The following is a 72,089-nucleotide window of genomic DNA, read 5'->3' as shown; positions in this document are numbered from 1 at the left end:
GGTCAACATCTCTGCTTGAGCCAACAAGGTAATTAACCTGTTTACTTAGTCCAGCATGTGTGACTGTGTAGACTGACCCTCAGCTAGACGAGTTATGTAACCGATTCAAGTTCAGCTCACCATACATGCCAAACCAAGCTGAGCTTGCCAAAATACGTTTAAGCTGTCTATATTCTCTTAGAGAATTTTGCAGAATTGTATTGAACTCTTTGAGTTTGTCACTGAGTTGGGAAACTATACAGACAGTTGCATTGGAGTCAAACAAAAATCTTCAATTCTATAATAGATGTTACAGACTTAATACAAGTATACTTGTAGATACACCCATTGGGAGTCTGATGGGAAGTAGCGTAAGGTCCAGGTCACTCAGAGTGAATTATCCTGTGTACACGATTCCTTGGATATTATTTTCATGAACTTGATGATAATTTGTACACTGATATCCAGTGAGGGTTCTTGATCAATATTTGGAGGACCTCTCTTGACTCTGAACATGACTCGCATTTCGTGACATTTCCGATTCATTTGAAGAGTTATGGAAAACTCAACTATCCAAATACATGTCATATGTCAAATACACCACTGAGGTGTGCAACTAGAACATTCTAGGATATGATTAGCTGACCTTGAGGGTCAAGATTGGCCTGATATCCATGCTGCTTTCTGGATCGCTCTTCTTCATGCTGCCGTCGGATGGCAGGACTACTGCCGGGCGGCGTCAGGCAATAAATACTTACCTTTTATGCCTACTGTATGAATGGCGGGTGCTACGGGTAGGACAGGACATGCTTACGCTTTTCGCCAACACCTGGCGTCAGTGGTTCTCAGTAGTCCATTCATATAATCTTCGTGGCTATATTACCCTTTGCGTAAAAAAGAAATCTCTTTCAGAGGATAATCAAATCTGGTTATTCTCTTGGTTTACCTTATATATTTATGGAGGTAATTAGAGAAACAGAAAATTTATGCTAAATATGTACTGCATTTGGTATGTGTCTATAGTCCAAACCGAAAGTAATGTGATTCCACCAAGATAGGATATGCCTTTGTTATGAACGTAGTTCGAGGAATCAGCACGTTTCTTGTTTTCACCTTACCTGTAATATAGCAAGAAGTAATATGTGCGTAAGGTATCTGTTTCACATATTGTTGGCATTTAAGCTGAAAAATGTGGGGTTCACGTCCCCTTAAACACTGAATTTCTTTTCCCACCACACCTGCACTCTTTAAAACAAAGATGATTAGTCTCTACATATTTTCCTTGCAGGTGAACATATTTCAAATGGAAAATATGCAAAACAGAGTAGTACCTCTTCAATCTATGATGCTAGTCGGGCTTTAAATAAATCATATGTGTCATCTGGATCATTAACAAAATTTGCCAGCCCGTCCTGGTGGGAGGTCGACCTGAGGGGCTACTTCACCATCAGCAGCATCACCCTCACAGCAGCCACCTACGGGAGATGGAGTAAGTTCATACAGAACACGTCACTTTTGTTTCATTGAGTGATAATGTAGAAACATATATAAAATAGGTTGCACACCATATATCCCACGAATTATTTTATATCAGTTTCAGCGCAATTCAATAACCAAAATCAATTGTGTAGGATGTCACTGGTGATATTTTTCAAGATTTACACACTCTCAGGTTATCTGAACACTTTCCATACAGTGTTGTTAAATGGGAATAGTGCATCACAACACTAGTTTTGCATCAGCAGATCAGCAAAAGGGGATCTTATGTTTGACACGTGCACTGGGATATTCCTTTGTTTGCAGATGTTCACATGAGAAATGCCTTCGTGGAGGTGATGGACAAAGATGTCAGTCTCTGCTCTGATGTCCAGTCGGAGTGGTGTGGGAATGTGTCCAGCACTGTCACTGCTGGGGAAGAGTTCACCTTTACCTGCAATGCTACATTCCCTGTCCGCTTTGTCCGTGTCACAAGGCCATCTACCACCAATGTACACCTCGTTATCGGACATGTGGATGTTCAAGGGGAGGGGGCTAAGAAGCCATATCGTGAGTAAACCATTGATTCACCGTTGGCTTCACAAAAGTCAAATCGGTTCAAAGTCATAATCCCCTATATGTTTGAGCACGGTTAGAGTGAGTGAGTTAAAATGTTTTAGCTTTGTATCTGGTTTAAGACAGGCCCAATTCTATAACAACTGGTCGTAAGAGGCGACTTAACTGATCGGGTTGTCAGTCGCGAAGACTTTGCTGATTGCATGTCATCATACCCGATGTCGTGGGACGTTCATCATAACATAAATGACTGATATGCCTTCCTGACTCTAAAAAGTAACTATATTTTATAGGTTCCTACTACAAACCGTTGAAGAACAAGAAGGTGTCTCAGCCGTTCCTAACCACGTCAGCCATGACAGCCGGAGACTGTGGCATCATTTGTCACCGATATAATTCATGCATCGACTTCAGCTACAGTGCAGTGTCGCCGACCAATGAGAACTGTCTGCTTTCTGACAAAGTGTTGTCTTCATCTGAAGATAACTTTTGGACAACTTACACTAGCTTCTGTATGTAAACATTCAACTAAAATATAGCAAGCTTCTCTCACACTTTATGACAACTATGTTTAAAATATAAATATACTCTCGTTGATCCTAAAACAAGCTTCACTTTAAGATTATCATTTTGTAAGTTGTCTAGTATTTCTCCAAAAATTGAAATAGTTTCCACCAAATATCATGTTTGCCATGGTGTAATATGGGACTGGGGTCGAATGGTTCTCATAAACGTTTGTGATTAATTGGATTAACTCGGTGACTTGTTAATTTCGTTTCATTCTACAATGACGGTTTTGCAATGCTGATTGATGAGTTGACGCGAAATGACGTCACATTGTATCATTGGGCATTTGAGGTCACCCATTGCATTCGACGACACCTGATGCAATCAGACCATACGCTAACTCGGATTGAAAGTTAGTCATCAATTTTCGCCTCACCCAATGATGATAATGACAAACTCTTTGCACCAAACATTCAGATCGGTAGGTCGAAATATGACAAAAACGTAAAGTCCACCATATGTATTTCCTCAATGTTAAGTAGTTAGGGAGGGAAAAGAGTTGGAATAGTTTAATATTACCTCCCTGTCTAGTATACAGTATAACATACATGTGCCCACTTTCACAGACAATTGATTTGATGACTGACTATGCGTTCAAATATATACGCTGAGTACCTCCTGGCATATATTGATAATAAATGTTGTCCGATCGACCAGTTTGTCGCACTTTTACTTGTTGGCGTTTACCAACCAATGAACAAAGTAAAAGTGAGTGAGTGAGTGAGTTGGGTTTAACGCCACTTTTAACACTATTCAAGTTATATCACAGCGTGTCAGCTTAATGTGATGCAAGGTCTTAGACGATGCAGGTCTTAGACGTTTACCACTTACTGACAAACCAAGAAACATAATCGGGGCGAACCAGGGTTCGAACCCACAACCATAGGTTTCTGGCGTGTCCAAGGGACGCAACTCTGCACAGCGAATCACGGCGCCTCAGACGACTGGACCATCCGTGCACCCCACACAAAGTAAGACATTTTTCACCAAGTTAGGTCGTCGGTTACATGAACATTATTTCATTTATTTCATGATGCTGGGATTTTATCAAAATGTTTTATGAAATTGTCGACGAAAATTCTTGAAAAAAAATAACTATGCTTTAGACTGTTGGAAAAAATGAAATTGTTGCGAGGTGTTTCACATAAAAGCTGAAAAACAATGTCTGATCTTGACACTAAAGACAAGGCACCATTATGTACTGGTGTGAGGCTATTCACAACATAAATGTCAGGTTGACAACTATAATGTATTGAAGGCAGGTTGTTATGAACCATACGTTCCGGCTGCCAGTCTGATAACAACCATACTGTCACATTGTCAGGCAGTAGACAACCAATATGTCCCGCTGTCAAGACTACAATGTTCAGCTGTTGGGCTAAAACACTCAATTCCGAATAAACATAAAAGTAATTATCTTCTAAATATGTCTCATTGTCAGGATGTTAGAACAACAATGTTCCTGTCAGACTATATTTAAGAAACAAACAGCCAGAAAGTATTTGCTTCCTCATCCAGCAGTTCAGATAACTGACTGCCTTACACCGGAGTAGTAATGGTGACTTGGCTTATAACACCTGAACTGACCTCACCCACCAGTCCTGATAACTTACTTCCTTACGCCGAAGTCGTAAAGATAACTTGGCTAATAACTTACAGGATCAGATACATTTCATCGTATCCCAATTGCGTAGATCGATGCCCGTGATGTCAATTGCTGGATTGTTTGGTCCAGATTCCAATTGCTGATTTCATTCAACAATAAACAAACAAACAAACAAACAAACAAACAAACAGACATTGATTCAGATTTGAAACCCTGTTGTTTGACCCTAGACATATTATTACATAGTGGCGTCACGTGTGAGACACAAATTTCCCACTCAAACACAAATGCAGAGAGAGGGAAAAAATAGGAATGGTATTCATGGATATGGATTGACATTGATAAGAAGTAACTGATGGTTAGAAGCTTGATCGGAACTGTTGCAAGAGTCTTGTCTTGGTAGGAGAACGTGTACATATCACCATGAATATATGAAGATAATGTGAATTGTAAAATAACTCTTCACGGTAAATAAACAAAACACTTGTAGGCCTAATAGCTTACATTGGAGTTGTTTGCATATTCAGGGCTGTGACAAAGTGTGTACTAAAACTGTTTCATTAGAACTTTCCCTTCTGACTTGCATGGCAGGAAACAACGGGCAACAGAAAATCGGAATTGTAAGGACTTTCTTGTCCTGCAATGTTAATGAAAAATCTCAATATGGGTCATATACCTAGGATTGACATGTCTAGTGAGCGTTTGAGTTAATGTTTAAAGTGATGGCGGGAAGTAATCGGTCTTACCTCCTAACTGGGGATCATGGGTAATTACAGCAGGATTTATGTCACCGGTTGTTTGTACTTCATGCTTTTCATTTGAAAAAGCACAAAACAAATTCTTAAATACAAGTTGGTATCATATACGATGGTCAAGAATGGACTTATGTGCCACTGGCAGGAAGATTATACTTTTACACTAATTTATCCAAGTTGTATCACCATTGATAATCCCGGATGGTGATAAAGCAATGCTATACTTAAAATACATATGAAATTATTAAAAATGTATGAAATAATGCTATATCTTTCTGACATGAGTAAGATGATCCTTTAAAGAATTTGAATGATCATAGCTGACCTGTAATCTTAATCATTTTGGATCCAATAACAGTGGCGCTAGCAACGACGTCAACACCCGTGGATTCCTCTGTAAATACAAAGGTGTATGTGTAGCTATAGATATCACATAGACACATCTGGGAAGTATGAAATAAGCTGATAAGTACCTCCTTTTCCTTCTATAGCACATTATCAGGAGTTTGTTACACATTAATACATATTCGCCTCCAACAACATCATTTTCTCTGTGATATTTGTAATAGCCTTTGAATTTTAATTACAAACCCACAGCCACAACAAAGGGCAAATCCCTTTTCTAAAATCGCATAATTGTGTCTGCGTGAAAGCTATGATGGATAAAGTTACATTGTGACCAAATGACAACTGTTTATTTTGTTTTCAGTTTCAGTTTATCAGCACACGTAGTAGGTGGGCATAAGAAGTACTTGCTTTTGCATGTCTAAATCGCAAGTTCTAAGGTTGAGAATTTATGTCAAAATAGCTAGTAACTAAGTAAGGATAAGATTTATGGATGAACAGCTTCTTTATTACAATTAAGAGCGACGTTTCGGTGTAGGTTCTAACACCGATATCAAGCAAGTTGTTCATCGATAAATCTTATCCTTACTTAATGCTCCAACTTCTAAATGCCTATCAAAGAACTTTGCTAGTTACTATTCATTTAAAGGAGTAGGAAGGACATTTTTTAGGATCCCAGAGGCATATATTTTCAAAACATCCAGTGAAAAATAAGTTAGTTTGCAGAACGCCCCTGTAGACCAGAAGTTAATACGGTCAATCCCTAACTGAAATAAATCCAAAAGATGAAACAACGGCAATGGGAACAATGTAATGACGTCACGCAAACCAATCTCAGCAAGATGCTCACTGGTGGAAATTATCACTGCTCAACACTGAGAGCTACATTTGGTAACAACACCTATTTAACCGCGAATTATACAGTCTGCATGTTGGATTTTATTTGTTGTTAAACTCTGTATTCAGCAATATTCCAACTACATGACGGTGGCCTTTAAAACATCGAGCCTGGACCAGGGAACCAAATATTTTATGTTATGACCAACGTCACACATTCTCGGGTGAAGCTACCATCAAAGTCGCCGATCCTGGCCAGGGGATTTATTCAGTCACTACTTGTGACAAGCTGTTCCTGGGGACCTATGCTGAGCTTGGCTACCTTCATTTAATTTCCTCAATTATGCGTTTTTCTTCCCATCCTGTAGTTCTTTAGGAATCTCTACGTTAGAAGATAGGACATGCTTGACTGTACATTTCTACCGAGTGGCCTTACTAATGAAGAGTGATTAGAGTAATATCATGAATATTTAATATTTTGTGTCTGAAACTGATGCAAAGTATTTCTATAAACCGAGTCTCACCACAACACAACAAGCCGTCAATTGAAGATGTTGGTCCTCTGTGTTCTCGTTTGTGGAGCCCTTTACACCAGCGTTACAAGACTGCAGAACATATATGTACAAAGTAAGTACTTTCAATGTTTCAGAATATTTGACTTTTACATTTGCATGCCATCGCCTGGTTGCCCTGTACGTCATCGTCACACTCGGAATATTCTGTACCTGCACATTAATGTGGGCAGCGATGGAGTAGTGATATTGCCTGAATTCACGGCAACACACCTCCCAATGACCCCTCTGTATATAGTTCGTACAACATGACAGATGACGTTAAAAACATTTTAAGTAAGGTTAACAGACATTGGGTTTACATTTACATATGTGTCACGACGATTGAGCGTAATGTGATTGTTGTTGTAAATTTGTGACTTGAATCAATCAAAGAAATGGTGGTATGACGCCATATTGATTTCTCCGAATGCTGGGTCGAGATGACCCTTGACATCAGGTTGAGCAGATAGTGCTGGAGGCCGTAAACATCTCATCATCAGACATAGCTTGTCTAAGCAAACTTTCAACTTTATGTCCTTTCTCCACCATTGATAGCATTTAACGAGTCTGAATCCAGTTGATGGCCATGGACTTATATTCTCTCAAATTCGATACATAAAGTTGCGTGTGAAAGTCGATGTGTGATGTGTCTTTCATTGTTACAGACATAAAGAGTTAAATATCAAAATTAAACTGTTAGTGAATTAGAATTGGCAACTTCGGTGCCATTGCCATTGTCGCAAAGTAGTTTCCTTTAACATCCAACATATATAGCCCCAATTTGCTAATGATGAATGGCATAGATGCTCAAGGTCTAAGCGTCATAGTATATATCGTGCATTTTGTACGTGTCATGCAAACTGCTAAACCGTTTTCTCAATTGACTAAAATATTCTGACACTGAAATTGGATGCTTGAAACCATTATGAGGTTTCATTATAATTTTGTTCACTGAAAGTTGATCTTTTGTGAATAACTGGAAAAGAATACTACATACATAGTCATACAAATGGTTATATTACATAGATTTAGTTACTTAATGACTATTAACGTGGTGTAGTGGATAGAGCATCTACCCGGAGAGTGAAAGGTCGTGGGTTCGTTAAAAGGCATTGAAAGATGTTCGTTTTTATTTGCTTGACGCTCGGAATGAAGGGCTGGACGGCTCGGAGTTATTCATGTTAAACTGCGGCATGGTATCTCATAATGGCATTAGTTCGGCCTAGTACAAGCACACACACACAGACAAACACACACACACACACACACACGCGCGCGCGCATGCACGCACACGTCATGCATGCACGCACGCACACACACGTTGCTATAAAAATGCAATGATTTCACTTCCCTTAGTTACTTATTTCATATTTGTCAGTCTTGTTCAACTGTTCAACAACGTATGCTTGTCATGAGAGGCGACTTACTGGATCGGTGGCTCAAGCTTGGCGATCTTGTTTATTGGCGACTCATTGACGGCGTGGAACATCGCTCATAATATCAATCACTGGAGTGTCTGGTCTAGCCTCGTTCATTTGCAGGCTGCTTGACTATTAAGCAGTGTAGCATTAAGCAAAAACCGAATGAAGAAATCAGTCAACGAGCCGTTTTCATGTTTGTACTTCAAACGGTGATGCACGCTGGATGAATGCTAAACAAAATGTAGCCATCTCTATGGTTGTCGGAAAAATGTCAACTTGTCCCTTGACATATATGAACTATTATCGACTATCCTCATTACTGAGAGACATCCAACCACAACACCAATTACAACCTCTACTGTTAACCTCAACATTGAAACTATGACGCAGATTAACCATTAAACACGATGGATAATTACTAGGTATATATCATACAGGACACACCACACAAACAACGGGGAATTATGGATTATTTGTCCTAAGTAAGCAATTGTTGAACAGCGAAGACATGCCACCACTAACTGAAGCACAACAGAATTACAGTGCAGAACGATTAAAAACATGCGACTTGCAGTCAGCTGAAACCTGGGTTCACAATGCACTCCAGACTATAATCTCTACACCCTGGTACATCATTAGACGAAACCAGGTCAGGCCAACCCCGTTGTGGCTGCCGAGGACTGCTTCCTACAGTGGCAAGGGCAAAGCATCCGACACGACAGTTGCAATTTCAGTATTGTTAAAGATATCTGACCAGGTTGTGCGGACAATCATTCGTGCGGAAGGTCTCGAGCAAGACGGTCTGTTAGTAGTCATTTTGATGGTTCAAGCAAGTACGTCCTGTGAGGACAACTGCTTGAACAGCAACGAGTCAAGCATCAATCTGATGACGAAGCTTAAATGTACCAACTTTACTGTGAAACCGTAGGTACCAATGGAACACGAAGGTTGACAGGTTTGGTGGTGGCAGCGATAATTCCCTACACTTGCATTACAAACTAGCAAAGTTTGGCTGATATTGGTGTCGGCGGAAAGTTTTTGTCTATTATCACATCAATGTACGATAAACTGTGTGCCTGTGTTAGAACACCTACTTGGTTATCCAAATACCTTAAGTGTAATATAGGTACCCGTCAAGGATGCATCCTCGGCACTCAAATTGTGGAAAATTATGGAGGACAAACCGTCTTTATTACTAAAGACTGCCCAGCAATATATGCACTAATGTTTGCTGATGACGTGTCATCTATTGCTTATACACCTTTAAATTTACAAAAGAAGATCAATGCCTCGGAACATTTTGGCAATACCAGAGGCATGAAGGTAAACTTGAAGAAAACTAAAGTTATGGTATTCAGAAATGGCGGACCCCTTAGACATTATGAAAAATGGAAATTTAATAGTGTATATATTGAAACAGTGTCGTTTTATAGATATTTGGGTATTGTGTTCACGCCTTAACTTGTTTGGACTAAGGCACTTAATACTCTTGCTGCCCAGAGTAACAAGGCCATTATGACATTATATAGATATCAAAAGAAAGTTGGTAATATAACCTGTCAAGATTTATTTAAGATATTTGATGCTATGATTGTGCCTATTGTCTGTTACGGTGCAGAAATATGGGGCATCTCATATTGTACAATTATTGAAGGTGTACAGAATAAAATGTGTAAATGATTTCTTAATACAGGTAAACAACAAACAATGCAATGGTTTTAGGAGAGTGCGAAAGAGCCCCTCTCCAACTTGTGTATGCCACAAGGGCCATCAAGTATTGGTGCAGACTACTGCGTTTGGACGAGCACAGACTGCCTCGCCAATGTTATTTAATGCTCAAATCACTGGACCATTCTGGTCGCACCACATAGGCTACTCACATTGAGAATATTTTGTTTAAATTAGGTTTTGGATATGTATGGTTAACACAAGATGTTGGCAATGTGAAAATATTTATTCTTCTATTGAAGCAAAGATTATTTGATAACCTTCAACAATGGTGTAGTTCTATCAATAGTATATCTGATACCGTTTATTATAAACATTTTACATCCCTGTTAAATGTAGAAAAATATCTTACACTCCCCATACCAGTGCATCTGAGAATATGTATGACTCGTTTCAGATGTAGCAAGTTTAAACTTGCAATTGACTTGGGCAGATACACAAATGTTCCATACACTGAACGATTATGTACATATTGTATAGAAAATGGTATATCTTTTATTGAAGATGAATTTCATCTTTTACTTGTATGTGAGCGTTATTCAGCCCTAAGAAATATGTATCTTAAACAGTATATAAAGTTTCAAACTGTAACATCTTTTCCTGAAATTATTTTATCAGAAAACTTTGATTTTGTATATAACACATGTTTATATCTATATAAAGTCCAACAGCTAAGAGAAACCTAAATCGACTACCTCCTTGGCATGCGTAGTTCATGCAATCAACAATTGTCTGTATTATGGGCCTATGGCCTTCTTACTGAATAAACTGTCTGTCTGTCTGTCAAACTAGCGCAAGTGAAAGGCAACAGGACGACCCTTAATAATGAGATGATAGCCTACATTCGCATTAAGATCCATACTAATGTCATCTTTGAACAGGAAAATTCAAGATAAAAAACAGCACATGCATCAGTAACATCCCAGGTCCACCCGTGATACTCCAAATCGCCATGTTTGTAATATCTTGTGCTTTGTCCACTGTCACGTGTCATTGTGTCATCACTCATCAAATATTCAGATGTGCAGTAAATGCGTGTCAAATCCCATACTGCATGAACAATGCATGCCGTCATAATTGATTATTTTCATCAATAAGTTGATATTCCAACTCTGTTGTAAAAGGCGACAAAATTAGGCAACCCGTTTGCGGTGGGTTGTGCGCCTGTGTCGGTGGAGGAAGAGCGCACTTGTTCCAGGATCTGTGTTCCTTTGCCCAACTCTCTACTCTGACCCTAACTTCACCTTGACGGGTGGTAGAATGGGTTGGGATCTATTCATTGGCTGTTCACGTGCATAGCAAATATTTTTTATTGTTTAGTCTTATGTTTCAGAAAATATAACATGTTTGACTTATTAAATTGCCTAGAGTCTTACGATAGATCATGGCCGGCAAATGGGCCAATCTGGTGGTGTTGTTGACCTCTGTATTCGGTACAACTCCACTTTCTTGTGATGGACTGAGCCAGCCTTTCAATACATACAAGATTTTTTGGTATAGCTGAAGGATCAAGCAGTGACAGCTGTAAAACGTTTTACAAAAAGAAGGGTGTTCATGGAAGTGACAATACCATCTATAGCTTATGTTTGTGACCTATGACAATTCCTCGTCGTAGTTAAGCTGGAAATGTTAACATCAGAGTGAAGGTGTATGTCCCAAATCCTCTATGATGTTATACTTGTCAACAGTTTATCCACGGTTCCCGGGTTGATACAAAATAGGAACGTTATATTTACTGCTGAAGCCAAGGCTATTCAAACAGCCTTGGAATATATTCAGAAACAAAATGCATGTAAAACCTGTGAAGTTATCTCACCATTATATATCTCCTTACCATTGCTTCCCAATACAGTATTAATATCTGGGAATGCTATTGTGTTTGTTCGGTAGATGAACGGCCTTAAATAGGTTCTCCCTTCTTGGGCAAAAAGTAAGGTTTGCCAAAAAGTCTATACACTGTCTTTTATTTGTTTATTTGAGTGTGTCACTGTGTCGACCTTCCAATGTTGGTGATTTACTGTTCTGTTATGGACCTTTTAACTGGGTGCTGCCTGTGATGGTTGCCTGTCTCAGGCCACCGTCTGTCTGCTGTCTCTGCTTACCACCTCTGCACTAAGGAGGTAGCAGGTCTCTGACCTTTTGACCTGGGCGCTCCGAGTTCGCCTCGTGGAGGACGTAAACGTGATTATGAGTGGGCTAAGGTCCCATACTATCTATCTCGGTCCTGGACATTGACCACACATTCGTCTGGCCTTGTTATGACCACATGTTTATACCTCCTTGCTGTTGGGTCAACATCTCTGCTTGAACCAACAAGGTAATTTACCTGTTTACTTAGTCCAGCATGTGTGACTGTGTAGACTGACCCTCAGCTAGACGAGTTATGCAACAGATTCAAGTTCAGCTCACCGAACATGCCAAAACGAACTGAGCTTGCCAGAAAACGTTCAAGCTGTCTATATTCTCTTAGAGAATTTTGCAGAATTGTATGGAACTCTTTAAGTTTGTCACTGAGCTGGGAAACTATGCAGACAGTTGTATTGGAGTCAAACAAAAATCTTCACTTATATAATAGATGTTAAAGACTCAATACAAGTATACTTGTACATACAACCCTTGGGAGTCTGATGGGAAGCAGCGTAATGTCAAGGTCACTGTGTACACGATGACGTGGATATTTACCTCTTGAACTTGATGATAATTTGTACACTGATATCCATTGAGGGTTCTCGATCAACATTTGGGAGACCTCTCTTGATACTGAACATGACTCGAATTTCGAGACATTTCCGATTCATTTGAAGAGTTATGGCAAACTCAACTATCAAAGTACATGTCATATGTCAAATACACCACTGAGGTCTGCAACTAGAATATTCTAGGATATGATTAGCTGACCTTGAGGGTCAAGATTGGCCTGATGTGCATGATGCTTTCTGGATTGCTCTTCTACAGGCCACTGTTGGATGGCAGGACTACTGCCGGGCGGCGTCAGGCAATAAATACTTTCTTTTTATGCCTACTGTATGAATAGCGGGTGCTACGGTTAGGACAGGACATGCTCTCCCTTTTCGCGAACACCTGGCGTCAATGGTTCTCAGTTGTCCATTCAGATCATTTTCGTAGCTATATTACCCTTTGCGTCAAAAGAAATCTGTTTCGGAGGATAATCAAATCTGGTTATTCTCTTGGTTTATCTTTTATATTTAAGGAGGTAACTAGACATACAGGAAATTAATGCTAAATATGTGCTGCATATACCTTTGTTTTGAAGGTAGTTCGAGGAATCAGCTAGGTTCTTGTTTTCACCTTACCTGTGTTATAGCAAGTAGCAACCTGTGCGTTAGGTATCTGTTTCACATATTGTTGGCATTTAAGCTGAAAAATGTGGGGTTCACGTCCTTAAACACTGAATTTTTTTCCCACCACACATGCACTCTTTACAACAAAGATGATTAGTCTCTACATATTTTCCTTGCAGGTGAAAATATTTCAAATGGGAAATATGCAAAACAGAGTGGTACCTTTTTTAACTATGTTGCTAGTCGGGCTTTAAATAAATCATATGTGTCATCTGGATCAGTAACAAAACGTGCCAGCCCGTCCTGGTGGGAGGTCGACCTGAGGGGCTACTTCACCATCAGCAGCATCACCCTCACAGCATCAACCTACGAGAGATGGAGTAAGTTCATACAACACGTCACTTTTGTTTCATTGAGCAATAATGTGTAAACATATATAAAAAAGGTTGCACACCATATATCCCACGAATTGTTTTATATCAGTTCCAGGGCAATTCAATAATCAAAATCAATTGTATAGGATGTCACTAGTCATAGTTTTCAAGATTTACGCACTCTCGGTTATCTGAACACTTTCCATACAGTGTTGTTAATGGGAACAGTGCATCACAACACTTGTTTTACATTGAAGAAACAACAGATTTACCTAGCTGCAGGCAGGTCATGAATAACCTGACCATACAGTAAGCAACAAGGGATCTTATGTTTGACACGTGCACTGGGATATTCCTTTGTTTACAGATCTACACATGAGAAATGCCTTCGTGGAGGTGATGGACAAAGATGTCAGCCTCTGTTCTGATGTCCAGGTGGTGTTGTGTGGGAATGTGTCTAGCTCTGTCACTGCTGGGGAAGAGTTCACCTTCACCTGCAATGCCACATTCCCTGTCCGCTTTGTCCGTGTCACAAGGCCATCTACCACCAATGTTTACCTCGTTATCGGACATGTGGATGTTCAAGGGGAGGGGGCTAAGAAGCCATATCGTGAGTAAACCATTGATTCACCGTTGGCTTCACAAAAGTCAGATCGGTTCAAAGTCATAATCCCCTATATATAATATAATCCTGTGTATAAGCACAGTTAGATTGAGTGAGTTGAAATGTTTTAGCTCTGTATCTGGTTTAAGACAGGCCCAATTCTATCACTACTAGTCGTAAGAGGCGACTAAATGGATCGGGTCGTCAGTCGCGAAGACTTTGCTGATTGCATGTCACCGTACCCGTTGTCGTGGGACGTTCGTCATAACAGAAGTCACTGATTTGCCTTCCTGACTATCAATTAACTATCTTTTCTAGGTTCCTACTACAAACCGTTGAAGAACAAGAAGGTGTCTCAGCCGTTCCTTACCACGTCAGCCATGACAGCCGGAGACTGTGGCATCATTTGTCACCGATATAATTCATGCATCGACTTCAGCTACAGTGCAGTGTCGCTGACCGATGAGAACTGTCTGCTAACTGACAAAGTGTTGTCTTCATCTGAAGACAATTCTTGGACAACCTACACTATTTCCTGTATGTGAACTCTCAACTAATAGATAGCAAGCTTCTCTCACACTTTATCACAACTATAACAAGCTTCAATTTAAGATTATTATATTGTAAGTTGTCTAATATTTCTCCAACTTTGAAAGAGTTTCCATCAAATATCATGTTTGGCGTCATGGGTCTCTGGGATCATTTTGTTCTCATAAACGTTTGTGATTAATTGGATTAACTCGGTGACTTGTTGATTTCGTTTTATTGTACAATGACGGTTTTGTTTTTCTCGTCATGATTTGATTGTTTTCACACTGACATCATATTGCTTGACAGCGAGCATGCACGTACTCTTGTTTCTTTAATTCACTATTCGATATGTATTATATTACCCTTTAAGGTAGCAAAATCAAAAGTAATAACTTTCCCATCTTTTAGCAACTTGCAATGCTGATTGATGAGTTGACGCGAAATGACGTCACATTGTATCATTGGGCATTTGAGGTCACCCATTGCATTCGACGTCACCTTATGCAATCAGACCATACGCTAACTCGGATTTGAAGTTAGTCATAAATATCTCGCCTCACCCAATGATGATAATGACAAACTCTTTGGACCAAACATTCAGGTTGGTAGGTCGAAATATGACAAAAATGTAAAGCCCACCATATTTATTTCCTAGAAAGTAAGCAGGTAGGGAAAAGAGTTGGAATAGTTTAATATTACCTCCCTGTCTGGTATACAGTATGACAAACATGTGCCCGCGTTCACAAACAATTGATTTCATGACTGGCTTTGTGCTAAAATATATACACTGAGTACCTCCTGGCATATATCAACAATAAATGTTGTGCGATCGACCAGTCTGTCGCACTTTTACTAGTTGGCGTTTACCAACCAATGAACAAAGTAAAAGTGAGTGAGTTGGGTTTAAGGCCACTTTTTACACTATTCAAGTTTTGTCATAGCGTGTTAGCTTAATGTGGGAGGAAAGCCCCAATCGATGCAGGTCTTCGTTTACCACTTACTGACAAACCAAGATACATAATCGGGGTGAATATCAAATGTTCGATCACTTATAGTGTAGAATAATAATTATATTCTATATATTGAAACACTTTGACCACTAAAATGAATGTATTTTTTATTTTGTCCATATGAGTAGTTATACAATTTGAGCAGTTATCACATCAAAGGTACTGTTTCTTTACCGTAATCGCTTTGTAATGGCAACAAGCATTTATTATTATTTACACTTTTCTCTTGATCTGACACCAAGGATACTAAACACTGTGATTTTCAATATTGATTTTTCCAACAAACTAGATATACTAAGAGAGAATTATTTGCAATGACGCGGAATTTTAAACAAGTGAATCATATCATGGCTTGTTAAATATATTTATACTGTCTGTATCAAAGGGATATTCCTAATTTCTATCCGTCATATAATTTTTTTTAAAAACTACAGAAATGTTTTTTGGTAGGAAGAATGTTGAACATTGTGTTTTTGCAAGAAAATGGACAATTTTGAATGTTGACTTTGAACAAGAACGTGAATGTTAACAATATATTCCATTGTATCTCACATGGAATCCTAATGACACACTCTATGAGTCTCTGTATATGTTTTGTATATGATTTGTATCTACACCTGCTGATGTGAATAAATTGTTTTTCTATAACACCATGAAAGCATTTTATTTTCTGTTTCTTATGACAAAATGCCATGGGTTAACCTGGACCAAATTATTTCTGGACCTGTTGACAACAATACTGCCTAACTGACAGGCTGTTCAAGCTGTAATGGCCAGCTGCAACAGTGTTAACCATTATGTACTGGTGTGAGGCTATTCACAACATAAATGTCAGGTTGACAACTATAATGTGCTGAAGGCAGGTTGTTATGAACCATACATTCCGGCTGCCAGTCTGATAACAACAATACTGTCCCGTTGTCAGGCAGTAGACAACCAATATGTCCCGCTGTCAAGACTACAATGTTCAGCTGTTGGGCTAAAGCGCACGATTCCTAATAAACCTACAGGTAATTATGTTCTAAATATGTCTCACTGTCAGTATGTAAGAACAACAATGTTCCTGTCAGGCTTTATTTTAGAAACATTCAGCCAGAAAATATTTGCTTCCTCTTCCAGCAGTTCTGATAAATGCCTGCCTTACACAGGAGTAGTAATGGTGACTTGGCTTATAACACCTGAACTGACCTCACCCACCAGTTCTGATAACTTACTTCCTTACGCCGATTGGAGTTTGTTACACATTGATACATATTCGCCTCCAACAACATCATCTTCTCTGTGATATTTCGACTTTTAATAGACATTGAATTTCAATTACAAACCCACAGCCACAGCAAAGGGCAAATCCGTTTTCTCAAATCGCTTACTTGAGACTTCATGGCAGCAGCTAAAATGGTTAAAAGAGACATTGTGACCAAATGGCAACTGTATATCTTATTTTCAGTTTCAGATTATCAGCATACACAGTAGGTGGGCTTAAGAAGTACTTGCATTTGCATGTCTAAATCGCAAGTTCTAAAGTTGGGAATTTATGTCAAAATAGCTAGTAACTAAGTAAGGATAAGATTTATGGATAAACAACTATCATATTCAGTGCAGGTTCTGACACCGTTATCAGGCAAGTGTAGTGTTAGAACCTCCACCAAAACGTCGCTCTTAATTGTAATAAAGAAGTTGTTCATCCATAAATCGTATCCTAACTTAATACTCCAACTTCTAAATGCCTTCAAAGAAGTTTGCTAGTAACCATTCATTGAAAGGAGTAGAAAGGGCATCTTTAAGGATCCCAAAGGCATATATTTTCAAAACATCCAGTGAACAATAAGTTGGTTTGGAGAATGCCCCTGTAGCCCAGAAGTTAATACGGCCAATCCCTAACTAATATAAATCCAAAAGATGAAATAATGGCAATAGGAACAATCTATGTAAGAAGAGGGTGCAGTTTGACTGCGAGATGACGTCACACAAGCCAATCTCAGCAAGATGCTCACTGGTGGAAATTTTCACTGTTCAACACTGAGAGCTAAAACTCGTAACAACACATATTCGACTACGAAATATACAGTCTGCTTGTTGGATTTTATTTGTTGTTAAACTCTGTATTCAGCAATATTCCAACTACATGACGGTGGCCTTTAAAACATCGAATCTGGACCAGACAACCCAGTATTTTATGTTATGACCAACGTTACACATCCTGGGGTGCAGCTACCATCCAAGTCATCGTTCCTGGCCCGGCGATTTATTCAGTCACAACTTGTGACAAGCTGTTCCTGGGGACCTATGCTGAGCTTGGCTTCCTTCATTTCATATCCTCAATTATGCTTTGACTTGCGTCTTCCAATCTCGTACTTCTGGAAAGATCCATGTTATAGATCAGGACAGGACATGCTTGACTATACATTTTTAATGACTGACGTAACTGAGGAGTAATTAGAAAAGAATGTTATATTATTCATATACATTTACTTGCGTGTGAAATTAACGTTGAAAGCTATCCTAGACTGAGCCTCTGTTACCACAACACAACAAGCCGTCAAGTGAAGATGTTGGTCCTCCGTGTTCTCGTTTGTGTAGCCCTCTACACCAGTGTTACAAGACTACACGGCCTATTTGTACACAGTGAGTACTTTAAGGGTTTTAGAACAAATACACAGTCAACTTTGTCATGGCCTTTTTGCCCCGTATGCCGTCGGTACACTCGGTATATTCTGTACCTGCACATTTCTGCGGGCAGCGATGGAGTAGTGATATTGCCTGAATTCACTGCAGACGCCTCCTAATGACCCCTCTGTATATAGTTCGTACAACATGATAGATGACGTGAAAAATACACTTTAAGTAAGGTTAACAGACATTGGGTTTATATTTACATGTGTGTCACGACGAGTGAGCGTAATGTGATTGTTGTTGTAACTTTGTGACTTGAATCAATCACAGAAATGGTGGTATGACGCCATATGTTTTTCTCCGAATGCTGGGTCGAGATGACCCTTGACATCAGGTTGAGCAGATTGTGCTGGCGGCCGTAAACATCTCATCATCAGACGTAGCTTGTCTAAGCAAACTGCAACTTTATGTCCTTTCTCCACCATTGATAGCATTTGAGTGTGTTCAACGAGTCTGAATCCAGTTGATGGCCATGGACTTATATTCTCTCAAATTCGATACATAAAGTTGCACGTGAATGTCGATGTGTTTCATTGTTACAGACATTTAAGAATTGACCTTCACTTTGTGTGAGTTCATTGGAGTATGAACCTTCATAGAGTAAGGGCCAAACTGTATGAACGTCGGAGCTTTATGATAATTTGTTGATCACAATTTCTTAACTCAAAGGATGTTAGCCAAGATCTTAACACAATTGTATTTAGTACGTGTGACTTCATGTTTACACTGACAGCCATACAAGAACCAGCTATATCGCGGTGTAAAATAGTTCCTCAAAAAGAGAGGTGACATGGGCGTTTGGATGCACAACTTGCTCTTCAGAAACATCTTAAGCAGCACATGTGTTCAAATCATATCCTCATTAGATGAGAAAGGTCTGTAAAGAACTACCTCAGTAAGTCAGTCACAATGACAGCGCGTCGTAATACATTTACATCAAGTACAAGACGTCCAAATAACCGACACGATAAACGTGACGGGAGAGATTTCCGAAGTTGTTAATGAATCTGTGGCGGTTACATGTGTGAGTCATCATTGATCAGCTGGCCGATCATTGAAAGGTGAATAAAGATGCGTCAAACATGCGACACTAAGGTAAATTCATAGATTGCTAGAGACGGTCAATGTCAGCCTAGGCACGGATCGAGTCGATACTACGATAGTTTAGATGTGCATTTCATCGTTTGTTCATAAGGATGGGCCGCATCGAGGATATTCGTGAACAATCATGCAGTCATGCTCTCCGACATTTCTCAATGTATACTGAAACGCTGAGACCAAGAATAAAGGTTCTAAATGATCAGAAAGAACGCTTATGTATGTTTTCGTGCTAGGAAATTCCAAAGGGTTTCCCCAGGAATGTGGAAGAAATCCGTCACTGTTTACGTCATTTCAAGAACACGGTCTCGTGAAAAACGTATGAACGTCAAATTGTGTCGTTCATGCACTTATGAACGTCAATTTCGCGGTCATGTGACCGACCTCTCGTCCAATGGAAAAGTCGTATATCGTGTAAACTTCAAATTAATTAAATATGAAAAGTTAAATATCAAAATGAAACTGTTAGTGAATTAAAATTGGCATATCAGTGCCATTGCCGATGTTGCAAAGCAGTTTACTTTTCACATCCAGCATATAAAGCCCCAATTTACTAATGATGAATGGCATAGATGCTGAAGGTCAAGTGTCATAGTATATATCGTGCATTTTTTTACGTGTCATGCAAACTGCTAAACCGTTTTCTCAATTGACTAAAATATGCTGACACTAAATATGGATGCGTGAAACCATTATGAGGTTTTATTATAATTTTGTCCACTGAAAGTTGATCTCTTGTGAAGTAACTGGAAAAGAATACTACATACATAGTCATACAAATGGTGGTATTACATAGATATAGTTACTTATTGACCATTAACGTGGTGTAGTGGATAGAGCATCTGCCCGGAGAGTGAAAGGTCGTGGGTTCGTTAAAAGGCATTGAAAGAGATTCGGTTTTACTCTGCCTTTCGCTCGGAATTAAGGGCTGGACTGCTCGGAGTTATTCATGTTAAACTGCGGCATGATAAAAATGGCATTAGTCCGGCCTAGTACAAGCACACACACACACACACACACACACACACACACACACACACACACACACACACACACACACACACACACACACACACACACAGACACACAGACAAACACACACGCATGCATGCACACATGCATGCACGCACGCACGCACACTCACATGTTGCTATAAAAATGCAATGATTTCATTTCCCTTAGTTACTTATTTCATCCATTTTGTATCCCTTGTGATGAGAGAATCACAGTCAAGCATGTCCTGCTTGACTGTATTGATTTTGCCATCACAAGGGATAAATATTGCAAATCATCATCTCTCAAGGATCTTTTTTATAATATTAATTCTCATTTAGTTATTGGGTTTTTAAAAGAGATAGAATTGTTCCATAAATTTTGATAATATGTATTGTATAAAATGAAGGACTTTTTAAAATTGGTAGAATGAAATTATATTAGTTTGTTACTGGCCGTATCCTCAAAGGGGGTAGACGTAGTGTAAAATTATTGTTCCCCTGAGAGGCTATCGTAAGTCCATGTCATTCAAAGAATTTTTCTGCCTACTACTCTTTTAAACGTAGATTTTTTGTATTTTTACTTGTGGCTAACTTTGCATACAATCGCCAGTTGCTGAAGGGATGATGTAAATCCTGCTGGGATACATGCAGGTATGAAATGTACTGTAAGTCCCCATGGTCCCCAGTATGGCGGTCTACCTTCAGTTGCTGGCGATCTATAGCCCGTTTTTATAATGTAATGTTATGTACAGTGTTATTGATTTTATGATTACATACTAATTTTACATTTACTTCTGTGATAAGTCTAGTTATTTGACTGTCCCTCGTTGGCAGGTGTTTTATATAAGTTTCATTATATGTATTATATATATAACTATTGATAGTCACGATATGGCTGAAATATTGCCGATGTGACTTACAATTTTAACTCACTCACTCACTCACTCACTCACTTATTTCATATTTGTCAGTCTTTTTTTAAAATGCTATTCAACATCGTATGCTTGTCATGAGAGGCGATTTACTGGATCGGTGGCTCAAGCTTGGCGATCTTTTTTATTTGCGACTTATTGAGGGCGTGGATCATTGCTCATAATATCAATCACTGGAGTGTCTGGTCTAGCCTCGTTCATTTGCAGGCTGCTTGACTATTTATTTAGGAGTGTAGCATTAACCAAAAACCGAATGAAGAAATCAGTCAATGAGCCCTTTTCATGTTTGTACTTCAAACGGTGATGCACGCTGGATGAATGCTAAACAAAATGTAGCTATCTATACATATATAATTTTGTACAAGTATAAACATGCAGACAGAAAAAGATTTTGTCGGAAAAATGTCAACTTGTCCCTTGACATGTATAAACTATTATCGACTATCCTCATTACTGAGAGACATCCGACCACAACACCAATTGCAACCTCTACTGTTCACCTCAACATTGAAACTATGACGCAGATGGCATTAACATGAAAAATGATGGATAATTACTAGGTAGCAAGTTCGTCCTGTGAGGACAACTGCTTGAACAGCAACGAGTCAAGCATCAATCTGATGACGAAGCTAGAATGTACCAACTTTACTGTGAAACCGTAGGTACCAACGGAATACGAAGGTTGACAGGTTTGGTGGTGGCAGCGATACACTGGTGCAAGTGAAAGGCAACAGGCCGACTCTTACGGTTGTGATGATATCCTACATTCGCATTAAGATCCATACTAATGTCATCTTTTAACAGAAAAATTCAAGATAAAAACAACACATGCAACAGCAACATCCCTTTAAAACGAAAAAAATACAGGTCCACCCGTGATCCTCCAAATCGCCATGTTTGTAATATCCGGTGCCGTCACTGCCACGTGTCATTGTGTCATCACTCATCAAATATTCAGATGTGCAGTAAATGCGTGTCAATTCCCATACTAACGTTCTGTGTTTCTTGTGCTGAGTTGAGGAGTATATAATTATCTCGTTCCTTTGTTTACGAAATAGGCAGTTTCCCAGTCAATTAAACGTTGAAGCGTGGTCACATAATCTACTTTGACTGCATGAACAATGCATGCCAACCTGTCAATACATCGGGTGGACAAATATAGCATTTCAAGTAATATTTGCTAGAGTATAACATTCCTGTAACCCTGGTATTTGCCTAATGGAAATCCGATGCTCTTCAAACTGTCCTTATTAACGATCGATGATGGGTGGAAACAACATGTAAAATTAAATCCATTTGAGATTTCAAAAGCTGTTAATGGGCATTGTGGAGAAGTGAAAAATGTAGCTTATCTCTGTTGTGGCTCCATTCTTGTGGAGTGTGTGAAGAAACAGCAATTTATCTCTTTATCTCTTGTCTATCAGTCAGTTTGCTAATGTTGAGGTTGCTGTTTCAGCACATAAGACACTCAACTCCATTTGGGGCATTGTTCGTGACAGACATCGGCCGGTGCTTTCCGACATATCCGAACAAGACCTTTTGGTATAGCTGAAGGAACAAGCAGTGACATCTGTAAAACGTTTTACAAAAAGAAGGGTGTTCATGGAAATGACAAAACGATCTATCTCTTAAGTTTGTGACCTATGAAAATTCCTCGTCGTAGTAAAGCTGGAAATGTTAACATCAGAGTGGAGGTGTATGTCCCCAATCCACTGTGATGTTATAGTTGTCAACAGTTTATTCATTGTTCCCGTGGTGATACAAAACAGGAACTTTATATTTACTGCTGAAGCCAAGGTTATTCAAACAGCCTTGGAATATATTCAGAAACAAAATGCATGTAAAACCATTTCCTGTGAAGTTATCTCGCAATTAAATATCTCCTTACCATTGCTTCCCAATACAGTATTAATATCTGAGGATGATAGTGTGTTTGTTCAGTAGATGACCGGTCTTAAATAGGTTCTCCCTTCTTGGGCCACCATACGTTACAAGTTAGGTTTACCAAAAAGTCTATACGCTGTCTTTTATTTGTTTATTTGAGTGTGTCACTGTGTAGACCTTCCAATGTTGGTCATTTACTGTAGTCGGCCTTTTAACTGTGTGCTGCCTGTGATGGTTGCCTGTCTCCAGCCACCGTCTGTCTGCTGTCTCTGCTTACCACCCCTACACGTAAGAGGTAGCAGGTCTCTGACCTTTTGACCTGGGCGCTCCGAGTTCGCCTCGTGGAGGACGTAAACGTGATTATGAGTGGGCTAAAGTCCCGTACTATCTATCTCGGTCCTGGACATTGACCACACATTCGTCTGGCCATGTTGTGACCACATGGTTATACCTCCTTGCTGTTTGGTCAACATCTCTGCTTGAGCCAACAAGGTAATTTACCTGTTTACTTAGTCCAGCATGTGTGACTGTGTAGACTGACCCTCAGCTAGACGAGTTATGCAACAGATTCAAGTTCAGCTCACCGAACATGCCAAACCAAGCTGAGCTTGCCAAGAATACGTTTAAGCTGTCTATGTTCTCTTAGTTAATTTTGCAGAAATGTATTGAACTCTTTGAGTTTGTCACTGAGTTGGGAAACTATACAGACAGTTGCATTGGAGTCAAACAAAAATCTTCACTTCTATAATAGATGTTACAGACTTAATACAAGTATACTTGTAGATACACCCATTGGGAGTCTGATGGGAAGCAGCGTAAGGTCCAGGTCACTCAGAGTGTATTATCCTGTGTACACGATTCCTTGGATATTATTTTCTTGAACTTGATGATAATTTGTACACTGATATCCAGTGAGGGTTCTTGATCAATATTTGGAGGACCTCTCTTGACTCTGAACATGACTCGCATTTCGTGACATTTCCGATTCATTTGAAGAGTTATGGAAAACTCAACTATCCAAATACATGTCATATGTCAAATACACCACTGAGGTGTGCAACTAGAACATTCTAGGATATGATTAGCTGACCTTGAGGGTCAAGATTGGCCTGATATCCATGCTGCTTTCTGGATCGCTCTTCTTCATGCTGCCGTCGGATGGCAGGACTACTGCCGGGCGGCGTCAGGCAATAAATACTTACCTTTTATGTCTACTGTATGAATGGCGGGTGCTAAGGGTAGGACAGGACATGCTTACCCTTTTCGCCAACACCTGGCGTCAGTGGTTCTCAGTAGTCCATTCATATAATCTTCGTGGCTATATTACCCTTTGCGTCAAAAAGAAATATCTTTCAGAGGATAATCAAATCTGGTTATTCTCTTGGTTTACCTTTTATATTTATGGAAGTAATTAGAGAAACAGAAAATTTATGCTAAATATGTACTGCATTTGGTATGTGTCTATAGTCCAAACCGAAAGTAATGTGATTCCACCAAGATAGGATATGCCTTTGTTATGAACGTAGTTCGAGGAATCAGCAAGTTTCTTGTTTTCACCTTACCTGTAATATAGCAAGAAGTAATATGTGCGTAAGGTATCTGTTTCACATATTGTTGGCATTTAAGCTGAAAAAAGTGGGGTTCACGTCCCCTTAAACACTGAATTTCTTTTCCCACCACACCTGCACTCTTTAAAACAAAGATGATTAGTCTCTACATATTTTCCTTGCAGGTGAAAATATTTCAAATGGAAAATATGCAAAACAGAGTAGTACCTCTTCGATCTATGATGCTAGTCGGGCTTTAAATAAAGCCTATGTGTCATCTGGATCATTAACAAAATTTGCCAGCCCGTCCTGGTGGGAGGTCGACCTGAGGGGCTACTTCACCATCAGCAGCATCACCCTCACAGCAGCCACCTACGGGAAATGGAGTAAGTTCATACAGAACACATCACTTTTGTTTCATTGAGTGATAATGTAGAAACATATATAAAATAGGTTGCACACCATATATCCCACGAATTATTTTATATCAGTTTCAGCGCAATTCAATAACCAAAATCAATTGTGTAGGATGTCACTAGTGATATTTTTCAAGATTTACACACTCTCAGGTTATCTGAACACTTTCCATACAGTGTTGTTAAATGGGAATGGTGCATCACAACACTAGTTTTGCATCAGCAGATCAGCAACAGGGGATCTTATGTTTGACACGTGCACTGGGATATTCCTTTGTTTGCAGATGTTTACATGAGAAATGCCTTCGTGGAGGTGATGGACAAAGATGTCAGTCTCTGCTCTGATGTCCAGTCGGAGTGGTGTGGGAATGTGTCTAGCACTGTCACTGCTGGGGAAGAGTTCACCTTTACCTGCAATGCCACATTCCCTGTCCGCTTTGTCCGTGTCACAAAGCCATCTACCACCAATGTACACCTCGATATCGGACAAGTGGATGTTGAAGGGGAGGGGGCTAAGAAGCCATATCGTGAGTAAACCATTGATTCACCGTTGGCTTCACAAAAGTCAAATCGGTTCAAAGTCATAATCCCCTATATGTTTGAGCACGGTTAGAGTGAGTGAGTTAAAATGTTTTATATTTGTATCTGGTTTAAGACAGGCCCAATTCTATAACAACTGGTCGTAAGAGGCGATTTAACTGATCGGGTTGTCAGTCGCGAAGACTTTTCTGATTCCATGTCATCATACCCGATGTCGTGGGACGTTCATTATAACATAAATGACTGATTTGCCTTCCTGACTCTAAAAAGTAACTATATTTTATAGGTTCCTACTACAAACCGCTGAAGAACAAGAAGGTGTCTCAGCCGTTCCTAACCACGTCAGCCATGACAGCCGGAGACTGTGGCATCATTTGTCACCGATATAATTCATGCATCGACTTCAGCTACAGTGCAGTGTCGCCAACCAATGAGAACTGACTGCTTTCTGACAAAGTGTTGTCTTCATCTGAAGATAACTTTTGGACAACTTACACTAGCTTCTGTATGTAAACATTCAACTAAAATATAGCAAGCTTCTCTCACACTTTATGACAACTATGTTTAAAATATAAATATACTCTCGTTGACCCTAAAACAAGCTTCACTTTAAGATTATCATTTTGTAAGTTGTCTAGTATTTCTCCAAAAATTGATATGGTTTCAACCAAATATCATGTTTGCCATGGTGTCATATGGGACTGGGGTCGAATGGTTCTCATAAACGTTTGTGATTAATTGGATTAACTCGGTGACTTGTTAATTTCGTTTCATTCTACAATGACGGTTTTGCAATGCTGATTGATGAGTTGACGCGAAATGACGTCACATTGTACCATTGGGCATTTGAGGTCACCCATTGCATTCGACGACACCTGATGCAATCAGACCATACGCTAACTCGGATTGAAAGTTAGTCATCAATTTTCGCCTCACCCAATGATGATAATGACAAACTCTTTGCACCAAACATTCAGATCGGTAGGTCGAAATATGACAAAAACGTAAAGTCCACCATATGTATTTCCTCAATGTTAAGTAGGCAGGGAAAAGAGTTGGAATTGTTTAATATTACCTCCCTGTCTGGTATACAGTATGACATACATGTACCCACTTTCACAAACAATTGATTTGATGACTGACTATGCGCTCAAATATATACACTGAGTACCTCCTGGCATGTATTAATAATAAATGTTGTCCGATCGACCTGTTTGTCGCACTTTTACTAGTTGGCGTTTACCAACCAATGAACAAAGTAAAAGTGAGTGTGTGAGTGAGTTGGGTTTAACGCCACTTTTAACACTATTCAAGTTATATCACAGCGTGTCAGCTTAATGTGGGAGGAAAGCCCCAAGCGATGCAGGTCTTAGACGTTTACCACTTACTGACAAACCAAGAAACATAATCGGGGCGAACCGGGGTTCGAACCCACAATCAAAGGTTTCTGGCGTGTCCAAGGGACACAACTCTGCACAGCGAATCACGGCGCCTTAGACGACTGGACCATCCGTGCACCCCACACAAAGTAAGACATTTTTCACCAAGTTAGGTCGTCGGTTACATGAACATTGTTTCATTTATTTCATGGTGCTGGGATTTTATCAAAATGTTTTATGAAATTGTCGACGAAAATTCTTGAAAAACAATAACTATGCCTTAGACTGTTGGAAAAAATGTAATTGATGCGAGGTGTTCACATAAAAGCTGAAAAACAATGTCTGATCTTGACACGAAAGACAAGGCACCCTTCCTTCCGATCACTTATAGTGTAGAATAATAATTATATTCTATATATTGAAACACTTTGAACACTCAAATGAATGTATTTTTTTATTTTGTCCATATGAGTAGTTATACAACTTGAGCAGTTATCACATTAAAGGTACTGTTTTTTACCGTTATCGCTTTGTATTCAAAAGCAACGAATAGGGAGAGGCTATTGGAAGTAATAGGAATATTGATATTTGTTGGGTTCGATGTCTAAAGTTGTGAAATGGCTGAAATCTACTAAAGGTGCAAGAAACGTTTATGTTAAGTTTGCTGAAATACATATTACCTAATGTATGGCAACACGCATTTACTACTGACACATTAAAGCAACTTTTCTCCTGATCTGACAATGCACCAAGGATACTAAACACTGTGATTTTCAATATCGATTTTTCCATCAAACTAGATATACCAAGAGAGAATTACTTGCAATGAAGCGGAATTTTAAACAAGTGAATCATATCATGGCTTGTTAAATATTCTTACACTATCTGTAACAAAGGGATATTCCTAATTTCTATCCTTCATACAAAAATTCTAAAAACTACAGAAATGTTTTTTGGTAGGAAGAATGACGAACATTGTGTTTTTGCAAGAAAATGGACAACTTTGAATGTTGAATTTGAACAAGAACGTGAATGTTAACAATATATTCCATTGTATCTCACATGGAATCATAATGACACACTCTATGAGTCTCTGTATATATGTTTTGTATGTGATTTGTATCTACACCTGCTGATGTGAATAAATTGTTTTTCTATAACAACATGAAAGCATTTTATTTGCTGTTTCTTATGACAAAATGCCATGGGTTAACCTGGACCAAGTTATTCTGGTCCTGTTGACAACGATACTGCCTAACTGACAGGCTGTTCGAGCTGTAATGGCCAGCTGCAACAGTGTTAACCATTATGTACTGGTGTGAGGCTATTCACAACATAAATGTCAAGTTGACAACTATAATGCGCTGAAGGCAGGTTGTTATGAACCATACATTCCGGCTGCCAGTCTGATAACAACAATACTGTCCCGTTGTCAGGCAGTAGACAACCAATATGTCCCGCTGTCAAGACTACAATGTTCAGCTGTTTGGCTAAAGCGCACGATTTCGAATAAACCTACAGGTAATTATGTTCTAAATATGCCTCACTGTCAGGATGTAAGAACAACAATGTTCCTGTCAGGCTTTATTTTAGAAACATTCAGCCAGAAAAAATTTGCTACCTCTTCCAGCAGTTCTGATAAATGCCTGCCTTACACAGGAGTAGTAATGGTGACTTGGCAAATAACATCAGAACTGACCTCACCCACCAGTGCTGATAACTTACTTCCTTACGCCTAAGTCGTAAAGATAACTTGGCTAATAACTTACAGGGTACATGTCATCGTATCCCAATTGTGTAGATCGATGCTCGTGATGTCAATTGCTGGATTGTCTGGTCCAGACTCTATTGTATACCGACGCCGTCATGTAGCTGAAATATTGCTGATTGCTTTCAACAATAAACAAACAAAGAAACAAACGAACATTGATTATTACTCCAAACCCTATTGTTTGACCCTAGGCCTATTCCTTCATAGTGGCAGCGCGTGTGAGACACACATTTCGTACTCAAACACAAATGCAGAGAGAGGAAAGAAACAGGAATGGAACAGTGGAGTGAAGGAAATATTATTCATTGTGGTATTTATGGATATGGATTGACACTGACACTGATACACAATAACAAGCTTGATCGGAACTGTTGCAAGAATCTTGTCTTGGTTGAAAAAATGATATATGAAGATAATGTGAATTGTAAATAACTCTTCGTGGTAAGTAAACAAAACACTTGTAGGCCCAATACATCGGATTTGTTTGCATATTCAGGACTGTGACAAAGAGCGTGCGAAACGGGCAACACACTATTGGAATTTTAAAGACTTTCTTGTCCTGCAATGTTATTGAAAAATCTCAATATGGATCATGTACCTCGGATTCACTGGTCTAGTGAGCGTTTGAGTTTATTTTTAAAGTGACGGCGGGAAGTATTAGGTCATACCTCCTAAATGGGGATCATGGGTAATTACAGCAGGATTTATGTCACCGGTTGTCTGTACTTTATGCTTGCCAAGCACAAAACAAATTCATAAACACAAGTTGGTGTCATATACGATGGTCAATGATGGACTTATGTGCCACTGGCAGGAAGATTATACTTTGAAACTACTCGTACACTACTGCACGTTGCATCATCATAGATCATCCTGGTTGGGCTGAAAGTCATGCTATACTTAAAACACGTATGAAATAATTCAAAATGTATCTAATAATGCTATATCTCTACATAGGTAAGATGATCCTTCAAAGAATTTGAATGAGCATTGCTCAATGTTCTACATATGCTTGACTGCTTCTCTGAACACAAGACACACAATGGAGGATCCTCTCCTTTCAATAAATAAAGATGTGTGTACGTAGTATGATAAATACGTCGTAAAATGACCTCTACAAATGTTGACTGAAACCCTAGTAGGAACAACACAGAGTTGATTTAATGTGATGAAGTTTATTACCACCCACCTTTTTCGCTTAAGACCTTTGATGAAGCATCTAATTACAGGATTGATGTGACTTGGGAAAAGAAGTGGCGTCACCTACTTGTTGAGTACTGCTGTTGTTGAAGCATTATCATCCATCGGGTTACAAATGATTCCAACATGACTGGTTAGGAAACAAAAGATGATGTCATGTTGGCCAGATACAAGTACATTTGCTTCTGCTATGAAAATGGAGTTGTTATCTTGTAATCTTCATCATTTTAGATCTACTAACACTGACCCTATCAACGACGTCAACACCCGTGGATTCCTCTGTAAATACAAATGTGTATATGCAGGTATCACATAGATACATCTGTTATGCCTTAAGGGAAGTATGAAATAAGCTGATGAGTATCTCCTTTTTCTTCAAAAGCACATTATCTGGAGTTTGTTACACATTGATACATATTCGCCTCCAACAACATCATCTTCTCTGTGATATTTCGACTTTTAATAGACATTGAATTTCAATTACAAACCCACAGCCACAGCAAAGGGCAAATCCCTTTCCCCAAATCGCTTACTTGAGACTTCATGGCAGCAGCTAAAATGGTTAAAAGAGACATTGTGACCAAATGGCAACTGTATATCTTGTTTTCAGTTTCAGATTATCAGCATACACAGTAGGTGGGCTTAAGAAGTACTTGCATTTGCATGTCTAAATCGCAAGTTCTAAATTAGGGAATTTATGTCAAAATAGCTAGTAACTAAGTAAGGATAAGATTTATGGATAAACAACTATCATATTCAGTGCAGGTTCTGACACCGTTATCAGGCAAGTGTAGTGTTAGAACCTCCACCAAAACGTCGCTCTTAATTGTAATAAAGAAGTTGTTCATCCATAAATCGTATCCTAACTTAATACTCCAACTTCTAAATGCCTTCAAAGAAGTTTGCTAGTAACCATTCATTGAAAGGAGTAGAAAGGGCATCTTTAAGGATCCCGAAAGCATATATTTTCAAAACATCCAGTGAACAATAAGTTGGTTTGCAGAATGCCCCTGTAGCCAAGAAGTTAATACGGCCAATCCCTAACTAAAATAAATCCAAAAGATGAAATAATGGCAATAGGAACAATCCGATTTATTCAGTCACAACTTGTGACAAGCTGTTCCTGGGGACCTATGCTGGGCTTGGCTTCCTTCATTTCATATCCTCAATTATGCTTTGACTTGCGTCTTCCAATGCCGTACTTCTGGAAAGATCCATGTTATAGATCAGGACAGGACATGCTTGACTATACATTGTTAATGAGTGACGTAACTGAGGAGTAATTAGAAAAGAATGTTATATTATTCATATACATTTACTTGCGTGTGAAATTAACGTTGAAAGCTATCCTAGACTGAGCCTCTGTTACCACAACACAACAAGCTGTCAAGTGAAGATGTTGGTCCTCCGTGTTCTCGTTTGTGGAGCCCTCTACACCAGTGTTACAAGACTACACGGCCTATTTGTACACAGTGAGTTCTTTACGGGTTTTAGAACAAATACACAGTCAACTTTATCATGGCCTGGTTGCCCTGTACGCCGTACACTCGGTATATTCTGTACCTGCACATTACTGCGGGCAGCGATGGAGTAGTGATATTGCCTGAATTCACTGCAAGACGCCTCCCAATGACCCCTCTGTATATAGTTCGTACAACATGATAGATGACGTGAAAAATACACTTTAAGTAAGGTTAACAGACATTGGGTTTATATTTACATATGTGTCACGACGAGTGAGCGTAATGTGATTGTTGTTGTAACTTTGTGACTTGAATCAATCAAAGAAATGGTGGTATGACGCCATATGGATTTCTCCGAATGCTGGGTCGAGATGACCCTTGACATCAGGTTGAGCAGATTGTGCTTGCGGCCGCAAACATCTCATCATCAGACATAGTTTGTCTAAGGAAACTTTCAACTTTATGTCCTTTCTCCACCATTGAAAGCATTTGAGTGTGTTCAACGAGTCTGAATCCAATTGATGGCCATGGACTTATATTCTCTCAAATTCGATACATAAAGTTGCACGTGAATGTCGATGTATTTCATTGTTACAGACATTTAAGAATTGACCTTCACTTTGTGTGAGTTCATTAGAGTATGAACCTTCATAGAGTAAGGGCCAAACTGTATGAACGTCGGAGCTTTATGATAATTTGTTTATCACAATTTCTTAACTCAAAGGATATAAGCCAAGATCTAAACACAATTGTATTTAGTACGTGTGACTTCATGTTTACACTGACAGCCATACAAGAACCAGCTATATCGCGGTGTAAAATAGTTCCTCAAAAAGAGAGGTGACATGGGCGTTTGGATGCACAACTTGCTCTTCAGAAACATCTTACGCAGCACATGTGTTCAAATCATATCCTCATTAGATGAGAAAGGTCTGTAAAGAACTACCTCAGTAAGTCAGTCACAATGACAGCGCGTCGTAATACATTTACATCAAGTACAAGACGTCCAAATAACCGACATGATAAACGTGACGGGAGAGATTTCCGAAGTTGATAATGAATCTGTGGCGGTTACATGTGTTAGTCATCATTGATCAGCTGGCCGATCATTGAAAGGTGAATAAAGATGCGTCAAACAGACACTAAGGTAAATTCATAGATTGCTAGAGACGGTCAATGTCAGCCTAGGCACGGATCGAGTCGATACTACGATAGTTTAGATTTGCATTTCATCGTTTGTTCATAAGGATGGGCCGCATCGAGGATATTCGTGAACAATCATGCAGTCATGCTCTCCGACATTTCTCAATGTATACTGAAACGCTGAGACCAAGAATAAAGGTTCTAAATGATCAGAAAGAATGCTTATGTATGTTTTCGTGCTAGGAAATTCCAAAGGGTTTCCCCGGGAATGTGGAAGAAATCCGTCAGTGTTTACGTCATTTCAAGAACACGGTCTCGTGAAAAACGTATGAACGTCAAATTGTGTCGTTCATACACTTATGAACGTCAATTTCGCGGTCATGTGACCGACCTCTCGTCCAATGGAAAAGTCGTATATCGTGTAAACTTCAAATAAATTAAATATGAAAAGTTAAATATCAAAATGAAACTGTTAGTGAATTAAAATTGGCATATCAGTGCCATTGCCGATGTTGCAAAGCAGTTTTCTTTTCACATCCAGCATATAAAGCCCCAATTTGCTAATGTTGAATGGCATAGATGCTCAAGGTCAAGTGTCATAGTATATATCGTGCATTTTTTTACGTGTCATGCAAACTGCTAAACCGTTTTCTCAATTGACTAAAATATGCTGACACTAAATATGGATGCGTGAAACCATTATGAGGTTTTAGTATAATTTTGTCCACTGAAAGTTGATCTCTTGTGAAGTAACTGGAAAAGAATACTACATACATAGTCATACAAATGGTAGTATTACATAGATATAGTTACTTATTGACCATTAACGTGGTGTAGTGGATAGAGCATCTGCCCGGAGAGTGAAAGGTCGTGGGTTCGTTAAAAGGCATTGAAAGAGATTAGGTTTTACTCTGCCTTTCGCTCGGAATTAAGGGCTGGACTGCTCGGAGTTATTCATGTTAAACTGCGGCATGATAAAAATGGCATTAGTCCGGCCTAGTACAAGCACACACACACACACACACACACACACACACACACACACACACACACACACACACACACACACACACACACACACACACACACACACACACACACACACACACACACACACACACAGACAAACACACACGCACACACATGCATGCACGCACGCACGCACACTCACATGTTGCTATAAAGATGCAATGATTTCATTTCCCTTAGTTACTTATTTCATCCATTTTGTATCCCTTGTGATGAGAGAATCACGGTCAAGCATGTCCTGCTTGACTGTATTGATTTTGCCATCACAAGGGATAAATATTTCAAATCATCATCTCTCAAGGATCTTTTTTATAATATTAATTCTCATTTAGTTATTGGGTTTTTAAAAGAGATAGAATTGTTCCATAAATTTTGATAATATGTATTGTATAAAATGAATGACTTTTTAAAATTGGTAGAATGAAATTATATTAGTTTGTTACTGGCCGTATCCTCAAAGGGGGTAGACGTAGTGTAAAATTATTGTTCCCCTGAGAGGCTATCGTAAGTCCATGTCATTCAAAGACTTTTTCTGCCTACTACTCTTTTAAACGTAGATTTTTTGTATTTTTACTTGTGGCTAACTTTGCGTACAATCGCCAGTTGCTGAAGGGATGATGTAAATCCTGCTGGGATACATGCAGGTATGAAATGTACTGTAAGTCCCCATGGTCTCCAGTATGGCGGTCTACCTTCAGTTGCTGGCGATCTATAGCCCGTTTTTATAATGTAATGTTATGTACAGTGTTATTGATTTTATGATTACATACTAATTTTACATTTACTTCTGTGATAAGTCTAGTTATTTGACTGTCCCTCGTTGGCAGGTGTTTTATATAAGTTTCATTATATGTATTATATATATAACTATTGATAGTCACGATATGGCTGAAATATTGCCGATGTGACTTACAATTTTAACTCACTCACTCACTCACTCACTCACTCACTCACTTATTTCATATTTGTCAGTCTTTTTTTAAAATGCTATTCAACAACGTATGCTTGTCATGAGAGGCGATTTACTGGATCGACGGCTCAAGCTTGGCGATCTTGTTTATTTGCGACTTATTGAGGGCGTGGATCATTGCTCATAATATCAATCACTGGCGTGTCTGGTCTAGCCTCGTTCATTTGCAGGCTGCTTGACTATTTATTTAGGAGTGTAGCATTAACCAAAAACCGAATGAAGAAATCAGTCAACGAGCCCTTTTCATGTTTGTACTTCAAACGGTGATGCACGCTGGATGAATGCTAAACAAAATGTAGCTATCTATACATATATAATTTTGTACAAGTATAAACATGCAGACAGAAAAAGATTTTGTCGGAAAAATGTCAACTTGTCCCTTGACATATATAAACTATTATCGACTATCCTCATTACTGAGAGACATCCGACCACAACACCAATTGCAACCTCTACTGTTCACCTCAACATTGAAACTATGACGCAGATGGCATTAACATGAAAAATGATGGATAATTACTAGGTAGCAAGTTCGTCCTGTGAGGACAACTGCTTGAACAGCAACGAGTCAAGCATCAATCTGATGACGAAGCTAGAATGTACCAACTTTACTGTGAAACCGTAGGTACCAACGGAATACGAAGGTTGACAGGTTTGGTGGTGATACACTGGTGCAAGTGAAAGGTAACAGGCCGACTCTTACGGTTGTGATGATATCCTACATTCGCATTAAGATCCATACTAATGTCATCGTTTAACAGAAAAATTCAAGATAAAAACAACACATGCAACAGCAACATCCCTTTAAAACGAAAAAAATACAGGTCCACCCGTGATCCTCCAAATCGCCATGTTTGTAATATCCGGTGCCGTCACTGCCACGTGTCATTGTGTCATCACTCATCAAATATTCAGATGTGCAGTAAATGCGTGTCAATTCCCATACTAACGTTCTGTGTTTCTTGTGCTGAGTTGAGGAGTATATAATTATCTCGTTTCTTTGTTTACGAAATAGGCAGTTTCCCAGTCAATTAAACGTTGAAGCGTGGTCACATAATCTACTTTGACTGCATGAACAATGCATGCCAACCTGTCAATACATCGGGTGGACAAATATAGCTCTTCAAGTAATATTTGCTAGAGTATAACATTCCTGTAACCCTGGTATTTGCCTAATGGAAATCCGATGCTCTTCAAACTGTCCTTATCAACGATCGATGATGGGTGGAAATTCAACAATCTTGTTCAATGCATAACGACAAAAAGTGTCACCATGAAAATAATTGTTCTGAAAACATTTCCAACTACGATTCATAGGTTCAATTCCTGGTGATCGAGGCTGCTGACAAACAACATGTAAAATTAAATCCATTTGAGATTTCAAAAGCTGTTAATGGGCATTGTGGAGAAGTGAAAAATGTAGCTTATCTCTGTTGTGGCTCCATTCTTGTGGAGTGTGTGAAGAAACAGCAATTTATCTCTTTATCTCTTGTCTATCAGTAAGTTTGCTAATGTTGAGGTTGCTGTTTCAGCACATAAGACACTCAACTCCAGTTGGGGCATTGTTCGTGACAGACATCGGCCGGTGCTTTCCGCCATATCCGAACAAGACTTTTTGGTATAGCTGAAGGATCAAGCAGTGACATCTGTAAAACCTTTTACAAAAAGAAGGGTGTTCATGGAAATGACAAAACGATCTATCTCTTAAGTTTGTGACCTATGACAATTCCCCGTCGTAGTAAAGCTGGAAATGTTAACATCAGAGTGGAGGTGTATGTCCCCAATCCACTGTGATGTTATACTTGTCAACAGTTTATTCATTGTTCCCGTGGTGATATAAAACAGGAACTTTATATTTACTGCTGAAGCCAAGGCTATTCAAACAGCCTTGGAATATATTCAGAAACAAAATGCATGTAAAACCATTTCCTGTGAAGTTATCTCGCAATTAAATATCTCCTTACCATTGCTTCCCAATACAGCATTAATATCTGAGGATGATAGTGTGTTTGTTCAGTAGATGACCAGTCTTAAATAGGTTCTCCCTTCTTGGGCCACCATACGTTACAAGTTAGGTTTACCAAAAAGTCTATACACTGTCTTTTATTTGTTTATTTGAGTGTGTCACTGTGTAGACCTTCCAATGTTGGTGATTTACTGTTCTGTTATCGACCTTTTAACTGTGTGCTGCCTGTGATGGTTGCCTGTCTCAAGCCATCGTCTGTCTGCTGTCTCTGCTTACCACCTCTGCACTTAGGAGGTAGCAGTTCTCTGACCTTTTGACCGGGGCGCTCCGAGTTCGCCTCGTGGAGGACGTAAACGTGATTATGAGTGGGCTAAAGTCCCGTACTATCTATCTCGGTCCTGGACATTGACCACACATTCGCCTGGCCATGTTGTGACCACATGGTTATACCTCCTTGCTGTTGGGTCAACATCTCTGCTTGAGCCAACAAGGTAATTAACCTGTTTACTTAGTCCAGCATGTGTGACTGTGTAGACTGACCCTCAGCTAGACGAGTTATGTAACCGATTCAAGTTCAGCTCACCGAACATGCCAATCCAAGCTGAGCTTGCCAAGAATACGTTTAAGCTGTCTATATTCTCTTAGAGAATTTTGCAGAAATGTATTGAACTCTTTGAGTTTGTCACTGAGTTGGGAAACTATACAGACAGTTGCATTGGAGTCAAACACAAATCTTCACTTCTATAATAGATGTTACAGACTTAATACAAGTATACTTGTAGATACACCCATTGGGAGTCTGATGGGAAGCAGCGTAAGGTCCAGGTCACTCAGAGTGAATTATCCTGTGTACACGATTCCTTGGATATTATTTTCATGAACTTGATGATAATTTGTACACTGATATCCAGTGAGGGTTCTTGATCAATATTTGGAGGACCTCTCTTGACTCTAAACATGACTCGCATTTCGTGACATTTCCGATTCATTTGAAGAGTTATGGAAAACTCAACTATCCAAATACATGTCATATGTCAAATACACCACTGAGGTGTGCAACTAGAACATTCTAGGATATGATTAGCTGACCTTGAGGGTCAAGATTGGCCTGATATCCATGCTGCTTTCTGGATCGCTCTTCTTCATGCTGCCGTCGGATGGCAGGACTACTGCCGGGCGGCGTCAGGCAATAAATACTTACCTTTTATGCCTACTGTATGAATGGCGGGTGCTACGGGTAGGACAGGACATGCTTACCCTTTTCGCCAACACCTGGCGTCAGTGGTTCTCAGTAGTCCATTCATATAATCTTCGTGGCTATATTACCCTTTGCGCCAAAAAGAAATCTCTTTCAGAGGATAATCAAATCTGGTTATTCTCTTGGTTTACCTTATATATTTATGGAGGTAATTAGAGAGACAGAAAATTTATGCTAAATATGTACTGCATTTGGTATGTGTCTATAGTCCAAACCGAAAGTAATGTGATTCCACCAAGATAGGATATGCCTTTGTTATGAACGTAGTTCGAGGAATCAGCAAGTTTCTTGTTTTCACCTTACCTGTAATATAGCAAGAAGTAATATGTGCGTAAGGTATCTGTTTCACATATTGTTGGCATTTAAGCTGAAAAAAGTGGGGTTCACGTCCCCTTAAACACTGAATTTCTTTTCCCACCACACCTGCACTCTTTAAAACAAAGATGATTAGTCTCTACATATTTTCCTTGCAGGTGAACATATTTCAAATGGAAAATATGCAAAACAGAGTAGTACCTCTTCGATCTATGATGATAGTCGGGCTTTAAATAAATCATATGTGTCATCTGGATCATTAACAAAATTTGCCAGCCCGTCCTGGTGGGAGGTCGACCTGAGGGGCTACTTCACCATCAGCAGCATCACCCTCACAGCAGCCACCTACGGGAGATGGAGTAAGTTCATACAGAACACGTCACTTTTGTTTCATTGAGTGATAATGTAGAAACATATATAAAATAGGTTGCACACCATATATCCCACGAATTATTTTATATCAGTTTCAGCGCAATTCAATAATCAAAATCAATTGTGTAGGATGTCACTAGTGATATTTTTCAAGATTTACACACTCTCAGGTTATCTGAACACTTTCCATACAGTGTTGTTAAATGGGAATAGTGCATCACAACACTAGTTTTGCATCAGCAGATCAGCAACAGGGGATCTTATGTTTGACACGTGCACTGGGATATTCCTTTGTTTGCAGATGTTTACATGAGAAATGCCTTCGTGGAGGTGATGGACAAAGATGTCAGTCTCTGCTCTGATGTCCAGTCGGAGTGGTGTGGGAATGTGTCCAGCACTGTCACTGCTGGGGAAGAGTTCACCTTTACCTGCAATGCTACATTCCCTGTCCGCTTTGTCCGTGTCACAAGGCCATCTACCACCAATGTACACCTCGTTATCGGACATGTGGATGTTCAAGGGGAGGGGGCTAAGAAGCCATATCGTGAGTAAACCATTGATTCACCGTTGGCTTCACAAAAGTCAAATCGGTACAAAGTCATAATCCCCTATATGTTTGAGCACGGTTAGAGTGAGTGAGTTAAAATGTTTTAGCTTTGTATCTGGTTTAAGACAGGCCCAATTCTATAACAACTGGTCGTAAGAGGCGACTTAACTGATCGGGTTGTCAGTCGCGAAGACTTTTCTGATTGCATGTCATCATACCCGATGTCGTGGGACGTTCATCATAACATAAATGACTGATTTGCCTTCCTGACTCTAAAAAGTAACTATATTTTATAGGTTCCTACTACAAACCGTTGAAGAACAAGAAGATGTCTCAGCCGTTCCTAACCACGTCAGCCATGACAGCCGGAGACTGTGGCATCATTTGTCACCGATATAATTCATGCATCGACTTCAGCTACAGTGCAGTGTCGCCGACCAATGAGAACTGCCTGCTTTCTGACAAAGTGTTGTCTTCATCTGAAGATAACTTTTGGACAACTTACACTAGCTTCTGCATGTAAACATTCAACTAAAATATAGCAAGCTTCTCTCACACTTTATGACAACTATGTTTAAAATATAAATATACTCTCGTTGACCCTAAAACAAGCTTCACTTTAAGATTATCATTTTGTAAGTTGTCTAGTATTTCTCCAAAAATTGATATGGTTTCAACCAAATATCATGTTTGCCATGGTGTCATATGGGACTGTGGTCGAATGGTTCTCATAAACGTTTGTGATTAATTGGATTAACTCGGTGACTTGTTAATTTCGTTTCATTCTACAATGACGGTTTTGCAATGCTGATTGATGAGTTGACGCGAAATGACGTCACATTGTACCATTGGGCATTTGAGGTCACCCATTGCATTCAACGTCACCTTATGCAATCAGACCATACGCTAACCCGGATTGAAAGTTAGTCATCAATTTTCGCCTCACCCAATGATGATAATGACTCTTTGCACCAAACATTCAGATCGGTAGGTCGAAATATGACAAAAACGTAAAGTCCACCATATGTATTTCCTCAATGTTAAGTAGGCAGGGAAAAGAGTTGGAATTGTTTAATATTACCTCCCTGTCTGGTATACAGTATGACATACATGTACCCACTTTCACAAACAATTGATTTGATGACTGACTATGCGCTCAAATATATATGCTGAGTACCTCCTGGCATATATTAATAATAAATGTTGTCCGATCGACCAGTTTGTCGCACTTTTACTAGTTGGCGTTTACCAACCAATGAACAAAGTAAAAGTGAGTGAGTGAGTGAGTTGGGTTTAACGCCACTTTTAACACTATTCAAGTTATATCACAGCGTGTCAGCTTAATGTGGGAGGAAAGCCCCAAGCGATGCAGGTCTTAGACGTTTACCACTTACTGACAAACCAAGAAACATAATCGGGGCGAACCGGGGTTCGAACCCACAATCATAGGTTTCTGGCGTGTCCAAGGGACACAACTCTGCACAGCGAATCACGGCGCCTTAGACGACTGGACCATGCGTGCACCCCACACAAAGTAAGACATTTTTCACCAAGTTAGGTCGTCGGTAACATGAACATTATTTCATTTATTTCATGATGCTGGGATTTTATCAAAATGTTTTATGAAATTGTCGACGAAAATTCTTGAAAAACAATAACTATGCCTTAGACTGTTGGAAAAAATGTAATTGATGCGAGGTGTTTCACATAAAAGCTGAAAAACAATGTCTGATCTTGACACGAAAGACAAGGCACCCTTCCTCCCCATCCCCCCCCCCCCCCCCCCCCCCCTCCTCCCAATAAATAAAATGTTCGATCACTTATAGTGTAGAATAATAATTATATTCTATATATTGAAACACTTTGAGCACTAAAATGAATGTATTTTTTTATTTTGTCCATATGAGTAGTTGAGCAGTTATCACATTAAAAGAACTGTTTTTTACCGTTATCGCTTTGTATTCAAAAGCAACGGATAGGCGAGAGGCTATTGGAAGTAATAGGAATATTGATATTTGTTGGGTTCGATGTCTAAAGTTGTGAAATGGCTGAAATCTACTAAAGGTGCAAGAAACGTTCATGTTAAGTTTGCTGAAATACATATTACCTAATGTATGGCAACACGCATTTACTACTGACACATTAAAGCAACTTTTCTCCTGATCTGACAATGCACCAAGGATACTAAACACTGTGATTTTCAATATCGATTTTTCCATCAAACTAGATATACCAAGAGAGAATCACTTGCAATGAAGCGGAATTTTAAACAAGTGAATCATATCATGGCTTGTTAAATATATTTTCACTATCTGTATCAAAGGGATATTCCTAATTTCTATCCTTCATACAAAAATTCTAAAAACTACAGAAATGTTTTTTGGTAGGAAGAATGACCAACATTGTGTTTTTGCAAGAAGTGGACAACTTTGAATGTTGAATTTGAACAAGAACGTGAATGTTAATGATATATTCCATTGTATCTCACATGGAATCCTAATGACACACTCTATGAGTCTCTGTATATGTTTTGTATATGATTTGTATCTACACCTGCTGATGTGAATAAACTGTTTTTCTATAACACTATGAAAGCATTTTATTTGCTGTTTCTTATGACAAAATGCCATGGGTTAACCTGGACCAAATTATTCTGGTCCTGTTGACAACGATACTGCCTAACTGTCAGGCTGTTCGAGCTGTAATGGCCAGCTGCAACAGTGTTAACCATTATGTACTGGTGTGAGGCTATTCACAACATAAATGTCAGGTTGACAACTATAATGCGCTGAAGGCAGGTTGTTATGAACCATACATTCCGGCTGCCAGTCTGATAACAACAATACTGTCCCGTTGTCAGGCAGTAGACAACCAATATGTCCCGCTGTCAAGACTTCAATGTTCAGCTGTTGGGCTAAAGCGCATAGTGGCAGCGCGTGTGAGACACACATTTCGTACTCAAACACAAATGCAGAGAGAGGAAAAAAATAGGAATGGAACAGTGGAGTGAAGGAAACATTATTCATTGTGATATTCATGGATATGGAATTGACACTGACACTGATACACAATAACAAGCTTGATCGGAACTGTTGCAAGAATCTCGTCTTGGTTGAAAAATTGATATATGAAGATAATGTGAATTGCAAATAACTCTTCGCGGTAAGTAAACAAAACACTTGTAGGCCTAATACATCGGAGTTGTTTGCATATTCAGGACTGTGACAAAGAGCTTGCGAAACGGGCAACACAATATTGGAATTTTAAGGACTTTCTTGTCCTGCAATGTTATTGAAAAATCTCGATATGGATCATGTGCCTCGGATTCACTGGTCTAGTGAGCGTTTGAGTTATTTTTTAAAGTGACGGCGGGAAGTATTAGGTCATAATTCCTAACTGGGGATCATGGGTAATTAAAGCAAGATTTATGTCACCGGTTGTCTGTACTTTATGCTTGCCAAGCACAAAACAAATTCTTAAACACAAGTTGGTATCACATACGATGGTCAAGGATGGACGTATGTGCCACTGGCAAGGAGATTATACTTTGAAACTACTCGTATACTACTACACGTTGAATCATCATAGATCATCCGGGTTGGGGAGAGAGTCATGCTATACACGTATGAAATTATTCAAAATGTATCTAATAATGCTATATCTCTCGACATTAGTAAGATGATCCTTCAAAGAATTTGAATGAGCATTGCTCAATGTTCTACATATGCTTGACTGCTTCTCTGAACACAAGACACACAATGGAGGATCCTCTCCTTTCAATAAATAAAGATGTGTGTACGTAGTATGATAAATACGTCGTAAAATGACCTCTACAAATGTTGACTGAAACCCTAGTAGGAACAACACAGAGTTGATTTAATGTGATGAAGTTTATTACTACCCACCTTTTTCGCTTAAGACCTTTGATGAAGCATCTTATTACAGGATTGATGTCACTTGGGACAAGAAGTGGCGTCACCTACTTGTTGAGTACTGCTTTTGTTGAAGCATTATCATCCATCGGGTTACAAATGATTCCAACATGACTGGTTAGGAAACAAAAGATGATGTCATGTTGGCTAGTTACAAGTACATTTGCTTCTGCTATGAAAATGGAGTTGTTATTCCGTAATCTTAATCATTTTGGATCTACTAACACTGGCCCTATCAACGACGTCAACACCCGTGGATTCCTCTGTAAATACAAATATGTATATGTAGGTATCACATAGATACATCTGTTATGCCTTAAGGGAAGTATAAAATAAGCTGATGAGTATCTCCTTTTTCTTCAAAAGCACATTATCTGAAGTTTGTTACACATTGATACACATTCGCCTCCAACAACATCATTTTTTGGTGTGATATTTCGACTTTTGATAGACATTGAATTTCAATTACAAACCCACAGCCACAACAAAGGGCAAAATCGCTTACTTAAGACTTCATGGCAGCAGCTTAAATGGTTAAAAGAGACATTGTGACCAAATGACAACTGTTTATTTTGTTTTCAGTTTCAGATTATCAGCATACACAGTAGGTGGGCTTAAGAAGTACTTGCATTTGCATGTCTAAATCGCAAGATCTAAAGTTGGGAATTTATGTCAAAATAGCTAGTAACTAAGTAAAGATAAGATTTATGGATAAACAACTATCATATTCAGTGCAGGTTCTGACACCGTTATCAGGCAAGTGTAGTCTTAGAACCTCCACCAAAACGTCGCTCTTAATTGTAATTAAGAAGTTGTTCATCCATAAATCTTATCCTAACTTAATACTCCAACTTCTAAATGCCTATCAAAGAAGTTAGCTGGTAAATATTCATTGAAAGGAGTAGCAAGGACATTTTTAAGGATCCCAAAGGCATATATTTTCAAAACATCCAGTGAAAAAAAGTTTGTTTGCAGAACGCCCCTGTAGCCCAGAAGTTAATACGGCCAATCCCTAACTAAAATAAATCCATAAGATGAAATAATGGCAATAGGAACAATCTGTGTAAGAAGAGGGTGCAGTGTGACCACGCGAGATGACGTCACACAAGCCAATCTCAGCAAGATGCTCACTGGTGGAAATTATCACTGCTCAACACTGAGAGCTACATTTCGTAACAACACATATTCAACCGCGAAATATACAGTCTGCATGTTGGGTTGTATTTGTTGTTAAACTCTGTATTCAGCAATATTCCAACTACATGACGGTGGCCTTTAAAACATCGAACCTGGACCAGACAACCCAGTATTTTATGTTATGACCAACGTCACACATCATCGGGTGCAGCTATCATCCAAGTCACCGATCCAGGCCCGGTGATTTATTCAGTCACTACTTGTGACAAACTGTTCCTGGGAACCTATGCTGAGCTTGGCTTCCTTTATTTCATATCCTCAATTATGCTTTGACTGTTGTCTTCCAATCCTGTACTTCTTGAGCAAAATCAATGTTATAGATCAGGACAGGACATGCTTGACTATACATTGATAGTGACTGGCGTAACTGAAGAGTAATAAGAAAAGAATGTTATATTATTCACATACATATTTACTAGCGTGTGAAATTAACGTTAAGAGTTATCCTAGACTGAGCCTCTGTTACCACAACACAACAAGCCATCAAGTGAAGATGTTGGTCCTCCGTGTTCTCGTTTGTGTAGCCCTCTACACCAGTGTTACAAGACTACACGCTCTATTTGTACACAGTGAGTACTTTAAGGGTTTTAGAACAAATACACAGTCAACTTTGTCATGGCCTTTTTGCCCCGTATGCCGTCGGTACACTCGGTATATTCTGTACCTGCACATTTCTGCAGGCAGGGATGGAGTAGTGATATTGCCTGAATTCACGGCAACACACCTCCCAATGACCCCTCTGTATATAGTTCGTACAACATGACAGATGACTTTAAAAAACATTTTAAGTAAGGTTAACAGACATTGGGTTTACAAGTATATATATGTTACGACGAGTGAGCATAATGTGATTGTTGTTGTAAATTTGTGACTTGAATCAATCAAAGAAATGGTGGTATGACGCCATATGGATTTCTCCGAATGCTGGGTCGAAGATGACCCTTGACATCAGGTTGAGCAGATTGTGCTGGCGGCCGTAAACATCTCATCATCAGACATAGCTTGTCTAAGCAAACTGCAACTTTATGTCCTTTCTCCAACATTGATAGCATTTGAGTGTGTTCAACGAGTCTGAATCCAGTTGATGGCCATGGACTTATATTCTCTCAAATTCGATATATAAAGTTGCGTGTGAAAGTCGATGTGTTTTTGTGTCTTTCATTGTTACAGACATAAAAAATTAAAAATTAAAATTAAACTATTAGTGAATTAGAATGGCAACTTCGGTGCCATTGCCGATGTCACAAAATAGTTTTCTTTTCACATCCAGCATATATAGCCCAAATTTGCTAAAGATGAATGGCATAGATGCTCAAGGTCTAAGTGTCATAGTATATATCGGGCATTTTTTACGTGTCATGCAAACTGCTAAACCGTTTTCTCAATTGACTAAAATATTCTGACACTGAATATGGATGCGTGAAACCATTATGAGGTTTCATTATAATTTTGTCTACTGAAAGTTGATCTTTTGTGAAATAATTGGAAAAGAATACTACATACATAGTCATACAAATGGTAGTATTACATAGATTTAGTAACTTATTGACCATTGACGTGGTGTAGTGGATAGAGCATCTGCCCGGAGAGTGAAAGGTCGTGGGTTCGTTAAAAGGCATTGAACGATACTCGTTTTTACTCTGCCTGTCGCTCGGAATGAAGTGCTGGACGGTCCGGCATGATAACTCAGTGGGCTAGCACCATAAAAATGGCATTAGTCCGGGTAGTACAAGCACACACACACAGACAAACAAACACACACACACGCGCGCATGCACGTACGCATACGCGTATGCACGCACGCACGCACGCACACACGCATGCGCGCATGCACGCACACACACTCACACGTTGCTATAAAAATCCAATGATTACACTTCCCTTAGTTACTTATTTCATATTTGTCAGTCTTTTTTAAAAATGCTATTCAACAACGTATGCTTGTCATGAGAGGCGACTTACTGGATCGGTGGCTCAAGCTTCGTGATCTTGTTTATTTGCGACTCATTGCTCATAATATCAATCACTGTCGAGTCTGGTCTAGCCTCATTCATTTGCAGGCTGCTTGACTATTTAGGAGTGTAGCATTGACCGAAAACCGAATAAAGAAATCAGTCAACGAGCCCTTTTCATGTTTGTACTTCAAACGGTGATGCACGCTGGATGAATGCTAAACAAAATGAAGCCATCTCTATGACTGTCGGAAAAATGTCAACTTGTCCCTTGACATATATAAACTATTATCGACTATCCTCATTACTGAGAGACACCAATTACAACCTCTACTGTTAACCTCAACATTGAAACTATGACGCAGATGGCATTAACCTGAAACACGATGGATAATTACTAGGTATATATCATACAGGACACATCACACAAACAACGGGGAATTACGGATTATTTGTCCTCAGTATGCAATTGTTCAACAGCGAAGTCATGCCACCACTAACTGAAGCACAACAGAATTACAATGCAGAACGATCGAAAACATGCGACTTGCAGTCAGCTGAAACCTGGGTTCACCATGCGCTCCAGACTATAATCTCTACACCCTGGTACATCATTAGACGAAACCAAGTCAGGCCAACCCCGTTGTGGCTGCCGAGGACTGCTTTCTACAGTGGCAAAGGCAAAGCATCCGACACGACAGTTGCAATTTCGGTATTGTGAAAGATATCTGACCAGGTTGTGCGGACAATCATTCGTGGGGAAGGTCTCGAGCAAGACGGTCTGTTTGTAGTCATTTTGATGGTTCAAGCAAGTACGTCCTGTGAGGACAACCGCTTGAACAGCAACGAGTCAAGCATCAATCTGATGACGAAGCTAGGATGTACCAACTTTACTGTGAAACAACCGTAGGTACCAACGGAACACGAAGGTCGACAGGTTTGGTGGTGGCAGCGATAAACTGGTGCAAGTGAAAGGCAACAGGACGACCCTTAATATTGTGATGATATCCTACATTCGCATTAAGATCCATACTAATGTCATCTTTTAACAGAAAAATGCAAGATAAATAACAACACATGCAACAGCAACATCCCTTTAAAACGAAAATATACAGGTCCACCCGTGATACTCCAAATTGCCATGTTTGTAATATCTGGTGCTTTGTCCACTGTCACGTGTCATTGTGTCATCACTCATCAAATATTCAGATGTGCAGTAAATGCGTGTCAAATCCCATACTGCATGAACAATGCATGCCGTCATAATTTATTATTTGCATCAATAAGTTGATATTCCAACTCTGTTGTGCCCCTGTGTCGGTGGAGGAAGAGACTGTGGTAGTTGAGCGCACTTGTTCCAGGATCCGTGTTCCTTTGCCAAACTCTCTACTTTGCCCCTTACTTCACCTAGACGGATGGTAGAATGGGTCGGGATCTATCCATTGGCTGTTCACGTGCAAGGCAAATATTTTTATTGTTTAGTCTTACACTACTGCCTAGAAGTTCATTCCCCTTACACGCATGGGCAACGCGTTACGCAACCAGTGTGCATCGGGTTGGTCACTCGTGTGGAACCCGTCCGCCACGCGTGTGATACCCGTGTGCAACGCGTTGCACACGGGTGTGCACCCCGTTCGCCACTCGTGTGCAACGCGTGACACACTCATTAGAGGGGGAACAAACTTTTGACCAAAGGAGGACCCGTGTTAAGCTGAACCTGGAGGTGGTAACAAGGAGAGAAAATTTTGTTATCCTGACGAAAAATGATAATACACATGTATTTGCTAATGTCTCCTTTCTTTATGTGATTTTGTGGGAATAACCTGAATACTGTTGTGATTAAATAGATCTGTCTTGTTTTATACGACCATTGCTTCTAAATCCGATGGTGTTAAGAGAATACATGGTCCTGGAACATGTTATTGCCATTGAAATGCTTTTATTGTGATTTGACATTAACCGTCTGTAGTACGACTTTCAGTGATAATATGTATGAGGTTTTGCGGCGAATTGTTTTTATTGGACCCTAATTACTTTATGATGACTTGGACTCTTTATCTCAGCTCCATAGCCGTGAGGCTGGAAAAGAGCAGCATGTAATTAATGAGGGTGGGTTATATCATTGAGGATACACTTGAGGGAGAGAATACTAATTACCGTACTACAGGAAGAGACCTGTAGACGTAAGCGCGGGGTTGTGTTTTAGCTGGCCGTTCCATAATGGCCGCCAGGAGAAGTAAACAGTGAGCTTTGACTGCGTCATCTAAAATAAATAATAAGATACAGCAATATTATTTTCACGGGTCTGTTGAATAAACTCCCAGCGCTACTGTCAATGTATCTTCTACTTGATCCTTGATACATCATTTTGGCATTCACAATTTATAGTATTTCAACGTACAAAGGAGCACTGATCTAAATCAATTCCGCGGGAGTAGTTGTTGCCTGTGCATTACTGTATTTTCCCAGTGAGTACCCGGATGATATAGCAGAAATCTAGACTTGTTCGCGACCTGTGCTCGCCATTCGTAAGCGCATTTTTATTGATAGTAGGACGTATGGTCACATTGATCAACGAAAATGAAATACAGTTTTGGAAATGGTGATGAAGTTTTGATAAGTCACTTGCTTGGTAATTGTGCGATCTTCGTGTACAATATTTTGACTTGCAACACAAAGTAAATATTTCATCTGAACATTGCTTATTTTACCGTGTGTATATGTTTACACTCAAAATGTAAACAGATTTCACTAAGGAAATTTATTAAATGCCTAAATATTCAGTTATTTTACAAATTAACTGAAAAATATGTCCATCTTTATTAATATGATAACGAATTCCAAATATTTGTATATGTTAAATATCATCACCAAGTACAGTTCTGTATTGTTTGGCTTCTTTTCTTAGCATAATTAATAGTTGTGATGTGTTTAAGCTCTTCTGATCATCTTTATCATTTTTAGTCAGTCGGTTTAATAAATGGACAGATTATTCAGTCAATTTGTAAAATGATTGAAATATTTAGATATTTAATAAATTGCCTGAGTGAATCATATTTTACACATTGACTGTAACATATACACGCTTACAAAAGAAAATACATGCGAAAACAACGTCTATCGCGCATCGAAAAACTTCCCAACCAAACGGAAAGGAACAAGAATGATTCTGTTCAAAGCTGCAGCGAATGAATGAAAACAAAATGCAAATATCATTATTACAACCTACCAAAGTTATAATGTATCCGGGAATATCAACATAAAGGAACAATATCCATTGCATATGCAGCTGTACAAAAATACTTATTCGATGTCAAATGTCTCTGTGAGAATCAAATACTTTAATAATAATTATTTGGAAACAATATTTGGAATATATATGAAATATATTAAAATATTTAAATATATGTACGACAGGTTTGGTGGTGGCAGGGATAAACTGGTGCAAGTGAAAGGCAGCAGGACGACCCTTAATATTGTGATGATATCCTACATTCGCATTAAGATCCATACTAATGTCATCTTTTAACAGAAAAATGCAAGATAAATAACAACACATGCAACAGCAACATCCCTTTAAAACGAAAATATACAGGTCCACCCGTGATACTCCAAATTGCCATGTTTGTAATATCTGGTGCTTTGTCCACTGTCACGTGTCATTGTGTCATCACTCATCAAATATTCAGATGTGCAGTAAATGCGTGTCAAATCCCATACTGCATGAACAATGCATGCCGTCATAATTTATTATTTGCATCAATAAGTTGATATTCCAACTCTGTTGTGCCCCTGTGTCGGTGGAGGAAGAGACTGTGGTAGTTGAGCGCACTTGTTCCAGGATCTGTGTTCCTTTGCCAAACTCTCTACTTTGCCCCTTACTTCACCTAGACGGATGGTAGAATGGGTCGGGATCTATCCATTGGCTGTTCACGTGCAAGGCAAATATTTTTATTGTTTAGTCTTACACTACTGCCTAGAAGTTCATTCCCCTTACACGCATGGGCAACGCGTTACGCAACCAGTGTGCATCGGGTTGGTCACTCGTGTGGAACCCGTCCGCCACGCGTGTGATACCCGTGTGCAACGCGTTGCACACGGGTGTGCACCCCGTTCGCCACTCGTGTGCAACGCGTGACACACTCATTAGAGGGGGAACAAACTTTTGACCAAAGGAGGACCCGTGTTAAGCTGAACCTGGAGGTGGTAACAAGGAGAGAAAATTTTGTTATCCTGACGAAAAATGATAATACACATGTATTTGCTAATGTCTCCTTTCTTTATGTGATTTTGTGGGAATAACCTGAATACTGTTGTGATTAAATAGATCTGTCTTGTTTTATACGACCATTGCTTCTAAATCCGATGGTGTTAAGAGAATACATGGTCCTGGAACATGTTATTGCCATTGAAATGCTTTTATTGTGATTTGACATTAACCGTCTGTAGTACGACTTTCAGTGATAATATGTATGAGGTTTTGCGGCGAATTGTTTTTATTGGACCCTAATTACTTTATGATGACTTGGACTCTTTATCTCAGCTCCATAGCCGTGAGGCTGGAAAAGAGCAGCATGTAATTAATGAGGGTGGGTTATATCATTGAGGATACATTTGAGGGAGAGAATACTAATTACCGTACTACAGGAAGAGACCTGTAGACGTAAGCGCGGGGTTGTGTTTTAGCTGGCCGTTCCATAATGGCCGCCAGGAGAAGTAAACAGTGAGCTTTGACTGCGTCATCTAAAATAAATAATAAGATACAGCAGTATTATTTTCACGGGTCTGTTGAATAAACTCCCAGCGCTACTGTCAATGTATCTTCTACTTGATCCTTGATACATCATTTTGGCATTCACAATTTATAGTATTTCAACGTACAAAGGAGCACTGATCTAAATCAATTCCGCGGGAGTAGTTGTTGCCTGTGCATTACTGTATTTTCCCAGTGAGTACCCGGATGATATAGCAGAAATCTAGACTTGTTCGCGACCTGTGCTCGCCATTCGTAAGCGCATTTTTATTGATAGTAGGACGTATGGTCACATTGATCAACGAAAATGAAATACAGTTTTGGAAATGGTGATGAAGTTTTGATAAGTCACTTGCTTGGTAATTGTGCGATCTTCGTGTACAATATTTTGACTTGCAACACAAAGTAAATATTTCATCTGAACATTGCTTATTTTACCGTGTGTATATGTTTACACTCAAAATGTAAACAGATTTCACTAAGGAAATTTATTAAATGCCTAAATATTCAGTTATTTTACAAATTAACTGAAAAATATGTCCATCTTTATTAATATGATAACGAATTCCCAATATTTGTATATGTTAAATATCATCACCAAGTACAGTTCTGTATTGTTTGGCTTCTTTTCTTAGCATAATTAATATATTGTGATGTGTTTAAGCTCTTCTGATCATCTTTATCATTTTTAGTCAGTCGGTTTAATAAATGGACAGATTATTCAGTCAATTTGTAAAATGATTGAAATATTTAGATATTTAATAAATTGCCTGAGTGAATCATATTTTACACATTGACTGTAACATATACACGCTTACAAAAGAAAATACATGCGAAAACAACGTCTATCGCGCATCGAAAAACTTCCCAACCAAACGGAAAGGAACAAGAATGATTCTGTTCAAAGCTGCAGCGAATGAATGAAAACAAAATGCAAATATCATTATTACAACCTACAAAAGTTATAATGTATCCGGGAATATCAACATAAAGGAACAATATCCATTGCATATGCAGCTGTACAAAAATAGTTATTCGATGTCAAATGTCTCTGTGAGAATCAAATACTTTAATAATAATTATTTGGAAACAATATTTGGAATATATATGAAATATATTAAAATATTTAAATATATCGTTTTTAAACGTTATTTTAAATGTATCGGATATTATAACCCGTGTTCGTTTCTTAACTGATCACTTAGTTTGTTTCAGTTGTTTCACATAGGTGCCAAGTCAGCTGAGAAAGCCTATGTGACAACTATATTAATAATGTCCATGGTTCGTAAAAACATCCATAGAGTTCGATAACAATGAAACAACCAGTCAGTGTATTATCGGTTACCCTTTGAACAAAGTATGTTGTTTTTACATCTGTACTTCACGCCATGATATGAGTGTGTTCCCTAGGTTTAGTAAACCTACCTTCACATATAAACACTTACATTTGACATATCCACTGTGCAAGATAACAGTAATTAATCAATCAACGTATTTCCTGTTGATCCTTTGATGTCTGGGAATGATCCGTTGATTTACAAAAAAAGTAAAGCAACTGATCATACATCTCTTGCTGGGCTGCCACGTGCATATTACATTACACACATTCCACCTCACTTCAAACCTGGATTTAGATTGAATAATTACCCCAGGTACAAGAAAGACCAAATTGGAACCTTCATCGGGTAATCTGAGTGGTGCTACAACTAAGTATACATGTTATAAATTCATTAACTGAGCAGCAAGTGAATTACGACACTTGGATTACGACGAAATCCAAAGGTCGTATTACCTGAAGAATCAACCTTCATTTGAGAAATATCTACTGCTCTCAAAATCAATATTTCTCCCAATACTAAAAGTCAGAACTTCTAACCAAGGATTACCAGTTGAAACTGGTCGATGGCTGAACATTCCCAGGGAAGATAGCCAGTGTCCACTCTGTGATTCTATCGCTGTGGGAGATGAACTGCATTATTTATGCCGATGTGAAGCTTTTCACCAACGGCGATATGAACTCTTAAATAAGCAATATCTTAAGTTTCCAAACATTTAAGAAGATTATGACCACTACCAGTGTAAGAGATCTAAAAGGCCTATTTAAATTCCTTAACAATGTGTACAATACAATTGGTAAATTGTATTAGTATCCACGTATCCTATTTTTATTATTTTTGTTAAATTGTACATAATAAAAATTGTAGATAATTGTATGTCATGTTTTTCTAAGAATAAATGAATTTGAGTTTGAGTCCGACACCCGAGAAGAAGCCAGAGATTTGTGCCCCTTTTTGAATAGTTTACAATCATGTGTTTTAGGGTTAGCTGTGTTGGCTTAAACGTATTTTTATTTCAAAAGAAATCTGGATCGGTAAACAAGCAAAACTTGCATTTGTAAATGCTTCTCCAGGTAACAACTTAACAACAGCTGGATATATATAAGAGAGTGCTGAACATAAACATACAAAATGCACAAATGAAATACACAAAGCCAATACACTGAAGCAAGTGGTGTCTGTGAAATAAGGTAATGCAGTTTTCCCTTACTACATGCATAAACTTAAGCTACTCAAACCTTTTTCTTTTGACAATGATGTCGTGAACTGATTTAAGAAGAGTCATGTTTGTAGAACTGCTTAACTACTGCAATGTAATATCATTTTAGACCATACCCATGTGTGTAGAAATACACAGTGTTTCTGATATTATCGTATTTTTGGACAGGTATAGAAAAAGTGAATTGCATCTTCAAGGTGGTATCCACAAGTGCAGTCTGGTATGTCTGATACATGTCGTCTAAACTTATCAACGTTTAAGTCACTGCAGCCGAGCCTAAGGCGACAGAGGACAATTTTACATGATCTATGAAAATATTTGAAGTCAAAATTATTAATAATTGCATCAGAACGATTAATTAAGGATTTGATTTCTTTTAATGAGTGAGCATTAGTTACTTCATCGGATAGAGGGTTCCGCAGGTTGATCATATCCAGAAGAAATGATAAAGCATAGGTCTGTGTTCTGCATTTGATTGTTTGTATGTTGAATCTATTTCTAAGATTATATTTGCTGTTATCAGAGAATTGAATATACACTTTTCAAATATTTTGGCTAAGCAACTTGTGAGTGCTACAGGTCTATAATTTGAGCATTCATGTTCATCGCTGACACTGACACCGCATCAGCCCGGCAGTGGACTTGACACAGTTATTTGCGCACCGATTAGATAACTCCTACAGTCAGGGTGGGGTGGTTGTTCAAAGCGAAACGGACGACCCCGTCTGTTATCTAATAAATGCTGTGCGGCGTCTTTGATCTTGCCTCCAACCATACACCTAATAGTAGTAAACGATGATCAGGATGGCCTGGAAATAAACACAATTCTGTCTTGTTGACAAGGAACCAAATCACCTGTCAAGCATTTTTGTTATGTATGTGTGCCCAGTGTATCCACAATTAACTAGAATGCTTCATATCCACAAATATATATAGAAAATAGATATTTGCCCACAGCAAATATTCATTTGCTTATTTGCATCAGTGTGGTTTATCAAAACATGTACAATGCTTTCTTACGCTATGTGAGCCAGACTGAAATTGAACATTAGGATAACGTCAGCAGGGATAAAAGAGGTCATACCAAAGAACTGTATTTACTAGTCGAAAAATCAGACATTCAGATCAACCACTACAAGGCCCACCCGGATCTCCAGGCTGACCAGATCAACACCCCAAAGGAACAGCTCTACGCCAAACAAGGAGTCCCTTTCGTCATGGTGCACAAGAAGGGGGGACACGACACCGAGTACGACATCACAAACTACACAGACTTGTACCACTTATTCCAGAGTAGTGGCCAATACCGCCGCCCTCTTTGCCAAGAGGCTCTTTCTACCAGAATCCCGACCCCCAGGAAGAGAAGCTGACCAAGAGACTACTACAAGGATACCGCCGCTAGACTTCTAGCCACACACGCTCGCCAGCCGACGCCGTGCCTTCCCACGCTTGACCCCCCACCCCCACGCTTGACCCCCCACCCCCACCCCCACCCCCACCCCCAGGCCCAAACTTTTCCATATTATTGAATATTCTTTTATCACCCACTCCCACCCAGCCAAACCCCACCCCCCTTAACTTTATTAGAATAGGCTGTAAACTTATATTTTTTTGGGGGGGTTGCACTTCTTTATTTAATCATTACGCTTTTTTACCCCAATAGTATAAGTGCTTCCCCGTGTGCGAGATACGCTAAAGTCGGAAAGCGCACGTTAAATCTCCGAGGTACCTACCTACCAGAACTTTATTTGCTGTTCTGGTCATACATAAATATATGTAAGTTACGTACATGGGGAGGCTAGATTATTTAAAGCTTACAGCAATATAGTGCAAATATTATGTTCAATAAAAGAAAACGTTGATAGATCTATAACACACTTTTTGTACTATTAAACAAACTGTGGACTTTTAAGACATTTTCGCTTATTGTAATAACATCTAGCTAACAAATCATGTCTATCTCTGAAATCCACAAGCATAGTTGCTGTCAAACCTAAAAAACATATTCAGGGAGGTCAGTTTTGACTTGCCAAGCACCATAAGGTGAGTTTATTTTTAAACTGTCAAAAGCGATTGTCCCTTCAATACTAGTATATGTCTGGAAGCTGTCTCTCGGACTGTTATGAGTTATGATGTATTTTATGATATTACTGGGGAATGTTCAAATTAGTTACTGTCATTTAATCCAACGTTCTAACTGTCAACTGTCTCAACAAGACCATAGGTTTGGTTATATATCTCCTCCCTGTCTCTATGTCTTAAGTTGTTAATCGGTAACTGCGGTCCAAATGTATCAACTTATTCATCTATTGTTGCAAACTTGACTGATTTAAAAATATCTAATTGATCATGAACTCCTGTCAGTCAAGCACCTGTATCAGAAATGTAAAACCAGCCATGTTTCATGTAGTCCCCAAATCTGGTAATTATTTCTTCGCAATATCACTGAAAAATGCCGATGTAACGTGACATATAAATTTACTCACAGACAATATATTTTTCGTGAGAGTGAAGCACAATTTTATTAAAGTTTTATTAACAATTTCATAAACTATAATAATATTAATATTAAAATTCATCATCACTTGCCAAGTTTATGAAAATGTCACCAGTTGGGAGATGTCACAGATAAACAAGGATTCGAACTAAGTTTGATCGTTTTTGACACTGAGGTTTATCCCCACTTTGCCAGCAAACTGCAGCAGATTAACAGTGAGTGAGCATCGTAACTATGTTTATACAAGAAAAGATGTCATGCCAAAAACGCTCACAGTAGTTAGTGAGTAAACTCACGACCTGTCATGACTGGGTTGAGTGACTTCCTCCAATCAACGTGAAAGGATTACCCACAGAGAAAGAAAGGATTAAAGTCACCCACAAATCTTATCCTAACCCCTCTCATCCAAAACTTAATAAACCAAAATATCAGCCCCAAAAACCAAGCTCTAGCTCGTAAACACCCATTACTTACTCCAATATCCCAAAGAATAACAAACTACCTAAATGAACACCAAATTAAAAATCTTAAAGAAAACTGCAAACAATCAACTATCTTCACCCCTAAACTTGAAAAAGACACAACACTAGCTAGCCAAATAAATAAACAAACCGACCCAAACATAGCTAACACCACCACACTAGCATACATACACGAAAATTGGCCAAATTGGTGTCACATTTACAAGGACGGATCTTCAGATCCGACCTCCAAACACACAGGTTTCGGAGTCCATACCACACAACCAACTAAAACCACACAATCCTTTCGACTCCCCAAAAAACAATCAATATTCACGGCAGAACTAATGAGCATGGCCTCAGCCCTCCATAATCAAGAATCCCAAAACCACAAAAAAAATCCTAATACTTACCGACTCTCTAAGTGGACTGCAAGCCCTCCAAAACAAAAATACCAAAAACCGACCTAAATCAATAAATCAAATACTTAAAAGCTCCAACGACCTAACTAAGGCAGGCAAACAAATAACCTTCTTGTGGATACCCGCCCACGTAGGAATATACGGTAATGAAAACGCCGATAAGGCAGCTAAACTATCCCTCAAAATCCCAGAAATAAGCTTAAACTTAACCATCTCAAAATCAGAAATTAAAAGCGTTAACAAGCAAAAAATCACCAAAAAATGGCATAATCTATATCTAAACTCAAATAGCCAAGTCAAAAAAGTATTTAGCAAACCACTAACCAGACCAAAAATTCTCCATCCATCAAAAAAAATCGACAGAGTAATCACTAAACTCCAAACAGGACACAACTACCTAAATAACCACCTAAAAAAATTAAAAAAACACACTACAGGTAACTGCCCACACTGCAAACAACTAGAAACCCCAGAACACGCACTCATCCACTGCACACTCTACCTTACACATCGAACCGCATTACAAACCACCCTCAATCTAAACAAGGCTCTCACTCTAGAAGTTATACTAAACCCACCAAATAAACTAGAAAACTTCAAGGCCTTAGGCGTATTCTTAATCAACACGTAACTAATAAAACGCATCTAAAAACACTATAATCTACCAAATCAAAATCACATAAACAAACAAACATCCACCATACCCAGCTCCCTTAGTTCTCCTCCCCAACCCCATCGGCATCTATTCCAAATCTCAAAATTCCCAAATTCTATATAAGCATCCCCTAAAGCCCCCTCTTGGGTTGCACACACCACTTTCGCCACTTTCGGAAACACATTAAATGGCCTGGCCGGGCCCGTGTGCGAAATACGCATCAGTCGGAAAGCGCACGTTAAATCTCCAAAGTAAGTAAGTAAGTAAGTTATCCTAACGTAGTACTCCAACTTCTAAATGCCTCTCAAAGAAGGATTAAAATCCTAAAGATATCCTATCTCCGTTGTATAGGTACTCACAACCTCTAATCATAAACAGTTACGTTTGGTATCCCCAGCAATACTCACTATGGTCATTTGGCAAATGTAAAAATCACAAACCCTAACGAGATTCTGTCTACATGGTCACACCCGGTGATTGTGAAGATCTCAAATTCTATCAACAGTCAGACAGCATGGTTGTTAAAATTCATTTCCAACATCCTCTTATAAAAAGTATAAAAGTGTCCCACACAAAACTTTCTTTTATTTATTCTTTCAAAATACAAAACCGAAAGTGGGGTGTGGGGAAATGGGACATATTCCTACGTGAAATAATGAGACATTAGTAGTGGTGACGGCTATATCATAATTGTACTGTCTAAAGCATAAATTTGGCGAACGAAAAACGTTATATTTGCAATCAAGTGGAATGACTCAGGTGGGCAAAATGAACATGTTCGCAATCCACAAACAATCATTTTATTAATGGCGAACATTTACCAACCCGCGACAATCGTGTCAACACGGGGGTTCCCCTAGCAATAAACTCGCATCTAAATTCACTACTGTTCTACTGTCGGCTAGCCACAATGGCTAGACTGGACCCTAGTGGAATGGTTCATGCCATAAAAGTCTAGCAACCGAACACTAATTAAGACGGGCCGACCTTGTATTTATGGTCTGGTGAACACAGCTCAATGGCCGCTCATTAACTCAAATTTCACATCTCACTGTTTTGTTTTATCTCACTATTCATTTGATAAATTTGTCAACTTCAACTAGAACACGGTCCCGTGTTACACGCGTGTGCAACGAGTGACCCACGCGTGTGCAACGGGTTGCACACGTGCTGCACACCCGTTGCACACCCGTTGCACACCCGTGTCCAACGGGTGCTCAACCCGTGTGCAACCCGTTGAGGACCCGTGTCACATGCTTGTAACACGCGTTCTCAACGCGTGTTAGGGGAATGAACTTCTAGGCAGTAGTGTATGTTTCCGCAAATATAAAATGTTTGACTCATTAAATTGCCTAGAGTCTTATGATAGCTCATGGCCGGCTCATGGGCCAATCTGGTGGTGTTGTTGACCTCTGTATTCGGCACAACTCCACTTTCTTGACATGGACTGAGCCAGCCTATCAATACATCGGGTAGACAAATAAAGCGCTTCAAGTAATATTTGCTAGAGTATAACATTCCTGTAACCCTGGTATTTGCCTTATGGAAATCCAATGCTCTTCAACACTGTCCTTTTTAACAATCGATGATAGGTGGAAATTCAACAATCTGGTTCAATTCATAACGACAAAAAGAGTCATCATGAAAATAATTATTCCGAAAACATTTCCAAGTACGATTCATAGGTTCGATTCCTGGTGATCGAGGCTCCTGACAAACAACATGTAAAATTAAATCCATTTGAGATTTCAAAAACTATTAATGGGCATTGTGGAGAAGTGAAAAATGTAGCTTATCTCTGTTGTGGCTCCATTCTTGTGGAGTGTGTGAAGAAACAGCAATTTATCTCTTTATCTCTTGTCTATCAGTCAGTTTGCTAATGTTGAGGTTGCTGTTTCAGCACATAAGACACTCAACTCCATTTGGGGCATTGTTCGTGACAGACATCGGCCGGTGCTTTCCGACATATCCGAACAAGATTTTTTTGTATAGCTGAAGGATCAAGCAGTGACATCTGTAAAAAGTTTTACAAAAAGAAGGGTGTCCATGGAAGTGACAATACCATCTATCTCTTAAGTTTGTGACCTATGAAACTTCCTCGTCGTAGTAAAGCTGGAAATGTTAACATCGGAGTGGAGGTGTATGTCCCCAATCCACTGTGATGTTATAGTTGTCACCATTTTTACCACGGTTCGACGGGTTGATACAAAACAGGAACGTTATATTTACTTCTGAAGCCAAGGCTATTCAAAGAGCCCTGGAATATATTCAGAAACAAAATGCATGTAAAACCATTTCCTGTGTGCTGCCCGTGATGGTTGCCTGTCTCGGGCCACCGTCTGTCTGTTGTCTTTGCTAACCACCTCTATATTTATGAGGTAGCAGGTCTCTGACCTTTTGACCTGGGCGCTCCGAGTTCGCCGCGTGGAGGACGTAAACGTGATTATGAGTGGGCTTAAGTCCCATACTATCTATCTCGGTCCTTGACATTGACCACAGTTTCGCCTGGCCATGTTGTGACCACATGGTTATACCTCCTTGCTGTTGGGTCAACATCTCTGCTTGAGCCAACAATGTAATAAACCTGTTTACTTAGTCCAGCATGTGTGACTGTGTAGACTGACCCTCAGCTAGACGAGTTATGTAACCGATTCAAGTTCAGCTCACCATACATGCCAAACCAAGCTGAGCTTGCCAAGAATACGTTTAAGCTGTCTATATTCTCTTAGAGAATTTTGCAGAAATGTATTGAACTCTTTGAGTTTGTCACTGAGTTGGGAAACTATACAGACAGTTGCATTGGAGTCAAACAAAAATCTTCACTTCTATAATAGTTGTTACAGACTTAATACAAGTATACTTGTAGATACACCCATTGGGAGTCTGATGGGAAGCAGCGTAAGGTCCAGGTCACTCAGAGTGAATTATCCTGTGTACACGATTCCTTGGATATTATTTTCTTGAAATTGATGATAATTTGTACACTGACATCCAGTGAGGGTTCTCGATCAATATTTGGAGGACCTCTCTTGACTCTGAACATGACTCGCATTTCGTGACATTTCCGATTCATTTGAAGAGTTATGGAAAACTCAACTATCCAAATACATGTCATATGTCAAATACACCACTGAGGTGTGCAACTAGAACATTCTAGGATATGATTAGCTGACCTTGAGGGTCAAGATTGGCCTGATATCCATGCTGCTTTCTGGATCGCTCTTCTTCATGCGATCTTCAAATCTGGTTATTCTCTTGGTTTACCTTTTATATTTATGGAGGTAATTAGAGAAACAGAAAATTTATGCTAAATATGTACTGCATTTGGTATGTGTCTATAGTCCAAACCCAAAGTAATGTGATTCCACCAAGATAGGATATGCCTTTGTTATGAACGTAGTTCGAGGAATCAGCAAGTTTCTTGTTTTCACCTTACCTGTAATATAGCAAGAAGTAATATGTGCGTAAGGTATCTGTTTCACATATTGTTGGCATTTAAGCTGAAAAAAGTGGGGTTCACGTCCCCTTAAACACTGAATTTCTTTTCCCACCACACCTGCACTCTTTAAAACAAAGATCATTAGTCTTTACATATTTTCCTTGCAGGTGAAAATATTTCAAATGGAAAATATGCAAAACAGAGTAGTACCTCTTCGATCTACGATGCTAGTCGGGCTTTAAATAAATCATATGTGTCATCTGGATCACTAACAAAATTTGCCAGCCCGTCCTGGTGGGAGGTCGACCTGAGGGGCTACTTCACCATCAGCAGCATCACCCTCACAGCAGCCACCTACGGGAGATGGAGTAAGTTCATACAGAACACGTCACTTTTGTTTCATTGGGTGATAATGTAGAAACATATATAAAATAGGTTGCACACCATATATCCCACGAATTATTTTATATCAGTTTCAGCGCAATTCAATAACCAAAATAAATTGTGTAGGATGTCACTAGTGATATTTTTCAAGATTTACACACTCTCAGGTTATCTGAACTCTTTCCATACAGTGTTGTTAAATGGGAATAGTGCATCACAACACTAGTTTTGCATCAGCAGATCAGCAACAGGGGATCTTATGTTTGACACGTGCACTGGGATATTCCTTTGTTTGCAGATGTTTACATGAGAAATGCCTTCGTGGAGGTGATGGACAAAGATGTCAGTCTCTGCTCTGATGTCCAGTCGGAGTGGTGTGGGAATGTGTCCAGCACTGTCACTGCTGGGGAAGAGTTCACCTTTACCTGCAATGCTACATTCCCTGTCCGCTTTGTCCGTATCACAAGGCCATTTACCACCAATGTACACCTCGTTATCGGACATGTGGATGTTCAAGGGGAGGGGGCTAAGAAGCCATATCGTGAGTAAACCATTGATTCACCGTTGGCTTCACAAAAGTCAAATCGGTTCAAAGTCATAATCCCCTATATGTTTGAGCACGGTTAGAGTGAGTGAGTTAAAATGTTTTAGCTTTGTATCTGGTTTAAGTCAGGCCCAATTCTATAACAACTGGTCGTGAGAGGCGACTTAACTGATCGGGTTGTCAGTCGCGAAGACTTTTCTGATTGCATGTCATCATACCCGATGTAGTGGGACGTTCATCATAACATAAATGACTGATTTGCCTTCCTGACTCTAAAAAGTAACTATATTTTATAGGTTCCTACTACAAACCGTTGAAGAACAAGAAGGTGTCTCAGCCGTTCCTAACCACGTCAGCCATAACAGCCGGAGACTGTGGCATCATTTGTCACCGATATAATTCATGCATCGACTTCAGCTACAGTGCAGTGTCGCCGACCAATGAGAACTGTCTGCTTTCTGACAAAGTGTTGTCTTCATCTGAAGATAACTTTTGGACAACTTACACTAGCTTCTGTATGTAAACATTCAACCAAAATATAGCAAGCTTCTCCCACACTTTATGACAACTATGTTTAAAATATAAATATACTCTCGTTGACCCTAAAACAAGCTTCACTTTAAGATTATCATTTTGTAAGTTGTCTAGTATTTCTCCAAAAATTGATATGGTTTCAACCAAATATCATGTTTGCCATGGTGTCATATGGGACTGGGGTCGAATGGTTCTCATAAACGTTTGTGATTAATTGGATTAACTCGGTGACTTGTTAATTTCGTTTCATTCTACAATGACGGTTTTGCAATGCTGATTGATGAGTTGACGCGAAATGACGTCACATTTACCATTGGGCATTTGAGGTCACCCATTGCATTCAACGTCACCTTATGCAATCAGACCATACGCTAACTCGGATTGAAAGTCATCAATTTTCGCCACACCCAATGATGATAATGACAAACTCTTTGCACCAAACATTCAGATCGGTAGGTCGAAATATGACAAAAATGTAAAGTCCACCATATGTATTTCCTCAATGTTAAGTAGGCAGGGAAAAGAGTTGGAATTGTTTAATATTACCTCCCTGTCTGGTATACAGTATGACATACATGTACCCACTTTCACAAACAATTGATTTGATGACTGACTATGCGCTCAAATATATACGCTGAGTACCTCCTGGCATATATTAATAATAAATGTTGTCCGATCGACCAGTTTGTCGCACTTTTACTAGTTGGCGTTTACCAACCAATGAACAAAGTAAAAGTGAGTGAGTGAGTGAGTTGGGTTTAACGCCGCTTTATACACTATTCAAGTTATATCACAGCGTGTCAGCTTAATGTGGGAGGAAAGCCCCAAGCGATGCAAGTCTTAGACGTTTACCTCTTACTGACAAACCAAGAAACATAATCGGGGCGAACCGGGGTTCGAACCCACAATCATAGGTTTCTGGCGTGTCCAAGGGACACAACTCTGCACAGCGAATCACGGCGCCTCAGACGACTGGACCATCCGTGCACCCCACACAAAGTAAGACATTTTTCACCAAGTTAGGTCGTCGGTTACATGAACATTATTTCATTTATTTCATGATGCTGGGATTTTATCAAAAAATTTTATGAAATTGTCGACGAAAATTCTTGAAAAACAATAACTATGCCTTAGACTGTTGGAAAAAATGTAATTGATGCAAGGTGTTTCACATAAAAGCTGAAAAACAATGTCTGATCTTGACACGAAAGACAAGGCACCCTTCCTCACTTATAGTGTAGAATAATAATTATATTCTATATATTGAAACACTTTGAGCACTAAAATGAATGTATTTTTTTATTTTGTCCATATGAGTAGTTATACAACTTGAGCAGTTATCACATTAAAGGTACTGTTTTTTACCGTTATCGCTTTGTATTCAAAAGCAACGGATAGGCGAGAGGCTATTGGAAGTAATAGGAATATTGATATTTGTTGGGTTCGATGTCTAAAGTTGTGAAATGGCTGAAATCTACTAAAGGTGCAAGAATCGTTTATGTTAAGTTTGCTGAAATACATATTACCTAATGTATGGCAACACGCATTTACTACTGACACATTAAAGCAACTTTTCTCTTGATCTGACAATGCACCAAGGATACTAAACACTGTGATTTTCAATATCGATTTTTCCATCAAACTAGATATACCAAGAGAGAATTACTTGCAATGAAGCGGAATTTTAAACAAGTGAATCATATCATGGCTTGTTAAATATATTTTCACTATCTGTATCAAAGGGATACTCCTAATTTCTATCCTTCATACAAAAATTCTAAAAACTACAGAAATGTTTTTTGGTAGGAAGAATGACGAACATTGTGTTTTTGCAAGAAAATGGACAACTTTGAATGTTGAATTTGAACAAGAACGTGAATGTTAATGATATATTCCATTGTATCTCACATGGAATCATAATGACACACTCTATGAGTCTCTGTATATGTTTTGTATGTGATTTGTATCTACACCTGCTGATGTGAATAAACCGTTTTTCTATAACACTATGAAAGCATTTTATTTGCTGTTTCTTATGACAAAATGCCATGGGTTAACCTGGACCAAATTATTCTGGTCCTGTTGACAACGATACTGCCTAACTGTCAGGATGTTCGAGCTGTAATGGCCAGCTGCAACAGTGTTAACCATTATGTACTGGTGTGAGGCTATTCACAACATAAATGTCAGGTTGACAACTATAATGCGCTGAAGGCAGGTTGTTATGAACCATACATTTCGGCTGCCAGTCTGATAACAACAATACTGTCCCGTTGTCAGGCAGTAGACAACCAATATGTCCCGCTGTCAAGACTACAATGTTCAGCTGTTTGGCGAAAGCGCACGATTCCGAATAAACCTACAGGTAATTATGTTCTAAATATGTCTCACTGTCAGGATGTAAGAACAATAATGTTCCTGTCAGGCTTTATTTTAGAAACATTCAGCCAGAAAATATTTGCTACCTCTTCCAGCAGTTCTGATAAATGCCTGCCTTACACAGGAGTAGTAATGGTGACTTGGCAAATAACATCAGAACTGACCTCACCCACCAGTGCTGATAACTTACTTCCTTACGCCTAAGTCGTAAAGATAACTTGGCTAATAACTTACAGGGTACATGTCATCGTATCCCAATTGTGTAGATCGATGCTCGTGATGTCAATTGCTGGATTTTCTGGTCCAGACTCTATTGTATACCAATACCAATTGCTTTCAACAATAAACAAACAAAGAAACAAACGAACATTCATTATTACTCCAAACCCTATTGTTTGACCCTAGGCCTATTACTACATAGTGGCAGCGCGTGTGAGACACACATTTCGTACTCAAACACAAATGCAGAGAGAGGAAAGAAATAGGAATGGAACAGTGGAGTGAAGGAAATATTATTCATTACGGTATTCATGGATATGGATTGACACTGACACTGATACACAATAACAAACTTGATCGTAACTGTTGCAAGAATCTCGTCTTGGTTGAAAAAATGATATATGAAGATAATGTGAATTGTAAATAACTCTTCGCGGTAAGTAAACAAAACACTTGTAGGCCTAATACATCGGAGTTGTTTGCATATTCAGGACTGTGACAAAGAGCGTGCGAAACGGGCAACACAATATTGGAATTTTAAGGACTTTCTTGTCCTGCAATGTTATTGAAAAATCTCAATATAGATCATGTACCTCGGATTCACTGGTCTAGTGAGCGTTTGAGTTATTTTTTAAAGTGACGGCGGGAAGTAATAGGTCATACCTCCTAATTGGGGATCATGGGTAATTACAGCAGGATTTATGTCACCGGTTGTCTGTACTTTATGCTTGCCAAGCACAAAACAAATTCTTAAACACAAGTTGGTATCACATACGATGGTCAAGGATGGATTATGTGCCACTGGCAAGGAGATTATACTTTGAAACTACTCGTATACTACTACACGTTACATCATCATAGATCATCCGGGTTGGGGAGAAAGTCATGCTATACACGTATGAAATTATTCAAAATGTATCTAATAATGCTATGTCTTACCGACACTAGTAAGATGATCCTTCAAAGAATTTGAAAGGGCATACCTCAATGTTCTACATATGCTTGACTGCTTCTCTGAACACAAGACACACAGTGGAGGATCCTCTCCTTTCAATAAATAAAGATGTGTGTACGTAGTGTGATAAATACGTCGTAAAATGACCTCTACAAATGTTGACTGAAACCCTAGTGGGAACAACACAGATTTGATTTAATGTGATGAAGTTTATTACTACCCACCTTTTTTGCTTAAGACCTTTGATGAAGCATCTAATTACAGGATTGATGTCACTTGGGACAAGAAGTGGCGTCACCTACTTGTTGAGTACTGCTTTTGTTGAAGCATTATCCTCCATCGGGTTACAAACGATTCCAACATGACTGGTTAGGAAACAAAAGATGATGTCATGTTGGCCAGTTACAAGTACATTTGCTTCTGCTATGAACATGGAGTTGTTATCCCGTAATCTTCATCATTTTGGATCCACTAACACTGGCCCTATCAACGACGTCAACACCCGTGGATTCCTCTGTAAATACAAATGTGTATGTGTAGGTATGACAAAGATACATCTGTTATGCCTTAAGGGAAGTATGAAATAAGCTGATGAGTATCTCCTTTTTCTTGAAAAGCACATTATCTGAAGTTTGTTACACATTGATACACATTCGTCTCCAACAACATCATTTTGTTCTGTGATATTTCGACTTTTAATAGACATTGAATTTTAATTACAAACCCACAGCTACAACAAAGGGCAAATCCCTTTTCTAAAATCGCTTACTTGAGACTTCATGGCAGCAGCTAAAATGGTTAAAAAAGACATTGTGACCAAATGACAACTGTTTATTTTGTTTTCAGTTTCAGATTATCGGCATACACAGTAGGTGGGCTTAAGAAGTACTTGCATTTGCATGTCTAAATCGCAAGTTCTAAAGTTTGGAATTTATGTCAAAATAGCTAGTAACCAAGTAAGGATAAGATTTATGGATAAACAACTATCATATTCAGTGCAGGTTCTGACACCGTTATCAGGCAAGTGTAGTGTTAGAACCTCCACCAAAACGTCGCTCTTAATTGTAATAAAGAAGTTGTTCATCCATAAATCATATCCTTACTTAATACTCCAACTTCTAAATGCCTATCAAAGAAGTTAGCTGGTAACTATTCATTGAAAGGAGTGGCAAGGACATTTTTAGGATCCCAAAGGCATATATTTTCAAAACATCCAAGTTTGTTTGCAGAACGCCCCTGTAGCCCAGAAGTTAATACGGCCAATCCCTAACTAAAATAAATCCAAAAGATGAAATAATGGCAATAGGAACAATCTGTGTAAGAAGAGGGTGCAGTGTGACCACGCGAGATGACGTCACACGAGCCAATCTCAGCAAGATGCTCACTGGTGGAAATTATCACTGCTCAACACCGAGAGCTACATTTCGTAACAACACATATTCAACCGCGAAATATACAGTCTGCATGTTGGGTTTTATTTGTTGTTCAACTCTGTATTCAGCAATATTCCAACTACATGATGGTGGCCTTTCAAATATCCAACCTGGACCAGACAACGCAGTATTTTATGTTATGGCCAATGTCACACATCATCGGGTGCAGCTATTATCCAAGTCACCGCTCCAGGCCAGGCAATTTATTCAGTCACTACTTGTGAAAAGCTGTCATTGGGACCTATGCTGAGCTTGGCTTACTTCATTTCATATCCTCAATTATGCTTTGACTGTTGTCTTCCAATCCTGTACTTCTTGAGCAAAATCAATGTTATAGATCAGGACAGGACATGCTTGACTATACATTGATAGTGACTGGCATAACTGAATGTTATATTATTCATATACATATTTACTTGCGTGTGAATTAACGTTAAGAGTTATCCTAGACTGAGCCTCTGTTACCACAACACTTTGTCATGGCCTGGTTGCCCCGTACGCTGTCGGTACACTTGGTATATTCTGTACCTGCACATTACTGCAGACAGTGATGGAGTAGTGATATTGCCTGAATTCACTGCAACACGCCTCCCACTGACCCTTCTGCATATAGTTCGTACAACATGACAGCAGACTTAAGAACCCTTTTAAGTAAGGTTAACAGACATTGGGTTTACATTTACATATGTGTCACGACTTCGTTAGAGTTAGTGTAATGTGATTATCTTAAACTGTAAACTTTTGACTTGAGTCAATCAAAGAAATGGTGGTATGACGCCGTATGGTTTTCTCCGAATGCTGGGTCGAGATGGCCCTTGGCATCAGATTGAGAAGATTGTGTTGGCGGACGTAAACATATCATCGACAGGCACAACTAGTCCAAGAAAACTGCCACTGTATGACCTTTCTCCACCATTGATAGCATTTGAGTGTGTTCAACGAGTCTGAATCCACTTGATGGCCATGGACTCATATTCTCTAAAATTCCATATATAAAGTATCGTGTGAAAGTCGATGTGTTTTTGTGTCTTTCATTGTTACAGACATAAAAAATCAAATATCAAAATGAAACTGATTGTGAATGATAATTGGCAACTTTGGTGCCATTGCCGATGTCGCCAAGTAGTTTTTTTTCTCATATCAATCATCATATCTTGTCAATCTTGGCATGTGGTAGCAATTCAAAAACGAATGAATGTTATCCGATCTTGGTGGATTTTTATTGGGCAAGAAATTTGGGAAGGCATGTGCATTTCAATTTGCACGAACTCACGTGCATCGGGTTACCACGGCCGTTTGGGCGATCGGTTTTATTGTCATTTGTTTTTGTTTTTTATCATCAAATTTCATTTTTCCGGATAAGGTAATGTTAAATTTTAGAAACTTTGACAAAATTTACCCAGATACTTAAATGACAACTTTTGCAATGTTACATGGGGTGACGTTTCTTTTTCGGTTCAGTCTATATCTCCTTACCATTGGACCCGTGAAGATTCCGGGATAGAATAGGTCTTCAGCAACCCATGCTTGCCATAAAAGGTGACTATGTTTGTCCTTAAAGGCGACTAACGGGATCGGGTGGTCAGGCTCGCTGACTTGGTTGATGCATGGCATCGATCCCAATTGCGTGGATCGATGCTAATGATGTTAATCATTGGATTGTCTGGTCCAGACTCGATTATTTACAGACCGCCGTCCTATAGCTGGAATATTGCTGAGTGCAGCGTTAAACAACAAACCAACCAAACCAACCTTACCATTGCTTCCCAAAACAGTATTAATATTTGGGGATGCTGGTGTGTTTGTTCAGTAGATGACCGATCTTCAGCAGGTCCTCCCTTCTAGGGCCACCATACATTACAAGTTAGGCTTGCCTATAAGGCTATACGCTGCCTTTATACTTACTTTAATTTATTTGTTTGAGTGTGTCACTGTGTAGACCGTCCAATTTACCATTTGCTGTTGTCAACCTTTTCACTGTGTGCTGCCGGTGATGGTTGCCTGTCTCGGGCCACTGTCTGTCCACTGTCTCCTCTTACCACCTCTGTGCTTTAGAGGTAGCAGGTCCCTGCCCTTTTGACATGGGGGCTCCAAGTTCGCCTTGTGGAAGACGTAAACGTGATTATTAGTGGGTTAAAGTCCCGTACTATCTATCTCGGTCCCGGACAATGACCAGATAATCCTCTGGCGATGTTGTGAACGCATGTTTATACCGCCTTGCTGTTGGGTCAACATCTGTTTGGACAAACAAGGTAATTTACCTGTTTGCTTATTTCAGCATGTGTGACTGTGTAGACTGGACAGCTACGTTACAGATGCAAGTTTCGCTCACCATACATGCCAAACCAAGCTGAGCTTGCCTAAAAAACTTCCAAGCTGTCTATGTTCTCTCAGAGAATTTTGCAGAAATGTATGGAACTGTTTGTCACTGAGTGGGGAAACTATTCAGACAGTTGTATTGGATTCTAACAAAAATGTTCACTTCTATGATAGATGTTACAGATTTCATACAAGTATACTTGTACATATAACCCTTGGGAGTCTTCCGGAAGTATGATGGGAAGCAGCGTAATGTCCAGGTCACTCAGAATGAATTATCCTGTGTACACGATTACTTGGATATTTGCTACTGGAATTTGCTGATAATTTGTACACTGATATCCAGTGAGGGTTCTCGATCAACGTTTTGGCGACCCCTCTTGAAATTAAACATGACTCGAATTTCGTGACATTTCCGATTCATTCAAAGACTTATGGTAAACTCAACTGTCAACATACATGTTATATGTCAAATACACCACTGAGGTCTGCAACTAGAATATTCTAGGATATGATTAGCTGACCTCGAGGGTCAAGATTAGCCTGTTGTGCATTATGCTTTCTGGATCGCTCTTCTTCAGGCTGAAAGAAATCTGTTCAGGAGGATAATCAAATCTGGTTATTTTCTTGGTTTACCTTTTATATTTATGGACGTAACTAGAGATACAGGAAAAATAAATATGTACTGCATTTGGCATGTGTTTATATTCCCAACAGAAAATGATGTCAGTCAATTAAAGTTTCTTGTTCTCAGCTTACCTGTAATATAGCAATACCGTAAAGGTAGTAAAATGTGCGTAAGGTATCTGTTTCTTATATTGCCGGCATATAAGCTGAAAAAAGTAGGGTTGATGTCCTTAAACACAAATATTAATTGTCTCTACATATTTACCTTGCAGGTGAAAATATTTCAAATGGGAAATATGCAAAACAGAGTAGTACCATTTCGAACAATGATGCTAGTCGGGCTTTAAATAAATCCTTTGTGCCATCTGGATCATTAACAAAACCTGGCAACCTGTCCTGGTGGGAGGTCGACCTGAGGGGCTACTTCACCATCAGCAGCATCACCCTCACAGCAGCCACATACGGGGGATGGCGTAAGTTCATACAGAACACATCACTTTTGTTTCATCGAGTGATAATGTATAAGCATATGGTGTGCAACCTATTCTATATATATATATATGTCTCACGAATTGTTTTACATGTTTCAGCACAATTCAATAACAAAACGCAATTGTATGGGATGTCACTGATGATATATTTCTAGAGTTACTCACTCTTGGTCAACTGAAAACGTTCTATGCATATTGTTAAATGGGAATAGTGTATCACAACTCTTGTTTTACATTGAAGAAACCATAGATTTACCTAGCTGTAGGTAGGGTATGAATCACTATACCATGCAGTAAGCAACAAGGCATTTCACGTTTGGTTCGTGCCCTGGGATAATCCTTTGTTTACTGATACACATATGTGCCTACGTGGAGGTGAAAGACAAAGATATCGGCCTCTGATCTGATGTCCAGGGGGAGTGGTGTTGGAATGTTTCCAGTACTGCTGCCAGTGGGGAGGAGTTCACCTTCACCTGTTCGCTTTGTCCGTGTCACGAGGCGACAAAGTATACCTCAGTATCGGACATGTTGATGTTCAAGGGGAGGGGACTAAGAAGCCATATCGTGACTAAACAATTGATTCACCGTTGGCTTCACAAAGTCAAAATCGGTTGAAAATCATAATACCCTATATGTATGAGCCCAGTTAGAGTGAGTGAGTGAAAATGTTTTAGCTTTTCATCTGGTTCAATGCTATCACAACTAGTCGTAAGAGGCGACTTAACTGATCGGATTGGCGTGGGACGTTCATCATAACAGAAATGACTGATTTGCCTTCCTGACTCTCTGGTTTAAGACAGGCCCAATTCTATCACTACTAGTCGTAAGAGGCGACTAAATGGATCGGGTCGTCAGTCGCGAAGACTTTGCTGATTGCATGTCACCGTACATGTCGTGGGACGTTCGTCATAACAGAAGTCACTGATTTGCCTTCCTGAATATCAATTAACTATCTTTTCTAGGTTCCTACTACAAACCGTTGAAGAACAAAAAGGTGTCTCAGACGTTCCTTACCACGTCAGCCATGACAGCCGGAGACTGTGGCATCATTTGTCACCGATATCATTCATGCATCGACTTCAGCTACAGTGCAGTGTCGCCGACCAATAACTGTCTGCTTACTGACAAAGTGTTGTCTTCATCTAACGACAATTCTTGGACAACCTACACCATTTCC

At 39.2% G+C, this 72,089-nt stretch overlaps 5 protein-coding genes across 5 annotated transcripts; all 5 read left to right on the top strand.

Annotated features, from left to right (window-relative positions):
* The first annotated feature begins 757 nt into the window (after nucleotides 1–757).
* On the top strand, nucleotides 758–3,185 carry LOC124145120 (fucolectin-like). Its single transcript, XM_048390434.1, has 4 exons — nucleotides 758–773; nucleotides 1,268–1,468; nucleotides 1,783–2,025; nucleotides 2,325–3,185. The coding sequence occupies exons 1-4, from the start codon at nucleotides 758–760 to the stop codon at nucleotides 2,549–2,551; spliced, it is 687 nt and encodes a 228-aa protein (XP_048246391.1). The 3' UTR covers nucleotides 2,552–3,185.
* Nucleotides 3,186–13,140: 9,955 nt separating this feature from the next.
* LOC124145121 lies at nucleotides 13,141–15,968 on the top strand. The gene is made up of 3 exons (XM_046514802.2): nucleotides 13,141–13,526; nucleotides 13,888–14,130; nucleotides 14,443–15,968. The coding sequence occupies exons 2-3, from the start codon at nucleotides 13,896–13,898 to the stop codon at nucleotides 14,667–14,669; spliced, it is 462 nt and encodes a 153-aa protein (XP_046370758.2). The 5' UTR covers nucleotides 13,141–13,526; nucleotides 13,888–13,895; the 3' UTR covers nucleotides 14,670–15,968.
* A 2,228-nt stretch (nucleotides 15,969–18,196) lies between these two features.
* On the top strand, nucleotides 18,197–26,191 carry LOC125377374. Its single transcript, XM_048390433.1, has 3 exons — nucleotides 18,197–18,290; nucleotides 25,495–25,737; nucleotides 26,037–26,191. Exons 1-3 carry the CDS (start codon nucleotides 18,215–18,217, stop codon nucleotides 26,189–26,191), a joined length of 474 nt encoding a protein of 157 aa, XP_048246390.1. The 5' UTR covers nucleotides 18,197–18,214.
* An 11,701-nt stretch (nucleotides 26,192–37,892) lies between these two features.
* LOC124145102 (fucolectin-like) lies at nucleotides 37,893–39,869 on the top strand. The gene is made up of 4 exons (XM_046514785.2): nucleotides 37,893–37,908; nucleotides 38,403–38,603; nucleotides 38,918–39,160; nucleotides 39,460–39,869. Exons 1-4 carry the CDS (start codon nucleotides 37,893–37,895, stop codon nucleotides 39,684–39,686), a joined length of 687 nt encoding a protein of 228 aa, XP_046370741.2. The 3' UTR covers nucleotides 39,687–39,869.
* A 4,912-nt stretch (nucleotides 39,870–44,781) lies between these two features.
* LOC125377527 lies at nucleotides 44,782–62,855 on the top strand. The gene is made up of 4 exons (XM_048391210.1): nucleotides 44,782–44,861; nucleotides 61,195–61,395; nucleotides 61,710–61,952; nucleotides 62,252–62,855. Exons 1-4 carry the CDS (start codon nucleotides 44,786–44,788, stop codon nucleotides 62,476–62,478), a joined length of 747 nt encoding a protein of 248 aa, XP_048247167.1. The 5' UTR covers nucleotides 44,782–44,785; the 3' UTR covers nucleotides 62,479–62,855.
* Nucleotides 62,856–72,089: the final 9,234 nt, after the last annotated feature.

The sequence above is a fragment of the Haliotis rufescens genome, unplaced genomic scaffold, assembly GCF_023055435.1.
Source record: "Haliotis rufescens isolate VD_foot unplaced genomic scaffold, xgHalRufe1.0.p SCAF_9, whole genome shotgun sequence".
In the NCBI taxonomy this organism is placed as follows: Eukaryota; Metazoa; Mollusca; class Gastropoda; order Lepetellida; family Haliotidae; genus Haliotis; species Haliotis rufescens.
The sequence above is the reverse complement of the archived record's forward strand: the minus strand, read 5'-3'. Positions and strand labels throughout refer to the sequence as shown.

Coding starts and splice junctions, on each gene's coding strand:
- LOC124145121 (XM_046514802.2), top strand. CDS start 13,896: ATGAGAAATGCCTTCGTGGAGGTGATGGACAAAGATGTCAGCCTCTGT. Junction 14,131..14,442: donor GGGGGCTAAGAAGCCATATC/GTGAGTAAACCA, acceptor TATCTTTTCTAG/GTTCCTACTACAAACCGTTG.
- LOC125377527 (XM_048391210.1), top strand. CDS start 44,786: ATGTTGGTCCTCCGTGTTCTCGTTTGTGTAGCCCTCTACACCAGTGTT. Junction 44,862..61,194: donor ACACGCTCTATTTGTACACA/GTGAGTACTTTA, acceptor TTTTCCTTGCAG/GTGAAAATATTTCAAATGGA. Junction 61,396..61,709: donor AGCCACCTACGGGAGATGGA/GTAAGTTCATAC, acceptor CTTTGTTTGCAG/ATGTTTACATGAGAAATGCC.
- LOC124145120 (XM_048390434.1), top strand. Junction 1,469..1,782: donor AGCCACCTACGGGAGATGGA/GTAAGTTCATAC, acceptor CTTTGTTTGCAG/ATGTTCACATGAGAAATGCC. Junction 2,026..2,324: donor GGGGGCTAAGAAGCCATATC/GTGAGTAAACCA, acceptor TATATTTTATAG/GTTCCTACTACAAACCGTTG.
- LOC124145102 (XM_046514785.2), top strand. Junction 38,604..38,917: donor AGCCACCTACGGGAGATGGA/GTAAGTTCATAC, acceptor CTTTGTTTGCAG/ATGTTTACATGAGAAATGCC. Junction 39,161..39,459: donor GGGGGCTAAGAAGCCATATC/GTGAGTAAACCA, acceptor TATATTTTATAG/GTTCCTACTACAAACCGTTG.
- LOC125377374 (XM_048390433.1), top strand. CDS start 18,215: ATGTTGGTCCTCCGTGTTCTCGTTTGTGTAGCCCTCTACACCAGTGTT. Junction 18,291..25,494: donor ACACGGCCTATTTGTACACA/GTGAGTACTTTA, acceptor CTTTGTTTGCAG/ATGTTTACATGAGAAATGCC. Junction 25,738..26,036: donor GGGGGCTAAGAAGCCATATC/GTGAGTAAACCA, acceptor TATATTTTATAG/GTTCCTACTACAAACCGCTG.